The sequence below is a fragment of the Loxodonta africana genome, chromosome 6, assembly GCF_030014295.1.
Source record: "Loxodonta africana isolate mLoxAfr1 chromosome 6, mLoxAfr1.hap2, whole genome shotgun sequence".
Lineage (NCBI taxonomy): Eukaryota > Metazoa > Chordata > Mammalia > Proboscidea > Elephantidae > Loxodonta > Loxodonta africana.
Genome location: NC_087347.1, coordinates 46,465,701 through 46,537,789, shown reverse-complemented (window position 1 = coordinate 46,537,789; position 72,089 = coordinate 46,465,701). Strand labels below are relative to the sequence as shown.

General features: G+C 39.6%; 1 protein-coding gene across 2 annotated transcripts; it reads right to left on the bottom strand.

The window, feature by feature from the left end:
- Positions 1 to 31,798: 31,798 nt before the first annotated feature.
- Positions 31,799 to 69,982, bottom strand: FTCDNL1 (formiminotransferase cyclodeaminase N-terminal like). 2 transcript variants are annotated; one of them, XM_010586376.3, is made up of 4 exons: positions 67,830 to 69,982; positions 64,695 to 64,790; positions 38,749 to 38,934; positions 31,799 to 32,182 (listed from the first exon to the last, which is right to left on the bottom strand). In XM_010586376.3, the coding sequence occupies exons 1-4, from the start codon at positions 67,939 to 67,941 to the stop codon at positions 32,163 to 32,165; spliced, it is 414 nt and encodes a 137-aa protein (XP_010584678.2). In that variant the 5' UTR covers positions 67,942 to 69,982; the 3' UTR covers positions 31,799 to 32,162. The 2 variants fall into 2 exon arrangements, with proteins under 2 accessions (XP_010584678.2, XP_064142922.1); XM_064286852.1 differs by lacking the exons at positions 31,799 to 32,182; positions 38,749 to 38,934 and adding an exon at positions 62,690 to 62,904.
- Positions 69,983 to 72,089: the final 2,107 nt, after the last annotated feature.

The window sequence follows — 72,089 nt, the reverse complement described above, 5'->3', positions numbered from 1 at the left end:
CCCAATAAGCAAGGCACACATGGGTTTAGCTGTACTTACTTACTAATCTGCAGTAGACAGTTTCACCTGGATTTCACATCAGAGAGACAGTGAAATTCTTCACTACAGATTAGTAAATTGTTGAAATTGTTCAGTTTCACATTGAAGAGGTAGTGAACTTGTTCACTACAAACTAAACACAATCTAATGAGTGCATACCTTGCTTACTTTAAGTCAGTACATACCGTGCTCACTGGTTAATCTGCCCCCGGATATGCTTGGTTTTAGAAGGGGCCAGAAATTGATTAATTCAAAGGGATAAGATCACTACCTCCAGGTGAAATTGTTCACTACAGACTAGTAACTAAACACAATTAAGCCTGTGCATACCTCGCTTACTGTAAATCGGTGCATACCATGATTACTGGTTAATCTGGCCCTGGATATGTTTGGTTTTAGAAGGGGCTAGAAACTGATTGGAGCCCTGGTGGCACAGTGGTTAAGAGCGTGGCTGCTAATCAAAACGTTGCCAGTTTGAATCCACCAGCCGCTCTTTGGAAACCCTACGGGGCAGTTCTACTCTGTCCTATAGGGTCGCTGTGAGTCGGAATCGACTAGACAGCAACGGGTTTGGGTTTTTTGTTGTTGTTGTTGTTGTTTAAAAACTGATTAATTTAAGGGGATGAGATGGGAATCACTATCCCAAGTCCTTCAGATTTTATATATGGTACTAATTGCTACCATTTCACCTGGACACAATATTACTTTTTATTATCTTGATTGCAGTGGAAGGGGGAAGGCCAATTTCAAATGTTTCCACTTGGCTCCCCACTATGATAGCTCTGAACACTCGAGCCAAGGGATCAGTGTCAGGGTTTCACTGACTACCAAATATGTATATTTCAATTTTCCATCTGACAACTGGAAAATGACCACTGGGTGGCAGGTCCATGTACCCGGTAGACCCACTGTGACCTGGGCCTGAGCCAGCGCTCCATTTTATTACCTGGTTCCCATATGCCTCCCCTTTAACAGGCTGCCATGATGACAGTTTACCTTCCCTTGGACCCTGTATCCAGCATTACTCACCATGCCTGGGTATTACATTTTTCCCAGTGTATAGTTAGTTACCGGAATAAATGGCCATAGGTCCCTTTGGAGGAAATCTGGGGTAGTCATTACCACATACAGTTGCGATGGTATCATGAGATCCTTTTCCTCCTAGAGATCCCACCTTTCAGTCGATGGCTTCTAGGTCTGAGAATCAGCTCATGTCCAGACACTGGTAAGGACTGTGACTTTTGGGGGAATGTTTCCCCTTAGCCTCCTGATCAGCCCTCTTGGGTTTAACTGTGAAGATTGAGTGATTCCCTGTTGACTGTCCATCTATGTTGCTATTAACTATCTCCCTAGCTCTCCATGAGTCACCTCCCTTGACTACTATTCTGAACTTACTGCTCATTATAATTGTGCCCAACTTGATTCTGATGCTTATACACCACCACCTGGCTTCTTTGATTTCAGGATCCCATTGTTCCTGTTGCAATAAAGTGGCCTGATTCTCTAGCGGCATCTCCCTGGCTTACAGAGGACAGGCACCACTGGGCTTCTCACTGATGATCTTACCCTCTGACTGATGCATTCCCTATCACTTTGGACATGTCCTTTGTGCTATCCTTGTAATACTCAGCCAGCAGCTTTTCCGGCCTTATGTAGTATACATTCTTGCATGCCCTCATCCCTGAGCCTTTTAATCTTTTCTTTACCATCTGCCACAGCAGTTCTGGCCTTTCTACATCACTTATTGTGGATTATAACCTTCTCCAATCTCCTAGAAGCCATCCTAGCAGTTGTTAGCACTATCTCCCAGTGCCCTTGACAGGGTATTAAATCCAATAGATTGGGAGAGTGCTCCATAATCAATAAACTCTCTCATCCAACTTAACATTCTGCTCTTTAGATCCAGCATCTTCAGGATCCTGTCCCATCCATATTCTCCCGGATCATGTGGCTACGTCTTTACAGCTCTTTTGTTACCTGTCCCTTTCTTCCTTTAGCAGGCCCAGCACTCGCCTGCACAGGCTATACTGAACTTGGCACTACAGATAGTAGATGCTGTGGCTGTGATGAGTCACCACTTTCTACTTTGTGATCCAAGCTGCTCATTTCCCCAGCTGCTGGGAGTGTTAGCTATTGGGGGCTTGCAGCTGAGTCCCTACCAGAGAATTCTTGGCCATAAGAAAGCTCTCTCACCCAATTTTACAACCCTTCCCAGGGCAATAACTGGTCAATATAAGGAAAGAAAGGTCAGCACCCTTGCCTCAAGTTGGGCCAACTCTGAAGGCCAATCCAGCTCAAGGAATCACTCAGAGATCTGCTGATATCTTTGTTACAACAACATTACTGCCTACTCTTCCTTCTGCCTAATTTTACTTTCATCATTGCTTGATAGGTGTCATTTCTGAGAACTTTCTCCAATAAACTTTCTGCACAACAGACTCAGTTGCAGAGTCTATTTCTTTGAGAACTGAACCCAAGATAGTTGGAGTGGGAGTGGTGCAAGAAAGCAGGCAATCTAATGCATCTTAGAAGCTGGATCCACTCACTGGCCAGCTGGCAATGAGAAAGCCATTGCTGGTGCTACACAGAGCTCTAGAAGTCCCAGGCATTCTGCAGCATTGCAATTGTTAAAAACTTCATCAGCACTGAACTGGGGTGGGATAATGGTAGAAAGGAATGCACTCAAATATCTCCAGGTTTGAGAGATTCTGATGGAGATAATACTTATAAGGATGATGGAATTGGATGGCTGTTGATGAGTATAATCCCATGCACTGGGGAAAACAATGAAAGGCTAAGACTGATGGGTCATTAATTTTAAGGATAGCAGAATTCCAGAGAACACTGAATTCTCATGCATAGAAAATCTGTTATGTCAAGATCAGGGCCCTGGTTGGGAAGAAGCTGGACCCTGAGGTTTGGAACAGGGATATCTGGGTTGATGTACTAAAAAAAATCTTAAACCCCAGTTCCCCTGAATTCTCTGAGCCAGCAGAAATGGTTCACTCCTCTCTCAGTTTAATGAACAGGAAAATATAATGACAGAGGGGAGAAACACTAAAAAGTAAGTTTAACTGCAGACATCTGCCACTTAAACAGGAAATTCAAAACATCTTCCTAGTTCCAACTGAAGCTAGCACCATAGATAATGGAGAGCAATCCAGGATGGCGCAGCCAGCAAGCAGGGTGTGTCTAGCTGGTACATTTCTAGGTCTAGAGGGGAACTGGACTTACCTCCCTAGCCCCTCAATGATTCTTGCTCTCTCCGTCTTAAGAGTACATTTGAAGAATTAAATACCTAAAAGCCAGTACACTTCTCAGTGGTAAGGAATTTAAAAATTAGAAATAGAAAAGCAGAAAAAGAGACAATCTAGTCAGTGGAAAGCCCCCCAAATCACTAACTTTGTAAAGAACCTTTGTGCACTACGCATTACATAAGGTAAAATACGAATGTCAAAATTCAGTTCCCTCCATTCCAAATGCTTAAGGGAACCAGATAAGAGTCTTGGTGGTGCAATGGTGAAGAGCTAGGCTGCTAACCAAAAGGTTGGCGGTTCAAACCCACCAGTGGCTCTGTTGGAGAAAGACTTGATGACCAGTTCCTATAAAGATTATAGCCTAGGAATGCTATGAGTTGAAATCGACTTGATGGAACATAACAATCAGGACATCTCACAGCATTTTCCAACCCTGCTGCAAGGAGTTGATTCCAACTCATCTCAACCCTATAGGACAGAGTAGAACTGCCCCATTAGGGTTCCAAGGCTATATAATCTTTATGGAAGCAGACTGCCACATCTTTTTCCTGTGGTGGGAAAGGCTGGTGGGTTCAAACTGCTGACCTTTCAGTTAGCTGCTAAGCACTAAACCACTGCACCTCCAGGGCTCCTTCAAGAGCATGTAAGGCTCCCTTAAACCATTACAAGAGTTTAATCCTGCCTTCCTGGAATCCAGGAGGTGATGAACTCAATATGCTTATAAATTAAGTCATGAGTCCTCTTTTTCCAGCAAAACAAGTTCACAATGTACCATATAATTCTCCAGACTTGACATACCTCCATTAAAGGGGATGCCCACTGAGTGTGGGATTACAAAAAAAAATCACAGATTTTCTAATAAATGCCTCAAACTGCCAAGAAAATCTGGTTCTCAGGATATTCTTTTCCTTTGTGGCTGAAAATAAACATGTTCATTGCTTTATAGTTTCCTGAAATGATGACATTCTAGTGTAATTGCAAATTCTTGTGACAGGCACAATGATTTTTACTGACTGCGATGATCTACAAAATACATTAGTAATAGCTCAGGGTAGCCTCTATCAGTGGATACGAATACCACGTAATCATCACAGGGATGTTTTTGCTAAGAAGGAACACTTAATCATGTACTTTTCCATCAAATTATAATTGAGACTTTTGCTCAGTCTCAAAAGATACCTCCCCAAGTTCATAAATTCAAAGATAGACAGTAAAACAAGGACTTAACACAGTCCTGTTTTCGTTATTATTTAAGTAAAGAGAAAGCCAATTGAAATATTCACTACTATATTCAAATCATAGTTATATAGAGAACAAATTTTTTTGTAAGCTGGCTAAACCAGCCAGCTTACAAGACCTTATGCTACTTGCTCAAGTAAAGTTTTAAGACTAGAACTATAAAGCTGAAATGGAACATATTCTAGAACAGTAATTTAGTGTGCCAAGGAATCTAAGCACCCCAAATTTACTGGACAACTATATAAATGTTTCTGCCAATTATCTAGGCCTGACCTAATCATTTTGTATGTAAGATGGTCACACAGCACTACTGTAAACAAACCATCTCAAGAACAAGTGGAGAAACAGAAAACAAAATGAAAGATTGAAAAAGGTAACATGAAAGAGGATTCTCCTTGGTGGGAACACTGTGGACTTGAATTCGGCTCCCTCCTTCAACCCCCAAACACACACTCATAATTCCCATCTAGGGGGCAGTGGTGGTTCAGTGATAGAATTCTTGCTTTCCATGTGGGAGACCTGTGTTCGATTCTCGGCCAATGCACCTCATGCACGGCCACCACCTGTCTGTCAGTGGAGGCTTGTGTGCTGATCTGATGCTGAACAGGTTTCAGCGGAGCTTCCAAACTAAGACGGACTAGGAAGAAAGGCCTGTAATCTATTTTCAAAACTCAGCCAATGAAAACCCTATGGGTCACAACGGTTCAGTCCACAACTGATCATGAAGATGGCACAGGACCAAAAGCATTTCATTACATTGTGCATTGGTTTACCATGAGTCAGGGCCAACTCAGCAGCAGCTAACACGACAACAACAACTTCCACCTATCTGCCTCTCTTGAACCAAAACAGCTGCTATAACTCCCAGGCTCTGCTACATTCCTAGATGAGAGAACCCCTCCAAAGCATCCATCCTCCACAGGTGGCAATGAACCTAGACAGCAATGTCAGGGGTCCTAGAGCAAGGACACAAAAGTAATATTCTGGAAAATCTTGGCTGCATGTGATTTGTGTACAGACACCAGTGGAAACTATGATGGAAAGGTTGATATTAGTTTCAAGGGGATATGCTAGGTTGATGGCTCTAGGGGAGACAGCTGACATCAGGACTAAGTGCACAGGGTTTTCCTGGCCCCTGAGAGAAACTGAATAGTCACCCTTCCTGCTCCCAAAATAACCAAGAGGCAAGACATGGAGGGGCTTCCTCTAGGTGGCTCAGCAGAGAACTACAGTCCACCACCTTCTGCACTGCCAGCCCACAAGAGTAGAGACCACTATCGCCGCTGCTTACAAAGTGCCAATGACCAGACTTGAGTGCAATAAAAACCCAAATAGGAAAGAGTGAGTTCCCTGGAAAACAGACTGAGAGTGAAATTGGTATGTAGGAGCATGCTCTTGGGAACATCGCTGGGGTGACTGCAGCAGGGCTGGACAGAGAAGTTGAATCATGATGAAGTCACAGCAAAGGCCCATCCGATCCTGCAGAGAACTCTGTAGTTGGGATGGCCCAAACTGGGACAAGATGGCTGGGCTTTTATATGCCCCCATCCACCATTAGATGTCACCGCTTCTGGGGAGAATTTTAGCCAAGGGCAAGTAAGTCCTAGAAAGGGACTCTGTTGAGAACTGTGCTCTGTCAATACTCCCAGGAGCCTGGGAAATGAGTGTCTCAGTTCTGACAGGAAATCTGGCAGCTAACCACAGTTGCCACCTCAGTCCACCCTACGCCACTCAGGTTCACTTCAAAAGACAAGTTCCAGAATGTTTCTCTAGGTTTTTGGGAAAACTTACAAGGTGAAAGTTAAAGGGATAAATCACAGCACTGCCCTCCTCTGGCTGCGGCAGCTGCTCCTGAGATCAGCCTGTCTCCCTCCTCCACCACCCACCCTTAGCTAGCACTTCTGTTGGCCAAGATGGCTGCATGTGGTGGCCCAGGTCATCATCCTTGAGAGGTCTGAGTTCTTGCTCAGACCATGGCTGCTGAACTTGCCCATCTGCTATCAAAATTGGGCAGGGGAATACCAGGAGATGACAGAATAGGTTGCCTGGGTGCCAAATATATTCTCCCCTACCACCATTAAATAAAAGGACCCCTGCCTTCTCCTGATGACCAGGGCCAATTGCCCCTGCCAGCAGAGTAACTTCTTTCTTTGCCTGTTGGTCCCTTGGCATGAGTTTAATAGAAATCTCACTGTATCCACTACAGTAAGTACTCTAGCTCTTGGGAACCAAGACCTCTAGCCCAGAGTATAGTATTACAGGGACTGGAAGCACAAATTCCCCCAAGAGAATCATTTAGTGTGATGGTAATGGTGCCACTCTTCCCCCTTGGTTTCCTAGACCTATGTATTCAATCTACTGGGGGGACAGCACCAAATAACGGTCATTGATTTAAGGTATATACCGCATCTGAAGAACAGTACTTCATCCTAACAGAATATCATCTCCAGGTTGGCACTTCAGTTCTGCCTTCAAAAGGCCATTCCAACACTCTATCAGTCTGGCAACTTCTGGGCGGGACAGTATGGGATAGGACCGGTGTATTCCATGTTCATGTAGCCACTGCTGCCCCTCCTTATTATTTAACTTTGCCTTGGAAATTGTGTACAAAATGAAATAGCTGACATTCACACTGGGTAAGATGTAAAACTACGAGTTTTCTGTTGGCAATATGAATGCTTTGCCCAGTAAGTTCACAAGAAATTCAAGTAAAAATCAAAACAGCGATAACAGCAAAACATTGTAGAATTAATAAAGCTCGTAACATATAAGATAAATATCTAAAAATTAATATCTTTTCTCCACTTAAGCACCTGTTATTGTTGTTGCTGTTAGGAGCCATCGAGTCAAATCTGACTCATAGTGACCCCATGTACAACAGATCGAAACACTGCCTGTCCTGTGCCATCCTCACAATCGTTGTTATGCTTAAGCCCATTGTTGCAGCCACTGTGTCAATCCATTTCATTGAGGGTCTTCCTCTTTTTCACTGGCCCTCTACTTTATCAAGCATGACGCCCTTCTCTGACAGCATGTCCAAAGTAGGAGAAACGTAGTCTCACCATCCTTGCTTCCAAAGAGCATTCTGGTTGCACTTCCTCCATGGCAGATTTATTTGTTTTTTTAGCAGTCCATGGTATATTCAATATTTTTCTCAAACACCACAATTCAAAGGCATCAATTCTTCTCCAGTCTTCCTTATTCATTATCCAGCTTTCACATGCATATGAGGTGATTGAAAACACCATGGCTTGGGTCAGGCGCACAGCAGATTTGCCCAATGCAGTGCGTCTATTGATTTCCTGACTACTGCTTGCATGGGTGTTGATTGTGGGTCCAAGTAAAATGAAATCCTTGACAAATTCAATCTTTTCTCTGTTTATCATGATGTTATTGGTCCAGTTGTGAGAATTTTTGTTTTCTTTATGTTGAGGTGTAATCTATACTGAAGGCTGTGGTCTTTGATCTTTATCAGTAAGCACTTCAAGTTCTCTTCACTTTCAGCAAGCAAGGTTGTGTCATCTGCATAACACAGGTTGTTAACGAGTCTTCCTCCAATCCTGATGCCATGTTTTCCTTCATATAGTCTACACGTCTATCTACTTGGTGATAGAAATGATGCCAGAGATCCCATGATAGAATTTTGCAAGACCAACAACATCTTCATTGCAAACACCTCTTTTTCACCATCATAAATGGAGACCATACATGTGGACTTCGCCAGATGGAATACACAGGATTCAGACTGACTACATCTGTGGAAAGAGATGATGCAAAAGCTCAATATCATCAGCCAGAACAAGGCCAGGGGCCAACTGAGGAACGGACCATCAATTGCTCACATGCAAGTCCAAGTTGAAACTGAAGAAAATTAGAACAAGTCCATGAGAGCCAAAGCACAACCCTGAGTATATCCCACCTGAATTGAGAGACCATCTCAAGAATAGATTTGACATGTTGAACACTGACTGAAGACTAGATGAGTTGTGGAATGACATTTAGGATACTGTACATGAAAAAAGCAAGAGGTCATTAAAAAGACAGGAAAGAAAGAAAACACCAAAATGGATGTCAGCGGAGACTCTCAAACTTGCTCTTGAAGGTCAAGTAGCTAAAGTGAAAGGAAGAAATGATGAAATCAAAGAGCTGAACAGAAGACTTCAAAGGGCGGCTCAAGAAGACAAAGTAAAGTATTAAAATGACATCTGCAAACACCTGAAGCTAGAAAACCAAAAGGGAAGAACACGCTCAGCATTTCTCAAGCTGAAAGAACTGAAGAAAAAAATTCAAGCCTCAAGTTGCAATATCGAAGGATTCTATGGGGAAAATACTAAACGATGCAGGGAGCAACAAAAGAAGATGTAAGCAATACAGTCACTACACCAAAAAGAATTGATTGACGTTCAACCATTTCAGGAGGTACCATATGGGCAGGAACAGACGGTACTGAGGAAGATGTCCAAGCTGCACTGCAGGCATTGGCAAAAAACAATCCTTTAGGAATTAACAGAATATCAATTGAGATGTTTCAACAAACGGATGCAGTGCTGGAAGTGCTCACTCCTCTATGCCAAGACATTTGGCAGACAGCTACCTGGTCAACTGACTGGAAGAGATCCATATTTATGCCTATTCCCAAGAAAGGTGATCTAATCAAATGTGGAAATTATCAAATAATATCATTAATATCACACGCAAGTAAAATTTTGCTGAAGATAATTCAAAAGTGGCTGCAGTAGTACATTGCAGGGAACTGCCAGAAATTCAAACTGGATTCAGAAGATGTGGAACCAGGGATATCATTGCCGATGTCAGATGGATCCTGGCTGAAAGCAGAGAATACCAGAAAGATGTTTACCTGTGTTTTATTGACTATGCAAAGGCATTTGATTGAGTGGATCATAACAAATTATGGATAACATTGCAAAGAATAGGAATTTCAGAATACCTAATTGTGCTCATGAAGAACCTGTACATAGATCAAGAGGCAGTCTTTTGTACAGAATAAGGGGATGCTGCGTGGTTTAAAGTCAGGAAAGGTGTGTGTCAGGGTTGTATCCTTTCACCATACCTATTCAATCTGTACACTGAGCAAATAGTCCATGAAGCTGGACTAGCTGAAGACGAACTTAAGTACCTAGAAATGGAAAATGGGAAATTATTCTATTTACAGTAGCAATGAGCAATAAAATACTTAGATTTTCCAAGAAAGACACAGGACCTGTATGAAGAAAGCCGTAACACTATTAAAAGACATAAAATAAGGTCTCAACAAATAGAAAGACATAACAGGTTCTTGGTTACGAAGACTTAACTTCACAAAAATGTCATTTATAGGAATGTAATGCCATTCCAATTAGAACTGCAACAAGGCTTTTTTGTGGGAGGAATGAGAGTGGGAAAGAAATCAAATAATTATATCAAAATATTTTCGAAAGACTATGTAAAAAAATAGTAAAACTTATGTATAGCATAAGAACCTTGAAAGGTAAAAGAGAAACAATGGATTTAGAAAAAAAAAAAAAGCTGCTTCAGATGATTACAAAGGGGATAATATTTGTAATATGGAAAGAGCTCTCACAATTTGACAAGAAAAAGATAACATCTAATAAATAAACAAGGAAAAATGAATAGTTAATTCTTAAATACATCCAAATTGTCAACCAATAGTCAGGAAAATGAAAACGAAAATTAACAATGAAATTTTAACTCACATCTATCAGAGTGATAGAGCCCTGGTGGCGCAGTGGTCAAGAGCTACAGCGAGCAACAGCTGCTAAGCAAAAGTTCGAATCTACTAGCCGCTCCTTGGAAACCCTATGTGGCAGTTCCGCTCTGTCCTATGGGGTCACTGTGAGTCAGAATCAACTCAACTGCATTGAGTTTGGTTTGGTTTTTATCAGAGTGACAAAAACTACAGAGAGTTATAACACCTATTGCTGGCAGGGACATGGAGAAAAGATACTCTCCAGCACTGCTAGGTATAAATGTGATGTGTTACATCCCTTTTGGAAAGTAGTATAACTTCTATGAAAATTTAAAATACATATACTCTTTGACTCTGCAATGCCAACTTCTTGGAATCTATCCTACAGAAATGAAAACACTACCAGTAAGTGAGGACATATGTATAATGATGTTTATTGAAGCATCACTGGGAAAAAAATGGAAACAAAGTGATTAAATACATTATGACCAATTCACAACATGGGATATTAAGGATCCATTAAAAGGAATGAGTAGGAACTATCAATTGATTTGGAAAGATTTCCATGAGATCCTGCTTAGTGAGAAAAGCAAGATGAAGCTTTATGTATAATATGATCACAGTTTTATAAAACAGTGATTCAAAAACCCTATACTTTTATATATGCATACATAGGTCTGCTTGTAATTGTATGAAAATTGAAAAAAAAAATAAAAAGATTGTTAACATAGGTTACTGGGATAGAGAAGGAAGGAGGAGAAAAAAAGGGATGTAGGAGCCAAGCAAAAAAAGAAAGAGAAAAAATAAGATTTTATTTTAAGAATGTGTAGCATGGTCAAGTTATGCATTTATGTAAAGTAACAAACATATGCGTATACAATTTTTTTTAAAAAATAGGAAAATTGAAATGTCAACTATTGGACTGTGATTGAAAAAACATGCAACCGAATTAAGACTCAGGGGAAAGACAACATCATAAAGCACTACAATTTAGTCACTATGGTAACTTGCAAAGTATTTTTGCAGAGCTGTTCTCACAGCTCCCACACGTACAATCAAAACAAATATGCTAAACACTAAAATTTAAAGAGAATTGGTCATTTTATGTGTTGTATTAACACATTTAACAGTGTCATTGTACATAATGTGAAATTTATGTTAAATCCATATAATATTATATAGTCGAGGCCATCTATTTTTGTTTAATTTGATGACTGTGGTTTCCAAAGTACTAATAGTATACAGAAAAAATTTTGATGCTTCAGTACAAGATGATGAGAGAGACTACAAGCAAATACTATGTACCCCTTTAAAATACATATGCATATACATATGTTTCTATATACAACATACTGCTATAGTATATACTATCATTGTTATCAATTTTTAAAAATCGCATCACCTGTGTGAGTTAATTTCCATAATAGTACTAAAAGAATTAATTGTGTTACTTTCTTTAGAAGATAATAATCTGTAAATAAATAATATGCAGCGTTCTCCATTACAAATTTTATCTTTTTCCTCCATATTATTTTAGGTGTTAAAACAACTCACAATAAATTTCTTTGAAAAGGAAAAACTAAAAACTGGTAGAAGACAAAATTTTGGGAAAATTATAAGTTTTCTGTCATACTTGATGAATTGTTACCAAATTTTACAAATAACTTGAAATATGAAGTTCTAAAGTAATTGTGTGACCAGGTCTCATGAAGTACTGGATCTTCTGGTAAATTTAGAAACAACTGATGCCAGATTTTAGAGTACATTGAGGATTATTTCTCACTGGAGATCTCAATTCTATCTAACCAAGTCTGGGATTCCCTTTGTCTGAAAGTCCGTGTCATTCTTCAAGTGTTATCTCCTCCTTCCTGACTCCCTCCAGCACACAGCCCTTGCTTGTACCTTCTATCCCTACTTACTACTTGTACTATAAGAGGTGGTTTGTATATTTTTCTCCCTGCTTGGTTGAGAGCTCCTTGAAGGCAAAAACCAAGGCCTGGTCATGTCTGTACCATAGGCATGTCTTGACGCCATACATGCCGAGCAACTCCCCATCTGTGTATCGTGTATTTCCCATTTCTGTGTTCCTGCTCATGTTACTTCATTCGTTAACATTCTCACTAACCTGTGTTTCCTACAAAACTGACTGCATTTACCTCTAATGATTTTTAATCTCTACCATCCATTTCGACGGCACTTTGAGGGGGGTGGGGTACCATCCATTTATGCCCAGCATACAGATTTGTTTCCTTCTGGGTCCATGAGCTTCTCTGAATTGCTAATTACTCCATACCTGTATGCTTTGTATCCAAAGCAAGATCCTAAACGGAAACCATGAGGTCTATTTTTTTAATTTCCAAATATCCTAGTACCAAGCATAACTAATTTAACCATCAATGCTGCTTAAATTAAACACCCTGGTGGTGCAATGGCTAAGTGCTCGGCTGCTAACGGAAAGCACAACAGTTTGAACTTCGAACGCACCAGCTGCTGAGGAATGAAACACCTGGCAATGTGCTGCTGTAAGATTACAGCCTTGGAAACCTGATGGGGCAGTTTTACTCTGTCCTGTAGGGTCGCTATGAGTCGGAATCAACTCCACGGCACACAACAGCTTTTTTTTCCCCTAGATTCTCATTGTATTGTCGACTGTTATAAAGTTTTTAATATTCGGAGTTGTATTTATTGGTTGGCTTTGTGAGCACACGCATAACAATGATGGTCTCATAATGACAAAACTCTAAGCCAGTTTTTGATATAGAAAAATCCATGTAAAAAGAACAGAGTATAAAATTAGCACACGCAAATGAAAGTAGGCTCCAAATGGCTATTAGACTGTTATTCCCCCTAAACATATGGCATTGACATAAAAAACTCACCACCACTTAGGCCAAGACCTAAGACCACTTGTAATGTGAGTCTGCTAAAGAAGTAGAGACAATTCCTGCCCTCGCTAGACTTCAGCTTCTTTGCAGAGCTATTATTCTAACAGATACTCATTATACTTACTTCACTTCGTTATCATTTTTTTTCCATGTCTCTGCATGGGTAGTTCAAAGTTTAGTACCACAACTCTACAGAAAGGAGCCACATGACGCAACATAGAGAGTAGGATCTGCATCTCTAATTAACTCAGTTGAAGATCACTTTTCCATACTAAAAAAAAAAAAAAAAATCCGTTGCCATCGAGTTGATTCTGGTTCATAGCGACCCTATAGGACAGAGTAGAACTGCCCCATAGGCTTTCTGAGGAGCGCCTGGTGCATCTGAACTGCCTACCTTTTGGTTAGCAGCCATAGCTCTTAACCACTCCACCGCCACGGTTTCTCTTTTCCATACACTGATGTTCAAATGAGTCAGCAACCTGGTGGACTCTGACCTGTCTGAGACTGTTAGGAACACTTTAGGCTTGTCATTGAAAATAAAGATGCCCTGAAAAATTTATGAATTTATTCTGGATGAATAATAAACCAAAAAAAAAAAAAAAAAACCAACCAGTTGCTGTCAAGTCAGTTCTGACTCATGCGCTCCATAGGGTTTTCAAGGCAATAACCTTTCAAAAACAGATCACCAGGTCTTTCTCCTGAGGCATCTCTGGATGGGTTCAAGCTACTACCTTTCGGCTAGTAGTTGTGTGCTTAACTGTTGGCACCACCCAAGGACCCAAGATGAATAATGGACATTAATCATATCAACATTATCTATCCAAGTACAGACTGATGGAAAATTTGAAAACTGGGAAATTTTTAATATATTTCCAAGGCTGCTTAAAGGAACTGGGCAGTTGTTATGCACAATAGTGGGCTGGCTATATTTGCATAGAAGAACCAACATTCCTAACAAAGTACACAAAAAGAGTAAAAAAAAAAAAAAAAAAGTATTGTGGCCAAAGCAAATATTCCCTATTTAAGGGGCAGGAGGAGTCATGGATTATGTGGAACAATGGCCCAAAATATCCCAGCTTAAAAAAAATAAATAGTCAAGTATCCACTTCTCTGTGGTGGAAAAACCTCGCTGCCTTATGTGAATTCAATCAGAGGTTGGCAGGTATTTGCTGTTCTGACTTTTCCCAGCAGACAACTCAGCCTTCTTTGTTTAGTTAATAATATTAATATTTGTCACGTTTCAAGACATTGTAATAATCTACTCATGCTGCATCTTACCCTCTCGGAGAAGCGTCAGTATGTGGGGACTCTGGAATCAGACTGACAGAAGCTCACATTCTGGCTCCATCATTCAGAGTCACCTGGGCCTGGGCATGTCACTAACATCAGTTAAGCATTAGTTTCCTCATTAGGGAAAAGGAAATAATAAAAATTTCTACCTGTACTGTTGCAAAGTGCTCAACCCAATGCCTGACACACAAAGCACTCAATAAATATTTTTCTATCATGGCATCTACCAAAGAATAAGGAATCCCTTGGCCTGAACGATCTCAGAAGTTATCTCCTACCCACTTGTTATGCTATGTCAAACCCAACAGCCGACAAGCCACAGCAAGGCTAGAGATAAGGGTTTTGCCTGGTTTTGCCTTGTCTTTCCTCTAATATACCAAGTACACTCTGTTTTTTCCACCTTGTCTCTCCTCAAGTGGCATCTTATCAATAAAGCCTTCTCTGACTGCCTTACATAAAATGTGAACACCTTCCCCAAACTCCCACCTTCCAGACTCTGCTTTATATTTCTAGGTAGTACTTAATATCATCTGAAAATGTTTCTATTTACTCGTTAGTTTGTATGCTGTCAGTCTCCCACCACTAGAAAGCAAGCTCCCTGGGGGCAAGGCCTTCCTTAGTCTTGTTCACAGCTCTGTCTCTTAGAACACTGGCTGGCACATAGTAGATCCTTAATAAATACATGTTGATGAAATAATTTTCTCAAAAGTATAAACTGCTCATTATCTGCCAGGTAATCTAGAAATACCAGAGGGTTGGAACCTCTTTGAAATCCCCTGGTGGATCTCCTTCAAGGAGGGGGCCCTCTGGGCTAACCTTTAGTTTGAAAATGCCAACAGAGAGCTTGAAGAATGTTTGTCCCTCTGATTCATCAGTGGACTATTTCAGTGTCCTTCTTATTTCCATTACTTGTTTGAGTAAGTGCCATCTCTCTTAATTTGCAAGTTCTTAGGGAAAAGCACCTGCTCTGTTTGATTTTCTACCACCACTAACTTTCAGGTGCTTAGTAAATGCTAAGGGGCGATGATTTTTGCTATGTGGAAAAGATGTAGCCTTCTTAATTTTGACCTTGGTGACAGGCTTTACATTCTAGAAATGATACAATCATGCTGAGAGATCGCCTATGTCTTTCAGATATTATATAATTAAAAAGATACAATATGTGCAAGTAATTGTGATTTTAATTTTTTAAAGGATTAAAAATAATTTTTGACTTTTTTGTTGTCTTTAAAAATATTGGGTAAGTTTCACATGTGAATATAAAAACAATGAATACACCAGGACAATTCAAGAAAAAGCAGCATTTTACCTGAATTAGTTAAAACGATTGCTCCAAAGTACTACTTTCCCACGTATAATATAAAATAATACATATAAAAATATTGATAGTCATACTAATATAGTCAATGGACTTACCAATTGAAGCATATTTCTTCAGCAAATACTGAAGGTAAAATATGTGAACTGTATTTCTAACACTCACAAATTGTGTACTACTTAAAATTGACTTTATTGAATTACAATTAAGAGACTATTGACCTTCTGAATGTTGAGTGCACTTGGCTTTAACTTTAAACAATCAACCCTAGGTCAATCACTTCAAGTCGATGTCCAGATTTTAATGGATAATTGATGATTTCGAATCACATACTCATAAGCTGATTAATTGTGATCGACACAGTCCCTGCTGCTAAAGTCTGGATCAATGGTAAATTTACTCATACTACAAATTTGCTCATGCAGTGGTTCCCCTTTGTTAAGTACTATCCTTTAGAAAATCAGCTTACACCAAAATACCTTTTCTGGCTCAGAAAAGAGCAGTAAATAGTTCATAGCCTTTTAAATGTCTGACTGTTTACAAAGTAAACTATATTAAATTGCAGGACTATATGCTTTAAACCCTCACTGGCCATCTTTAAACTATGAGGTCTGAATGTTAGCAGTAATATTCCGTCCTTTCCAGCTCCTCAAGGTACAGATCATTAAATATTCTAGATAAAAAGCAAAATATTCTAGATAAAAAGAATCTTAGATTTTACATTATTAAATATTAGAATTACAACCACAATTACAGCAATAGAGCATTATTGATATGTAGTCTGCATGCCAATAAGCTACAGCAATTATTTCTAATGAGAAATACAATATTGAATAGTTACAAAAGATATTCTTCCAATTTCATTTTCAGTCTATGTTCATTAGCAATAGTGGAGGCTAAATCTTTTTTTTTTTTTAATCTTATTTAAGTAGGAATGAATTTCAATATGCAAGATGAATGAATCAATTTATAGTACAGGTGAAATTCTCCAGATAAACATATATTTACCCTAAATGGAAAGCTGCATATTCTACGGTCTGGGTAGGAATACCTGAAATTCCACGCTTTTGAGGGCTTTAGTTCTTTTTTATTTACAAAAAAAGTCACACACCCAAAATGCTATTTTAAAATCAAAGAAATCTGTTCTGAATCTCATTTTACTATTTAATAGAGCAGCTGAAAAATGACTTAAAGATGTAGCCATATGGTGTGAAAATCCAGAATCAAGGAAAGAATGAGATACTGTAAACATGTAAAAAGCAATAAAAGGAGGCAACTCTGAGCACAGTTAATGAAAAGCTGATGATGGAGACTTTTATTGATTACATTTGAGGACACTGACTCATTGGTGTTTTCTAAAACATGAATTCTGCATTTCAAGTGTTTGAGAGATTCAGCTAAGTCTCTTTTCCTCAGCCTGGAGTTGTTTGCACAAAAAGGCTCCGTAGAATAAATTACTGAATCTTCCAGCACAGCTTAATTAACTGAATGAAGCAGGGAGAGAAAAGCTCCAATCTGGTAGCCACAGGACAGGACCTGGCATCATTTTTGCTTAAAGAGTTTACAAGTGGATTATGGGGCATTTAAAAGACAGCCTGGATTTAAGAGTAAAGACAATAGGGAGAGGTATGAGGAACTCAAACTAATGCTCTTTCCTGCTCATGTTTTCTTGCAAACTTAGAAGCAAGTGTTTGCATTCTGGAGTCATTTTATGGTCTGTCTTTACGAGGAATGTTGGTATCTCCACCCCCTTACCCCAACCTCACATGAAAGCTGAGTCAAATGTTCTGTTCTCTAGAAGTTCCAAACAGTTCCTTTAACTGTACATAAATGTACATCAACTTCACATAACAAAACATCGAGTCAGTTGATAAATGATTAAACCCTCTATTATCTAGAGAGTTGTCTAGTTCTGACCCAACACTAGGGCTTTGAATTTAGTCATTTGTATACTAATTCATTCAAAAAAGATTTTCTGAGGCTGGGTATTGGGACTGCCAGGGTGAATAAACAGCTTCTTTTCTCAAAGAGCTCACAGTGTACTGGGGAAGATAGTTTTGCAAACAGAGTTTACAATAAATGAGTTAAATACCCTGGCCAAGGTATGTAGTTTCTCAGAGGGGACTTCCAAATGGGGGAAGTTCTGCAGGTTCTGCAGGTTCTGGGCAATTTTAGATTGAAGCTCTTAGGAAACATGTGGGTGCTTTAAAGACATTTGCGATATTTCCCTCAATTCCTTCAGAGCGCAGTGTGGCATTCCCACCACCTCTTCCTCTTCTTTCTACTGTGTGGGTGGCAGGGAGAGATCAGAATGGGACTGCTCTGAAGTTGACGAGCAGAACAAGGAACTTAGGCTCTGCCCCTTGTTCCTTTCCAACCACTTGGTGACAAGACAACAATAAAGGGGAAGAATGCTAACAATCTTAGGGTTTGCTTACACGTTAACAACTGACGATTTCCCTCAACCATACATTATCCCACAGTCAAATAAGTCAGTAACTGTGGAAGTTGGGAAAACCACAACAGAAATGCTGAAAGCCCCACATGGTACCGGTGGCGTTTTCTTACAAATAGATGACATCCTCATCAGTAACAAGTGCTGAAAACACACGGAATGACTGAAAGATAGGAGGGGCGGGCATGCGAAGGGAACTTATATAGAAAAGAAAGAGATGCTTATGACAGCTGAAAGGAAATCCTGACACACAAACCTGACCTGCTCCCCACAAAAATCACTAGGCCTTCTTTCAGCCCCCTGCTGCCTCCTGCCTGGGGGATTTGGCCTCATTCCAACAGCAGTACCCTTATGTGCTATACTGAAAATAAAACAAAGGACGCCATTCATCATATTTTTCAACAACTGGTTTCTTTTTTTTAGTTGGAAAGAAAAACTTGGCAATCATAAAGTGATTTTTTTTTAATTTTTATATATTTTCTTCTTAGTGTCAAAATAAACTGAAAAAGAAAAAAAAATTGCCCAATGGTAAGAAAAGGAAAATATACAAAAGACTTCAGAGCTCAATCAGCCATTCGACTGACACCAAACTGAAGAATGCATCCCTCTCAAGTTCTCCCAACCCCAAGAGCCAATTGCCTTCTGCTTCTGTAAGATGTGGCTACTTAGGGAAATTCAAATAGGCTCCCATTGTTAACTATGCTGCATATTTACTTTAATCAAAGTGACATTTCCCAGATGGTGTCATCCAGAAAACCTCATCTGAAATGAGGAGGAGAAGAGAACTCAGTTGTACATTCCAGGGAAAATTGAATACAGGTGTTCCCCCATTTTAAGATGACTCCATTTGCGAAAACAGAAAATTATGAAACAGATACATTACAGCATGAATGGCTGCCCCCTCTCTCCCTGCATGGGTACCAGGCAATCTGTATAAAGGTGTGAGTGAATAAATAACATCTCCCTTATATCAACAGAGGAGCCCTGGTGGCGCAGTGGTTAAAGCATTTGGCTGCTAACCCAAACGTTGACGGATCGAACCCATCAGCCACTCCTTGGGAGGAAGATGCGGCAGTTTGCTTCGGTAAAATTACGGCCTTGGAAACCCTATGGGACAGTTCTACTCTGTCCTATAGGGTCGCTATGAGTTGGAAACTTGACAGCAATGGATTTCAAGTATTATAAACAGCATGATCTTAACATTCTTAGGGTGGTAATTTTGAGTTCTACAAAGAACACTTTGTGGTTTCCAGTGCCTCAGGAGGAGGAAAAGTAAGCAAGAAAGTGAAACTTGAAGCTGCTCTAAGGTGCCTCTGAAAATCAGTACCCTGAAGGAATGAACTCACTGAACGTATACGCTGACTCCCTACTCTGTAAATGAAACAGACAGCATTCTTGTCTCTACGGAGGTTAAACTGTAACGAGGAGGACACTCATTTTAGTAATTAAATAATTGTGACATGGGCTATGAAAGAAAAAGACAGGCACAATGGAAGGATGCAACAGGTGGCTCCGACTTAACCCGATGGTCTTAAAAGTCTTTTCCAAGGAAATGACATCACCATTGCTCCAAGAACCGGAGATCAATGGGTAAAAGCATAGACTTCAGAATTGGACAGACCTAGATTGAAACTTGGACTTCCAATTTACCAGATGTATGATCTCCAGGACGTCACTTAACTCAGTTTCTGGGCCTCAGTTTCTGCACCTGTGAAGTGGGAGTAATATCAACCTCATAGGGATCCTGTGAGGACTAAATAAGATGATGTATGAGTCCAGTGCTCAGCACGTGCCCAGCATAAGGGGCAGATCCAGGTTTTATGAGGCCTGAAGCTCATATAATTTTGAGGGTCATCTCTAAGGAAAATAATTCAACAATTGGTTTGTAAGAGAATTTAGACTGAGAAAATAATTCACAACAAATTACATATTTTTAAAAGCAGAGAAATACTACATTAATACTAAGTTCATAAAAATAACATGTTATTTAATTAATTACCCTGATACTTTTCTACATGTTTTCTACATTTTTATGGCCACATATGCTTTGATCACCCAACCAAATGACAATGGTTTATCATTTTATATAAAGAAAATATAAAGCTAATTCATTCTTCTTTCCAGAAGGTTGATAAAAATCTGTTTTTAATTATTAAGATTTGGAAGGCATAGAACATATAACTTCCCACACAGATGCTCTTGTTGTTGTAGTACTAACAGATTTCTTTCCAAAAATACAGGAATTTTAATCAATTCTAGTTCATATGATTATCATCAAAAGAGAAAAAAAAAATTCTGGTATATTTATAATCATACACAGTACATATCAACAAATACATTCTTGCAAGAGGAAGCTTTTGTTTTGGATGGACATTGTTAAGAACGATACCCTTTGCTTATAATTTTATAGTATTAATAATTAGAAGGATTTTCCACAGACTAGCCTCTGGCTCCATACATTCTGAACCGTGTTTCTCCTCCACAATTTACATACACTTCTGGTGCTGGGCACCAGGGGACACGCTCCTAGAATGATAACCTCCTGCCTCTGCTTCTTGTGTCCTAACGCTGGGTGAACTGTTATGGTGAGTGAGAGGAATATTCCTAGAAGCCATTCCTACACTAGAAGATCTGGCAACAATTTAACTACACAAGAGACTATAAAACATATAGATGTCTCCCACTAAATCCAAATTACCCACAGTTCAACTTCCCCTTACTTGGGCTGGCAAAATGCCCATAGCCACTCACAGAATCAGCTACGTAATTTGGGAAGCCCAGAGCTTAATGAAAATGTGAATCCCCTTGTAAAGAAATATTAAGAAGTTCATGATGGTGAGAGCAGAACGTTGAACCAAGTGTGGACCCCCGTGCTAGTGTGCAGGTCACATGCCCATGAAGATGACCCCGGCCACTACAACACCACCTGTCATGAGGGGATGTCTAAGGAAGAAGGAGAAGTGGAAAGAGATGGCAGTTTCAATCAATTGTGGCTAAAATATCTTCTGCAAATTTTATAAAATCATACGACCATGTAAGCATAATACTGGGGTCTGTCCCAGGCCTTGCAGGGGCTTCATGTAAGCGAGGACACCTGCATCTTAAGTTCCCTTAGCATCATGCTAAATCTTCCCCTTTGGTAAATACATGGTAAATATAGGTACTCAGTAAATACCTGTGAATGAAGTACTATCCTCAGGCAGTTTACTGTATAGTCAGACAGACGAACAACACAAGTTCGGTAAAACTTTGCCATAACTCAATGTGTCATATCCCAAAACAGTAATGTGTAAAACATTGGGATGTGAATTCAAAGTAAATGAAATGACCCAAGTGAGCTGGCAAGGATAGACGGCCAGGAGTTGTGGGGACTGGATGCACAATCCAAATCCCTCCTGGTCCTACCTGCAGTTTTGGCACCACCTGGTGGCAGTTTTCCTCTCTGATTTAAATACTGATGAGTCCTATGGCTGACAGGCTCTTTCAGGTCAGTGAGAGTGACTCCAGGAATCTCCCAATTAGTTGGAGCAGTTTTGTGGCTCATTCCAGGGAAACTCAGCTGGGAGAGATGTGGGGATGTGGGACCCATCATTTACTTCTCCACTTAATGAGACAAGGTTGTGTCTAGAAGCACAGAATGCTTAGTCCTGCAGGGTTTTCCAGGTATGGGGAGAAATAAACGGGCAAAAGGTCAGTGTATGATAACTGTGTAAAAGGCAGGCCTGGAAGAAATTTTAAATGAGTAAAGAGTACACAAGAATTGGAGACAGGTCTGAGGCCCGGAAGAAGTCTTGGGCTCTTGAGGTGGGTCATCTGATAAAACCACCAAAGGAGGGGTGAATTGACCCACCAGCAGTACAATTTCTAACTGCATCACAAAAAACAGAGACCAAAGCTGACCAGGCCTAGGAAGAGAGGCCTGGAGTCCTGAGGATGCTGGTTCAAAAGCTTTGCTTGAGTTAAGGCAACAGCATAAACAGACAGGATATGGTGGAAAGGGGTGCCTGGCTGACCCAGTGGGCAAAGAGAAGTTTTACTACTTTCCAGTCACCTATCCCAGAGGGCGGGTTGTGAAAATCATATAAAGCATGTAAGGTAGCTGGTACAGCACCTTACACTTAGTTGGTACTCAAAAGAAAGCTACAAATAATGATGCTGAAAGCATTCACTCAAGACTTCTTTTTCTACATCTTGCTATATTATCTTCCTTTTCTCTTTGTGAAATATTGGAGTGGACACCATGAAGGAAGATGAACTAAGCATAGTTCTGGGGTAGACAGAGAGCAATGTCTATCAGCTACCTAAAAGCCTTTATGCTTACTAGAAACAACAGAGTTTTATAACAACAGGTCATTGCTAGCTACACCAATATCATTATTACTTTGTCCAAAGCAGTGAGGACTTCCTGAAGATACAGGTACCTAAGAAATTAGGAAACAGTGGCTGCTGCAGATGGGGCTTCCTAAGCAAAGCTGTTCCAGTGACACTTAGAGGGTTTGGGAAAGGTGTTTGGCTGGGGACCTACCACCAGCTACAAACATCATCTACCTGGCAGGTGAGGAGGGCTACAAAAGAAAAAAACAATAGCTATTAAAAGGACTTCAGTGTTTTTTTAATTATACAGTTACATTCGTCTACATTTTAAGTGGTGGAATAAGCTACTACATGAAAGACAATCACTGGAAAATTCCACCCAATGGTTTACTATAATATATTCCACCCTTACCCCAGGTCAACACTCAGACCCCTCCTAGCAGAAAGACCAGCAGGAATGTCAAGGGAAACATAAGATCTGACAATAAGAAAACAATGAGGTAAGGGAATAAAATGTGCATGAGTAGGAAAGGAGAGTTATCATCAATGGGCTGTTTTCATTAGGACCTATGTTCACATGGAATGTTTTCTGCTCTATTCTCCTTTCCCTTTTTGTTTGGCTTCCCTGTAGGTTTGTTTGCATCAGGGTCCATTCAGGAAACCAGAAACCATATTAGGTATTTCAAAAGAGAAAATTTAACATAAAAAAAAATGGTCAACAGTTGTTAGAGGAGTAAAACAGCAAAAAGGGAACATGATATCACAGAGAAAGCAATGCAGGAAATAACTACCCTGTAGGGATGAAGGAAAAAAAGGAAGTGGCTGGAGTTCTCTCAGAGGAGAACCTCTGTGGGGGAGGCACAGCCCAGCTGATGCTGGTTCCTCTGAGGAACACAATGAGGACAGTTCTGAAAGTGTCAAAAAAAGCTGGAGCCTGGAACCAAGAGTGACTGTCAGGGTGGTGTTGCCAGAAATGCGAAGCAAACAGGAAGGAGCCAGTCCTGCTCCGTTCTCCAGCTCTGCAGCCTCCCATATCTAGCACCCTGTAAGGAAAAACAAAATCACTCCTCTGCCACTTCTGGCACCAGCTGCACATGCCACACTTCTTCCTCTGAGCCTAACCACCCAGAGCTAGGTCAGACCTCACAAGTTAAAGGCCAGAGTCCTCTAGACTGCCAAGTCCACCCAAGGCTTCAGACATCAGCCTCAAGCTTGGGAGTCGCAAAGGTTTCCAACACGTCTGATCTGGCTACAGATTCAGGGTTTTCCCACTACCCCTTCAGGATCCCTGCTGCAAGCTCAGTGGTCCCCAGGCCCCTCGCTTCTGACCTGTTGGCTCCTACTACTCTCTTGGGTTCCATAATTCACTAGAATGACTAACAGAACTCAGAGAAAGAACTATACTTACAATTACTGCTTTATTATTGCAAAAAGGATACAAGTTAGGATCAGCACAAAGCAAAGAAACATAGGGCAAGGTCTGGAAGAACTCGCAAAGCTGAGCTTCCATGCCTCCAGACAGATGCGCTACACTCCCACATGCATCAATGTATTCCTTCAACCAAGAAGCTCATGGAGCTTCCATATCCAGAGTCTTTATTATGTAGTCATGATTGACTGAATCAGCTCACCTCCCCCTGAGGTCAGCTGATATCACAAAGTAATCATGAGATTGATGTCACGGGTGGGTCTTTCTGGCTCGGTCAGCCCCTACCCAAGAGTTACCTTATTAGCATAACCTGTTAGGTTAGGCGTTGTCTGCAGCCCTCATCAAAGACGTTTCTTATTACTGGGGAAATATCGAGGTTTTAGAGCTTATCTCTTAGGAACCAAGGACAAGAACCAAATTCGTTAGGTAAAGTTAATTTTAAACCCCACAACCCCAAACTGGCACAGTCTACTAGGGAACAGATGGCAAAGGAGAAATGTGTTTGCAGAGTCCCAGCCCCAGCATCATAAAGCAGAGTATGGAAGGGTGGATGTGGAGCTAAGAGACAATAGCTAATAAACACATTAACATTTTAGAAAGAGAAATTCATTCCGTGTTTAGGTCTCTGTTTCACATCCTAACTCACATAAACTAATTCACTTCAAATACTACAAAATAGGGACCAAAGAAATGGCAGAGTAATCAAAAGTCAGTCTGAGTTCAACCAGAGCTGTGCTCATCAGGACATTTTCCTACACCTTCAAGAAACATTCTAAGAGATCGCTCTTAGTATCCTCATTGTTCTTACCTACGGAAAATGGGCTCCTTCGAAGCCATGTGCAGTCTTGCTTAAAACAATAAGCTTTTCTAACCCCCGAGCACAACATACTCTGGGAGCATGGTCTGGATGCTTATCAAACAAGTTCCTGTGCTGGTCTCTGAAGTTCCTGGGCAAGTACAAACAACCGAGTCAAGTAAATGCTTTTTAAAAGCAAGGCCGTGGAGCACGTACCCTGTCAGTGAGATGCTCATATTCCCACAGAGTAAACAGTAACATGAGAATATTTATACTAAACAAAACTGTATATCAAGCCTGCTTTGGCTCAGCCAGAGGGAATGATAAATTCCTTGCAGATCTCTCATAGAGTGGTCCTTTGTTGACCACGGACGCCACTTCCAAGACAGTACAAACCAATTACAGAGCAAGGCTTTTCATTATGTCAAGGAATGAAAGTATTACCCCCGTTTTTGTTTTATTTTACAGTTATATTTTACTTAACTCTCCCCACCCCCCGCTTATGTTAAAGTAGTTTTAATTTATCATGATTCGAGCCAAAATTTAAGTTGGAAACAAATGACAACCCCTTCGTCACCAAGGGGGAAAAAAACCCTCACAGCCTAGTTTTTTTTTTTTTCTTTCCTTATCGCCCTTTTAAGAAACTAAAGTTTGAAGTTGGGTAGAGCAAAAACACTGGAGAGTTGATAAAACAGAAACTCTATTTGTCCACATAGATTTTGTCCTCTGCACGACTGGCACAAGTAGTGGGCAGAATGACCTGGCAGGGGACACAGGTTAAACGAGCTATGAAGCCACATGGCATACAACGTCCATTTTGTGGTCAAATGGGGAAAAAGATACTGAAGGAGTATTTGCACAAACTGTCAGTCTCTATCAAAGAGGCCAACACGAGAAAAGGTTAAGATGGGACAAGGTATTTGTTCCTTTGTTTTGCCAGATTTTCTCTTGATTTTATATTTTGTGTTAAAAGTCAAATCTAACGGGATTACTGCGGTAATTAGTTTGTAACTCACCTCAGTGCATCTTAGTTGTTATAGCTCTGTCTGAGCTATGCCTGCCAGCTCCTGCAGGGAAGGAGCTGATGACATTGTATTCGTCCACCTGAAAACCTTCAGCAACTTAGAGCTGGTCCAGAAAGAACTTCTAAAGAACCACAGTGAAGCAAAGAAAAAGGGGAGAAAAACAACAAAAAGAAAGGCAGGATTAGAATATGAATGAGGAGTAAAAACAGTGATTGTGTTGGTTTTGCAAAATTACTTATTTATAACAGAAATAGTAAATTAATGTTTTAAATAGACAGCTAAGTCAAAGGCTAACTTCAATCAATTCTATTTTAAAACCATTAACAAAGCCTCAAATGCAGTTCCAGAGTCCATCACAACAGGTCAAAAAGGGGAAAAAGTTCTTATATGTCTATATACTTAATGCATATTACAAATTTGCCAACATTATATTTGGAACTATGGATTTGGTAAAAGTATCTTATTCAAGTGTTTGGTGTTAAACAGGCCTTGCTCAAAGCCAGCAGTCTGGAAAACAGTGTGATGAATCTGAAGAGGTTAGTTCAGGTAACTGGCAAATGAATCAACCCCTCCAACAGCTCAAAATGACTCAGTGGCAGCATCTGTTTAATACTGGTGCCCAAAACTGAAGCAAAGTGCTAGAATAGATTTGGAAAGAGCACTAATAATACTTTTCATTTTTATGCTATAGTTTACAAAGTGCTTCCATTTGATCCCCCAGAAAACAGACCTCAGTCAGGATGGGAACTATTTTCCTTGTTTATAAGTAATGAAACTATGGCTATATGGAAGGTAAGTAGTAGAGCAAGGATCAGAACTCAAGCCCTCAGATTCATTGTCCAGTGCCCTTTCTACTGTCTAGATTCAGTGTCCATCCACGTGGCCTCCACCAAAGCAAGGGCAGAGAAGAACAAGGCGCCACCACTTCTCACCTCTCACAGGCTGAGAAACTGACCTATCGAGTCTAACTGGACAGCATATTTCTCTCTTCACCACAGGATCTAAATTTAAGTCTGAAAACAACACCTAGTCCATCATGTTTCCATTTTTGTTATGTTTATATTGGCAACCAAAAGACAACACCCATAAAATCACAATTTTGGAGCAAAATAAATACAGTTAGATTTAAGAGTCAAACGTAAATCAAAAAATATTATGCTATATCACTGGATCGTATAAAATGACTGAATTCAACCTCTTTTAATTATTTAAATCCACACTATGTGCTCTTATGAGACAAGGACATGGTCTTTCTTAATAAAAAAAATCTATAATTTTTTATGGGAAAATTCATTTTCCTTGCTTTATGGATAGAAAGCACCTCGTACTAAAACCAAACCCACTGCCGTCAAGTTGATTCTGACTCATAGCGACCCTATAGGACAGAGTAGAACTGCCCCATAGAGTTTCCAAGGAGCGCCTGGTGGATTCAAACTTAACCACTATGCCACCAGGGCTTCCATCTTGTACTAAAGCAATACAAATATAAGGATTTACATAACATCGCCAGCATTAATAAGTGGCTTCTTTTAATTCACAAAAAGGCTACACATTTTTTTTCCCAAATAAAATTTCTTCTACTGATACCCTTCTCTTTGCTCAAGAGCAATATATTCCTTAAACCTTCAGACTTTCCATTTAAATTCAAAAAAGGATAAACATAATTCCTTGAAGTTATGCCCAAAACCACCATTCCATCTTCCTATATAAACTTTAAAAAAAAGATAAATCTAGCTTTTGGAGATATCTCCAGAATAAACAATAGGTCATCCTGAAAGCAGCAAACCAAGAACGAATCATTGTGTTTTGAAAGAGGTATTTTATAATTCTCCCCACTTCTTAGAAACTTGGTGCCTGATTTTTAATAATGCACATTTTAAAAGAATGATTACCAAAAAAATGAGAGTTAAATACTGAACCTGGGAATAAAGAGCTCAGGAAAATCAAATAAATCAAGTCCATCTTCAGTTCTAGTCACAATACTTAAAGGCAATTTTACCCAGTTGATTCCGGAGGGCTTCTAACACATGCAAGCTACCAGTACCTGACACAGAGTAGGTTCTCACGAAGTTTTAAAGATGACTAGAAATATCATAGGGCAATTATGGACAATTCATAAACACTTGTCGTTAAGCAGAAAATGCTTCCATTTTTCCAATACACAGAGGCAACCAAGATCTTTGTATGGGTAAAAGAAAATTTTGTAATGACTGATATTTTCCTTAAAATTTCAGTGAAGCCTTAGATTGGATTACATGAAAACACCTCCCCATTTCTTCCAAATTTCCCCAATACTTTCCTTTACTGCATAGTCAGCACAGTTCTTGCACTCTTGGGGTGTAAATCCAACGAATTCTCTACCTATAGTACCAATTCCCCGAAAACTTGCCAACTTTTGAACTTGAGCTTCTATATAATGAGGAGGCATACTAGAAAAATGGTTCCCAAGGACACTGTAAGCCAGGTATGGAGAGTCTTCTGAGGTTTCTCTAGCTTCTTGGTGTTCAAAACTCCCTACATTGCAAGCAATTTCAATTTTCCCATCACGTGGAAAAGCCATTGCTTGGACACCCTTCAGTCTATTTGCATTTGAGCCCCAAATGACACCAGCAATCTTTTTTCCTGCAGTCAAGTCTTGAAAGTCTATAGTAACATTGCAGTTCATCACGTAAGGGCTAGTGCCGACACCTAAATCATTAGAAAAAGTATGTTAATCAAGCAGATTAAATGCCTCATTTTGACAATTTTGTTCTTTAATCAATTTTAACCAAATAAAGTTTCCTCTACTTGGTTTTATTTCAAAATAATATAGTCAAGGTCATTAGTCATTAGGGAAATGTAAATAAAAACCACAATGAGAGATTATCACTTCACTCCCCCAGGACAGCTATTATCAGAAAAACAAGACTAAGTTGTGTTGGTAAGGACATGGAGAAATTGGAACCCTTATGTGTTGCTGGTGGGAATGTAAAATGGTGCCACCATTATGGAAACAGTTTGGCAGTTCCTCAACAAGCTAAACATAGAATTACCAGATGACCTAGGAATTTCACTTCTAAGTATACATCCAAGAGATTTAAAAGCAGGGACACAAATAGATATTTTGCATACTAATGCTCACTGCAGCATTATTCACAAAAGGCAAAAAAAATGGAAACAACCCAAGTATCCATCAACAGATGGCTGGGTAAACAAAATGTGGTATATATACACAATGGAATATTATTCAGCCACAAACAAAAATGACATTCTGATACATGCTACTACGTGGATAAAACCTTGAAAACATTATGCTGAGCAAAATAAACCTGACACAAATATTGTATGATCCTGCTTATATGAAATATCTAGACTAGGCAAATATAGAGAGACCAAAGTTTATTAGTGGTTTTTAGGGGCTGGAGGGAGAAGGGAATGGGAGTTATTGCTGAAGGGGACTGAGTTTCTTTCGAGGTGATGAAAACTTTTAGAAATGAACAGTGGTGATGGTAACACAACATGGTGAATGTAATTAATGTCACTGAATTGTACATGTAAAAATGGTTAAAATAGCAAGCTTTTCGTTATATATATTTCACCACAATAAAAAATTTTAAAGTGCAAATATTCATCAACTCTTTGGAATTTTCTAAAGGTTTTAGAAAATTTTCTTTTTTTTTTAAATAACAGAGCCAGTTAAGCAATAAGCAATTCAATCTACTCTAAAAGTATCTGAAGGATTCTTCTTTCTAGACTAGTGAAGAAGAGCCCAGACTTCCCAAAATACCAACACAGAGAGCAAAGCACACTTGAGAATTAGGTATCAGTAGTAGCACAAGGTCTGGGCCTTTCAGGCATTGCCAAGGCCATCTCCATGGGAGTGAGAATCTAGTGCCAGACCTAAGATCTCAGAGACAGTTTATTGTACTCAGTACCCACACCTTCCTCTTTACACAAACACCTGTCAATATTTAGTTAGGTGACATCAGGTTAAAATGAGCCTCAATAACACTCTTAGTTAGGGAGGAAGGTCACTAAAAAATGACAAACAGCCTTGGAATTGGGAAGGACAAAGGGACTCTTCCCTCTTACAATGATGTGGGTTTGGCAGAGTCTAGAGTGCTCTGTAATTATAAACCTTGTGCTTTTCTTTTGCTCAACCTATTGGAGGTCCTTCTCTCTTCCAACCCCAGCTTCCAAACCTTCCTCTGGGCCTGCCACTGCCACCCTAGAGCCCTGATACTCTAGAGCCCAGGATCTAATGTCCTGCTTTTCCCTGCCTCCGGGGTGGTGCAGCTCACGCAACACAAATAACTCTGCTCTAATTATAGTTTATATTATAAGATGGACAACTTGGTTAAATTAGCATTGGTATAAAAAGCTTAGGTTTGCAGTTTCCTCATTTTTTGGAAACCTTACATTTCTAAAGAAAAGTTGACTAGGGATTAATGGGGGATAAAAGGCTGACCTCATCTGCAGCATATGACAATTCCTAAACTACTATTTCGACATGATTTTATTATCATTACCTTTTCATGCCACTTCCAAACTTATTGCTCATAATGTCAGTGCCCACCAGAGAAGCACCTTTTGAGGTGGCTCACTTTCCCCTAGATGGCTGTGGTTTGGGGGCTTTGTTCCCAAGCCTGGCTACTCTCATACTAATAGACGTTTCACAGAAAATCAGTACACGGAAACCGCATTTCATCTTTTCCCACACATACACATAATGAAACATTTCAACTCTCGAGGTTGGGCCTCTTCCTACTGGGAATTCTGCAAGAATGAATCAGATTACAGTATGTCTCCATAATGCTGATTTCATAAAAAACTAAATTTCCTAGCAGTCAATATATCTCTCCCCCATAATCTCATATACCAGTCACTTACTCTAAAAATCTCTGAGAATTATATCAGTGTTAACATTTCACAGAGTACTATTGGCATTTTTTTTTTTTTTTTTTTTGGTCAATGCTGATGTTGGCATTAGTTAGTGGAAAACATTCAAGCATGGTTTATCTTTCCTTAGCCCCTCAACAGGTAATATTACAAATAGTCCCATTTCCTAAAATCTGATACAGCTACTCTCTTCCGACTCAAGAAGTGGCACCATCTTTATCAATGATCCAACAAAATAATTGGGTCATGTTCAAGTTTTGCTGAAGACTCTATATACACTGGGGCTACAGTCAGTGCTATTATTCGAAATACATATCTGGTCTATTGTGCTTTGCTATTCCATGACTTTGATGTGCCCAATATGCATTAGATATTCACATGTAATTTATCAGCTTGGGGGAGCACGTAACCTCCAACTGAAGTTTCTTCCTTAGCTCCCAGGACACCTCCTCCCTCCCCCCTGTCCCCCACTACCACACGTAGATCATTTCATCCCTATAGTCATGGGATTTTCCTGAGTCTCCCACCCAGCATATTCCAAGGCAGCTTTTACCATCATATGCCTGGTAAGTGTCCCCTTTCTAGTAGAGTTTCCAAAGTTGATCATTCCTGCTAATAAATGAACTCACTGCCTAAGAGAAATTATTAAAGGTAGAAATAGTTCGGATGTTAAGGCCTGAGCACAAGAGTTCCATAAAGAATAGACTTGTCCCAACACTAATTCATTAAAATGAAACCCTGTTTTCAAAATTCCCTCAAAAGCATACTTAAAGGTAATTATTCCTTAAAAAAATAAAATTAAAAAGCAGAAATAACTTTTATATGCTCTTTTAAATAAAATAATGGGTAACCACTTAAAAAATACAGAAACAATCATTTTTTATTTATGCCCTTGCTATGTGTGGGTATTTTAAATTCTTCTATTACACCTTAGTTACACTATGATTTTATTTTGTTGTATTGCTATATTTTATTCAAGTAGTGAATAAACAGAGACAGCTAATGAATCGGAAAAGTTTCTGACCTAATCAGGGTAGTAACTACTACCTCCCTGAGGAGTTATGAGGCCATGACCCATTTCTCCCTTAAAAAAAAAAAAAAAATGAAGAAAAGAAATCCACTTTTTCTTCCCACATTCATGCTTTTCCAATTTCCTCCATTTAATCCTTCCAAGTCCAACATCAATATGGTGATCTAATTGCAATGAACCAAATTCTACATTTAAATCCAGCAGTTCCATTGACATTATTCAAACACTGAATTTGATTTTTTATGTTAATTTAAACCTAGTAAGAATTTTTAACTAAGAGAAATAATTAATCCCAGCAAATCATACTTCTAGTTAAATGTCATATCATTAAAGTGATTCCATTTTTTGCTCTAAAATTAGAAACCTGATGTGAAAGTTTGTTTCTCAGTTTGCGGTTTCGCTCCACTCCTGCCTCCTGCAGATTGGCACTCGGCTGCTCTGGTGGCAGCATGCACCCCTCACTGCAAGGCTGAAATTCCAATTTTATTCCAACGCAACTGTCACAACGCCCTGAAGCAAGCTAAAAACAAGGGGGAAAAAAATCTATGGTACGATTTCACTTTCCATGTGTTCTTTAATGAAAATTTTATCATTCTAAATATTGGTGTTTACTTTTAGTTAAGTACTTTTTTTTTTTTTTTCAAAAATAAAAAGAAACTGAGATTCAGTTGCTATTATTTCACAGGGAGATATAACAGGCCTGATGTTTTCCTGACAATTCTGTTATTTTTCTTGTGTGGAAACACTGTATTTATCATATACTGTACGGTTGGTGATTCAGATATTGTGGAGACCTTATGGTGAACTGATATAGATATAAACTTTTTATGCCAGATTGTTTAAGCAGAAAAAAACCAAATGCACTTAATTAACATCTGATGTGTAGCTTTTGCAAACACAAATGCAATATTTGTGTTTGAGCACTGGCAGTAATGACTGTGAACTATGCTATTAATGTCTGGTTTAAAGATGCTTGTGGTAGGACCATGTCTGGAATAACACAAATAAAAAACTGCATTCAGACAAAACAATAGTGAAGGGCCCATTAGAAAAATGAAAAAGCAGCACTCAAAAGAAACACATGTACTCCTTTTCCCTTTAGATCTAAATTATTCTCAGAAATAGTTCCAGGAACCATCATTTTCAATAAATCAAAGGTGAAAAGATTCTATATATTTTTCTCCACAGAAAGATTTTCATTTTAGGGGGTCAGCAGTTCCTTAGGAATGCCTTTAGAAGTTCTACTTACTATATTATGCTCCTCTTTGGTGGCTGGTATTAAAACATGTATGACGAGAGAGCCAACCGAGGTGGTCTTTTAGGATATGTGGCCTTTGTTTTTTTTTAATCTGAAGAGAGAGCTTCAAATCTGTGGATTACATTACAATTTGAATAAAGAGAGATACTCACCAACCAATGTGCAACTTCCTCATTAAATATGTTTTTACTGAAAACCTGCTGAGTGCCAAGAGCTGTGCAGGTTACTGGGTATAAAAACATGAAGAAGGTAAAATAAGATAAAACCCTAGCATATATGTGGTCTTTGCTTCACAGTAACAGAGCAAGACAACAGATTCAGAACATAGGTTCAAAAATATAAACAGTTATTACACCAAAAGCAATTAGGTATCATTACATATTGGTGCTTTAAATTTGTTAGAACATGTACTAAAGAGAAACCACAGCTGGAACAGGACACTTGATGACTAAAGCCATAAAATTCAAATATAATTGCTAAATCTGATGCTCCCATGGAGGAAAACTGCAGGACTCTTACCCATGTGGCTGAATCCACAGAAAAGAAAGCTAGAGAAGATCTGCGTGGCACAGGGTTGGGAACTGCCCGTGATGGGGTTGAACCCAAGTCCCACCTCTACGTTCTCTCTGCTGTCTTTCTGCAAAATAGCTATGACGTTTTCCCACTCCGCAAGGAGTTGTGAGCCTTAATTTATTGACTTTGAATCTTTCAGAGTAACAATTACCCTGAAGAAGGAACTCAGAAGTAGTGCACATTAACATTCTCATGTAGTAAAGCCAGCCCAGGTGAGAGGAACCTCAGGTGACTTGACTGCTCCCAAGTTTTTCGATAGTACAACAGCGCCCTTCCTGAGTTCATGCAGAAACAGTCTGTCCTTCAAGTTTCAGCAATAGATTATAAACTTAATTACACATTGAGACAGACTCTCATTTTCCCACTATTCCACCTAGACTTACTAGCTAACATAAGAAGACAAATGAAAATAGGTTCCTAAGAACATGACTCATTTTTAAAGTAGAAATGATTTTTCAAAGACTAGGTTAAAATATTTGGTGTAGAGTAAATTGAGTTATTGAATGTCAAGAAAAGTGCTCGCTGCTGTACTTCTTATTTACAGTAGAGAGAAGTAAGCACTGGCAGCTCTCAGCAACTAAATGACTAAACAGAAGTCCTCGATTCCAAAATGTACCAATCACCTCCATTTATGAGTCCTAAGACATCATATGAAACAATAGTTCAAAGACTTTTTCCCTGTATTTTTTTGAACAATGATGCATGCATGCAGGCAGTTCAGACAACATACCAGACAGCAGAGTTTAAATCATTCCATAAATGTTTAGGATTTTTAAATATATATCTATAAAGTGTTTATTTATAGACCAAAAAGTATCAACTATTACTGCTTTGCCCTCACTTATGTTCCCCATGAGCTGGCCAACTACAAACTTTTAAAAGGATTTGGCTTGAAAGATTTTGTGTGTTTGGCACTGACTAAAGGTGTTAATCATTTGAGTTCACTTTTCTGTTCTCTTCTGTTTATAATATTCTTAGGGAGCTTCAAAACAGAAACCTGTTCTCTTATAGATTCTGCTTCCTCTCGGGTAACTGCATAAATTAATTTGTCACCAGAATGTTGACCACAAGTGTTAAGCTTATAGCACTGATCATTTCTATTTAATTTTTTTTAGGAAGAGAAATAAACATAGCAACAATATGTTGAGGTTTTTTCTGTTTTGATGGGAGGAGTGGAAAAATCTATTGAGAAACACTGATGCAACCCAAAAAAGGTTAGAAAAATATGTAAAGCCATTAAATCAGAAAATAAAGGGGGAAATCACTATTGTTGGGAATCAAATTTATTGAAAAATTAGATGAATAACATTCCTACACTAATGATAGAGGTGTTATAAATTCTACTTCAAAGACATTACTTCAAAAATGAAAGCATTTTACTATTTATAAGTAAAATTTTTAAGGGAGAATAACTAAGCACAACCTAAGATTTCAGTTAATCATGCTTCTTAAACTCTAATCACATTCTGGTGAATGGAATATTAGAAACTAATCATTTATCCACTGTCCCTTACTTGAAAACATTCATTTTTCTGCTACTAGCACCTGCTTTGAACCTATTAATCGAGGTGTCACTCTTGGCAGGGCTGTTCTAACACTGTGGTGAGGGATACTGCCCGACCTTGGCAACTTTCATCACTTTCTTGTTTCTTGGACAAACTAGGTTGTCAGGAGATATTACTCTCGTCAGGAGATACTAGTGGAAAAGACATACAGGGTTGTGCTATGTTTTCCTTCTTACCTGTAAAAACATATCCTGAACCGTCCATCAAATTTCATCTGAATGAATGCATTCAAAGCCAGCTTTTATAAAATGGAATGCTGATAAATCTTAATAATTACCCTTCAGGAAGAAGATGGAAAATAATCACAAGATTGATTTAGAGAAATTATGAAAATAAGTGCCAGAAGCTTAAGAATTTAAAAACATCTTCCTGATAAATATATATGATACAAATGTTAATATGTACATATATATTTTACAATATTGAGATCATACTGTTTATACCACTTTATATCCTTTGGCCTTGACACCAGCTACTTCCTTTGCCTAAAACTCTTCCCCACAGCTCCACGTGACTAATGGCCTCATTCCTTCAAGTCTTTACTCCAACATGGCCTTCCCAATGAGGCCTATTTCAGATTATTCCATTTAAAATCACAAGCATCCCACCCCAGAACTCTTGACGCTCCTTACCCTGTTTAAGGTATCTTTTTTCTATAACACTTATCACTTTCTAACATACTATGTAATTTAGTTGTTTATTAGGCCTGTTGTTTATTATCTGTCTACATACCACCCCTCACTAGAATATGAATTCTATAAGCACTTATAAGTTGTCTAATGATGATAGTGTCTGGCATATCCCATTGCCATTGAGTCAACTCTGACCCTATAGAACAGAGTAGAACTGCCCCATAGAGTTTCCAAGGAGTGGGCGATGGATTCCAACTGCCGACTTTTTGGTTAGCAGCCAAATGCTTAACCGCTGTGCCACCAGGGCTCGTCTGGCACATAATAGGTACTTAAAACATACCCATTGCATTAATTAATTAGCTACAGATTCTCTCTACACTGTATTGTATTTTCCATGTCTAAAAATTCTTCCCATACTACATGTTTAACTGCTCAATAATAGTCTTTACCTTGGATATGTTAGACTTTAATCATTCCCAAACACCGGACATTCACATTGCTTACATTGTTTGCTATTATAAATAATGCTTCCCTAATTTTTTTTTTTAAACATACTTGGACAACATACCTTTTATTATTCCTCAGGGTTTGCCACTACAACTAGAATTTCTGAAAGGCGGTTATATACATTTTTAGAATTTTGGATACATATCACCAACCTATTTCCAAAAAGTTTACACCAATCTATGCGACCATTAGCAATATAAGTATATCTAACTACATCTTCACCACTATTAAATATTATCTTAAATATCATCTTTAAATGCTTTTGTGCTACTTTTGGCATCTTAAAGTTTTAACTTAGGTGTTGGGGATTTTGATGAACTTCATGTAATTTACAGATCTTGTAGGGTAAAAATAGAGAATAAATTAGAAATCCCAATGAGTGGTCTGTATCACATCAAACAACATAAAATAAGTATCTTCTCCACCACAAGCAACCATAAGATGAGACTGGGAGGCAATCTTCACTTTAGTTTAAACAATTACAAATCAAGTTTGTTCTGAAGAGAGGAGATACGATTAGTGATAATATTAGCACTTGTTCTTTAACAGACACATGCTTTTTACATCAGCTTAAAGCTCTCCAATATCAACCCATTCATTCTCATAGCACCACAAAAACAAGAATTAAGTTATTCAAGTGTTTGCTTAACCTAACCCTAAATCCAGTTCTTCTGTATTCTAATACCACGGGGCCTGTTTCCAACTCCTGTCCACCTAACCCTAAACCCAGTCCACCCGACACTGATGAGGTTTCAGTGCAATCCCTCCAGTCTTTACCGAAGCTCAAATTAGAAACCAGGAAACAGATTTCTGTAAATGTAGTCACAAAAGTTACACTTCTCCATTTGTGAGACAAATCATGGTAAAAATTGTGAGGTTCAAATTGGCAGAAAGCAGTTTGTTCATTCTTTCCGTAACTAAATACTGAAACACATTTATAATAACTTTTTAAAAATTTTTGTATTTTAGTTCAGTAAATCTCCTCTTTACAGGGAAGGAGAAAAATGACCATTTAGTACCAGGTCCACCTCTTTATAGACTTTTTTTTACTGCCTACCCTTATAAGAAAGATACTATTATTATGTCCATTTTATAGATATGAGAACTGAGGCTTAAGGAGATTAAGGAACTCTCCAAGGTCACACAGCCAGTAAACAGCTAGGCCATATTTGAACTTAGCATCAAAGCCTGTGCTTTTTTCACTGCGCTACTTGACTTCATTATGGATGCTGTCATTCATTTAAGAGGATTCTGTGCCAAGGTATATGTGTAGATGATTCTGAAGGGCTTTGGCGGAGCTGGGCCTTGAGGAAATATGTTTCTTATGCTCACCTACCTATTGCTCCTTGGACATCTAGTATTTTAAGCAGTGAAGTGCTCAGCTGCTAACCAAAAAGTCATCAGTTCAAACCTACCAGCTGCTCCGTGGGAGAAAGATGTGGTAGTCTGCTTCTGTGAAGACTACAGCCTTGGAAGCCCTGGGGGGCAGTCCTACCCTATCCTATAAGGTCACTGTGAGTCGGAATCTGACTCAATGGCAATGGGTTACTATAGTTCCTGGGTGGTGCAAATGGTTAATGCTCTTGGCTGCTAATTGAAGCATTGGAGGTTCAAGTCCTCAGAAGCAAGGCTTGGTGATCTACTTCTGAAAAATCAGCCACTGAGACCCTATGGAGCACAGTTCTACTCTGACACACGCAGGGTCACCCTGAGTCAGAATCCGCTCTGCGACGATGACTGGTTTTAAGGTACTACTGAACACCAAAACGTTACCTAACATAGTTTAATGTGTGACCCCTACAGAAAGTATTTGAGAATGAAAGAATAAAGACTCAAATAAATGTCAGTAGGACAGTGGAACGCAGGAAACAGGGATGGGTTTTGGAGGAGGGCACTAGGTGCTGTCTTTTCTTAAGGAAAGTCCTCAGCCCAGGGAGGCAGGGAGAGGGGCTGGCGTAGCAGCATGAGGCAAGAGTTGGTGAGAGCCAGAGGAAGGGAGAGGCCTTCCCTTCCTCGTTATTTGTTTTCTCTGTTCTAGGAGCCCACTGCCTAGGAAAGCTTTTCCCCAGGGGTGCCTCTAGAACCGATTTGTAGCTGTAAGCACCAACTTGCCATGCTAGATGTTCAGGTACTGAAATACTCTCCTACCTGCTAAAAAGTAACTGCTATCCAAGTCCCTACATTCCAAGTGTCCACTCCAGGACACACATCCCCACCACCATCCAGCAACAAAAAGGCTAACACCTGGCACAGCAGGGGGCCTCCAGGAGCCTTCCCATCATCAGTGGCATGCTACATGGGTTGTTACATAGTTTGAATATCACCCCGGGAGGCTTCATCAAATATCTGACAAGGGGCTCTAGCCTAGCTGGTCAGCTTAAGAGGGCCTGGGTGGAAGTAAGAGCTGAGGGTAGACCTTTACCAGATTCAAGAAGGAGCCATGACTGTAAGCCTCTCTGCATTATGAGAGAACAACTAAATAAGTGGCCCCAGGATTCCATTATCAAGTTTTAAGAACAAAACAAAGCAGAACAAAAGTCATGCGCTAAACCTGTTAATCCACATCTTTGTGCAGGTGCAGCCCCCAGGTCAGGTTTCAGAACGCTGAGGTCTCTCCTTGTGAACCAGACTAATTGCTTCCTTCTCTGGACAAGACTGCACTTCTCAGGCAGGTCAGCTTCGCCAAAGAGAGACACACTGCAGCCAGGAACGCATAGGACCAAGTTCTCTGTGATGCCTACAGGCAGAACGGAGGGAATTCTTCACAAATTCAATTTAAAATCAGGCCTGATAAAGGAAAATTAAGCATATAATGTTATACAAATTTAAAAAGTAAAGTTTGGGCATGATCAATTCTTCCTTAAAGTTAGTTGCAAAATGAAACTGTACATTTGTGTATACAGCCCATTGCTGTTGAGTCCATTCCAACTCACTGTGACCCTATGAGTGTCATGGTGGAGCTGTACTCCACATGATGTTCAATAGTTTATCTGCTGGAAGTAGATCCCTAGTGAGGCCTTTCTTCCGAGGAGCCTCTGGATGGGCTCAAACTTCCAAACTTTCAGATAGCAGTCAAGCCTGTTCAGAGTTTACGCCACCCAAAGACTCCCACCTTACAAGGAGGCTAGAATTTCCAATCCATTACAAATCTAACTTAAGAAGGAAAATTCATCACTAAGATTAATGGTATTGGTGTCTTCAATTTATGAACAATTTTATGATAACCTCAACGTGTATAAACTGTTAAGAGATATATAAAAAGTTTAAGACCGGAAGGGCCAGATCTGCACTGCCCAATATGGTAACTACTACCTACATGTGCTATTTAAATTTAATTGAAATTGAATAAAAAGTCAGTTCTTCAGTTGCACTAGCAACATTTCAGGTGCCCAATAGCCACATATGATTAGTGGCCTCCAAACTGGACAGAGTAGATATTGAACATGTCTACCATCACAGAGGAAACCCTGGTGACATAGTGGTTAAGAACTACAGCTGCTAACCAAAAGGTTGGCAGCTCAAATCTACCAGGCGCTTCTTGGAAACCATATGGGGCAGTTCTACTCTGTCCTATAGGGTCACTACGAGTCAGAATCAACTCTACGGCAACAGTTTTTTTTTTTTTTTTAATCATCACAGAAAGTTCTATTGGACAGCATGGGCCAAGATATTCTGTTGTCGTTAGTTGCCGTCGAGTCGATTGTAATTGTGATTCACGGTGACCCCATGTGTGCAGAGTAGAACTGCTCCACAGGGTTTTCAATGGCTGATTTTTTGGAAGCAGATCACCAGGGCTGTCTTCCAAGGTGCCTCTTAGTGGGTTTGAACCACTAACCTCTCAACTAGTAGTTGAGCTCAGGGACACAGCTAGATATTCTGTAAAGAAGTCTAGTATGGAAACACTAAACAAAACCTATTGCTGTTGACTTGATTCCATAGGGTTTCCAAGGCTGTAATCTTTATGGAAGCAAGCTATCACATCTTTCTCTCGTGGAGCAGCTGGTGGGTTAGAACCACCAATCTTTCAGCAAGCAGCCAAGCTCTTACCCACTGCGCCACCACGGCTTCTTAAGGAGCAGATAATTGGAGGTTATTCTGAAGGTTATTCCTCCTTCTCCTCCATTCTTTGCATCTGGTTCTCTGTATCTGACCTTATATTCTCAAAGCAGAGTACAGAATTGCTTTCCTTTTTTTTTAGATAACTGCTTCAGAGGACCTCTGCTTATAGCTAATTGCATCTTTTCATGGTGCTTATTACAGCCCCCTGGTGTAGTGGTTAAGAGCTATGGCTGCTAACCAAAAGGTCAGCAGTTCAAATCCACCAGGCACTCCTTGGAAACCATATGGGGCAGTTCTACTCTGTCCTATAGCGTTGCTATGAGTGGCAATCAACTTGGACAGCAATGGGTTTGGTTTTGCAGGAAAGACAGAGGTAGTGTGAATTTATTTGTCTGATGGATAAAATGTATATACTTCAGGGGAATCTGAGTTCTGGCCTGGGACAGGAGTGTGAGCCTTCTTTGTCTGATGGTACATCACGAAACATCAGAGGCTGATGAAACATCAGGAGCCTGTGCCCATCATAAGGACAGGAAACCTCTCTAATTGCAATATTAGGGTTTCTTATTTGTTTTTAATGTAGGCTGCTGTGCTGATGGGAAGGGGTGCAATGTGAATGACACTGAAAAAAGATTTTGTACTGTTGGGACATAAAAAGTCTTCAGGAAATGTTCCTTCTTTGAGTCAGGCAGGAATTCGGGCATTAGAAGCCCACAGTGTTGTAGACACCATGAAGCCAAGAAAATCTCCTAAATTTACTGAAGTTGTAAAAGATCTCTGCTTCTTTAACGTTATTCTAAGATACTAATTCAACTCAACAGCACTGGGTTGGGTGGTTTTAAGATACTAAAGGGCACAGCTCCCTGGGGTAGGGGGAGGGGATGGGGCCAGATGCCAGGGACACAGACATAACCTGAGTTTTAGGAAGTGTAAAATAATGTTTAGGCAGTTTCCTAAATTCCTCCCTCAAGTCTGGAATGACTGCAGGTGGGGGAGGTAGGAGAAAGGGGAGCAGTTTAGGAGAGTTAAGATGCGAAGATATCTTAATTTCTAACAACTCTCTTTTCGGGTCACCTTTATCTTTATCCAACCATAGCTTAGAGTGAGTCACACTCTGTCTGCAGCAGGAACCTAAAGCACAAACTGTGATGCCTGAAAGTCTTGCCTACTAAATACTATGACATTCTGGCTCTGCCCAGCTCATTGCCTACTCAGGCCGACTCCTCCATTTGGAACTACAGTTTCGGAGTATTGCATAAGTTTATAAAGCAGAATGCCTGCAGAGGAGGATTCCTGGAGCCTGGTTCGTAAAGGGCAAAGCAGCAGGGATATTTGCAGTAGGAACCTCTAGCTGTCTGTATCTGAGGTGTTCAAGGGCAGAGGTGTATTCTGGTTTACAGGAAATAGCATATCATTTGGCGGTCATAAGACGTAGGTTTGAATATCGTTTCTGCTCCTTAACAGCTATGTGGGGGTCTTGAACAATTTACTTGACATCTCTGAGCCTCAACTTCTCTATCTGTAAGATGGGGAAAAAAAAAAAAACCTCCTCTGAAGTGGAGCCTGGTGGCGCAGTAGTTAAGAGCTATTGCAAGCTACAGCTGCTAACCAAAAGGTGAGCAATTTAAATTCAGCAGCTGCTCCTTGGAAACCCTATGGGGCAGTTCTACTCTGTCCTATTGGGTCACTTTGAGTCAGAATTGACTTGATGGCAATGGTTTTTTTTTTTTTTTTTTTTTACAGGTTCCTCTAAAGCACTAACTTCTTACCCAGAATTTGTCAACTGAAAGAAAAAAATTAAACTTTCATCCTGCCTGTCCCACATGAACAGTATTAGTGGATAGTCTGATAGCCCGAACAAATGAGGGAAAGATTTTTTTTAATAGAAAAAAAAATATCCAACTAACAAATGTAGGATTAGAAAATCACCATTTTGCAGTCCCTCAGAAAATAATTGTTTCAAGCAAAGTGCATCAGTGGACGAAACCCTCATGAAAAGTTGATAGGGAACTTTACAAAGATGGACAAAGACAAGTAATCTTTGCATCACCAGGAGTCAGCCAGACATTGTGGCCTCCTGATACAATAAGCAGGAGCCCTGGTGGTACAGTGGTGAAGCACTCAGCTGCTAACTGAAAGGCCTGGGGTTTGAACCCACCAGCCGCTCTGAGGGAGAAAGATGTGGCAGCCTGCTTCCGTAAAGATTACAGCATTGGAAACCCTATGGGGCAGTTCTACTCTGTCTTATAGGGTTGCTATGAGTCAGAACCGACTCGACAGCAGGGGGTTTAGTTTTGACACAATACAGCACGAAGCACATAGTCCACCTTTGATGAATTCTTTCGGGGGAAAAAAAAAATGACCCTCAATCAAACCTCTAGAGCTAATGTCTGGTTTACAAGAAATGCAGGGGAGAGAGATACCAGTTAAATGACCCCACACAGAAGCAAGTGGGCAAATCCAGAATGCAAGTATTCTACAGAACAACTGACCCAGTTTCTGCAACAGTGAATGGCAAGGGAAAATAAAGGAGAACAGGGGACTGGTCTAGATCAAAAGAGACTTAGAGGTACAACAATCAGCATGATGTGTGAACCACATGCAGATTCAGATTCCAACAACCCCACTATAGAAAGGCATTTTCCCAGATTATACACTATTTGATGGTACCAAAGAACTCCCACTTTGTTAGGTGTGATGGTATTGTGGTTATGTAGGAAAATGTCCATATTGCTTAGAGATGTGCATATTAAACATGGAGAGGAGAAATAACATGATGTATGGAATTTGCAAACCTACACTACTGTTCCCCTCCTAGACTGGTATGTCCCTGCTTTCTAGAAAAGCATCTGCATATTTTAACAACACTTCTTTTCCATTATCTCTCCTATACAAATTCATGGTGGAAACCAAACTTCATTGTTCTGTAATAAAGAAAATGAAATATTTCATTATTCTCATTACAATGAGAGATAACCAAGGCTAAAATGATATTTTGTACTCAGTACAGTAAGATACACTCTTCATACTCAAACTTGTGTGTCCAGTGTTTATAAACCTGCAAACTCAAGAGTCCATGGCAGGTAAGTGTTAGTAATTTCGCTGGAGAAATAACTTTAGACTGCCTGCATTGGAAATAAATATCTCCAGTTTACTCAGAAGAACATTTACTAGCAAGCTATTTTATTGGTGATATAAACTGTATACTCAAAAGAGCTCTTTTAAATTTTCTCATTTGCTTTTCACAATTAACCTTTGCAAAGGTCATCCCTTGTAACTTCGAATGCCCACAACATGCAAATCAAATAGACCTCTTCAGGAAGATAAAAATACTGAAAACCTCAAGCCTGTGGAAAATAAAGTCTTTTCAGTTTCTGGCACTATTAACTAAAGCAACAATTCTGTATACATATCCTATAAAAAAAATATAAAGTCACCATTAACTACAGCCCTCTTAGCTGTCTGTTCAACCCCCCACCCCCTACAGAGAAGTCAGACTTTCCAAAGCAGGGATTTTATCATTTTCAATGAAACTCAAGACACCAGAACTTCTAACTCCTGCTTCATATTTGTGTGCTCCCTCCACTAAAATTCATTTCTCCCTCTCTTGTGTTCAAGTAGTATTTATAGCTTTTATAAGAGTCCCCGGGTGGTGCAAACAGTTAATGCCCTTGGCTCCTAACTGAAAGGTTGGAGGTGCAAGTCTACCCAGAGGTGCCTTGGAAGAAAGGCCTGGTGATATATTTCTGAAAAAAAATCAGCCAATGAAAACCCTATAGAGTAGTTCTATTCTGACCACGAGCTGAAGTCAGCCTGACGTATATAGCATCAAACTTACTCTGCTTGTATTATATAGTTAACCGTGGACTTTTGTTTCCCCTCCTAGGTTTCATACTCCCTGATAGTAGTGCCTTGTAATTACTCAAAAAATGTTTGATAAATTGAATGAGTTGAATTTTGTTCTTAAACCCTGTGCAGATGCTAGACACTGCAAACCTAGAATATCAGTGCCATTTGAAACCTAGAAAGGAGAGTAAGAGGTCACTGTGCTAACAATGATAACCGGGTTCAACGCCATTAAGAGTACGCTGTATCCCTAGGGAGAGACCCTGGGATCAAATTTTCCACAGCTGTCTTCGTACTTTATGAGCTGTCCTCACAACAACAGTGGTCCCATCAAACCCAAGCGTACCTGAGAGACATCAGAGCCAGTCAATACTGTCAGATGAGGCAAACATCGGAATCACTTTGCTCAGAAAGAGTATGATGTCATCATTCAATCTTGAAAGAGGCAAAACCAATTTCTACAACATCCTTAATAGCTGTTTATTAAAAGACCAATTTTTTGCAAGTTTTTCTTCCATTTTTGACAAGTTTTCCCACCACTATTATTAGTGGTTCTGATCCTTCCATTTTCTCTAGCCATATTCTGAAAAGGCTGATTTTAATATATTTTAACTTTCATGGTTGGTTGACCTTATTTACTCAAAAATGATTGCTAGTCATTTCTACACATGTGTATCTAGCACCCCCAGTCTTAACTTTACAGTGTTCTGCGAAGAGGAACAGTCAGACTATTTATAAAAAAAAAAAAAAAAACCCACTAGGGTTTTTGTTTTTTTTTTTTAAAATAGTCTGACTATTCCCCTTTGCAAAAAGAGGACGAAAGCAATGAGGTGTTTCTCTGTGCAATGAGAAGTATAAGCTTCACATTCTTAACATGCATTTTTTTTCTGAGCTTATAACAGACATAGTCGTGGCTGAAATGTAGTATTTTATTGAGAATATAAAACAATACAAATAATACAAGACAGTATTTAAGAACCTGCTTAATTAAATGTATAGCCTGCCTGACCCTAACACATACTTCGTGTCTACAGTGCTATTTAATATCATCCTTTTCCTTCTGCTTTTGTCTCTTTCAGGAATAATTGAAGAGAACTGGTATAAATGGAGTTGAAATTTAACTGCTAAAGAGTCAGAACTGCATTTCAGCTGCCCAAGCAACATAACTGATAAGCTCTGTTTTGTTACACTTTCAATACCAGCCAAAATGCACAACTAAGAAAAAACTTCAAGTCTGTCATCCCCTTTCCTCAGGAAAAGATAAATTCTCTTTGCTCTGACCCACTTTATGAAAATGTGTGGCTTATTATTTTTTTTAAACCAGAACCCTAATAATACTAAAGTATCAAATCTTTTCATTACCACATAACAAGCAAAAAGAGTATTTTTCAACCCCGATCACCTCAGACTCAAAGGGAAGTAGAAGGGGAAAAAGCACAAAATCTAAAAATTAAACTGGGTGCTAGACGTGAAATCTTACAAGCATCCTCTAGTTTTAGTTTTAGTATAGCTCTCTTAAAATAGCCTGTTTTTTTTTTTTTTGTTTAGTTGATTTTTTATTTATGTATTTTTTTAATGAGATGGAAAAAAAAAAGATCTACCAGAAGCCATAAAAATCTCTCAGATGGTAAAACAGATAGCCCTAAAAGTTTTTGCCTAAATTCATACACATACCTAAAATAACACTGGCCGATGAAGCTCACTACAGTCCTTTCAAAAAGAACGACATCTGAAAATACAGTGTGAGGCTGCATTGCCTCTAATTAAGTGCAGACTAGGAAAAATTATTCTGAGTTTAGTCTATTGAAAGGGAGTGGTGGAAATTTCTCTCTTTGCAATTCAAAAATTATTTTAAAGATAAAGCATTTCTTTTTTCAACGTCTTCATTAGACAGAGCTGTTAAGAATTGTCTCCCGACCGTCCCCAAAGAGTACAAAGCTAACCAGTATTCGCTCCATATGCTTGACTTTGAAGTGTGAAGCTGTGACCATCCCACTAGACTCTTACACCACCTTCAAAGCTGTCTCCTTGCGCCCAGCGCTGTGAGTTAAGGCTCGGGGCGGTAACCGCTCCAACACAAACACTGCATTAACAAAGCAACCGCAATATTCCTCCCCCACATGGCTAGAACTTGTAGAAATTTTTACCATATGTACATATGCACAAGATACAAAAATGTATTGTGCTAGAACATCACTGAGAAGTACATTAAACATGCTGACTCGAACTGGATGTTATTCTAAGGGACTGGAAAAAAAATACAATGCAGCTGATCTTTACGATGAAAGAACAGACACATTAGGCTGAAAAATAAGATCAAGCACAATTCCTAAATTGCATTTCTACTGACACATTCTGTTGACTGGTGTTTCTTGAGGTAGCAAAAAGCAATTAAAGGGGGAAAACAAAACTCTATTACACATCACTGGATGCTACTGTTTACTGTCACGTTTTATTTCAAAAGGACAAATAAGCTTACAAATAACGATATGCTGATAACAGTATTTCTGTTTCAAAATAAACAGGCCTTGCTAAGGAAAAGTAATTTCACTTGCATTTCCAAGTTGTTATTTTATTATTGGCACGGCAGTAAAAAATAAAATGCAAAGAAAAAAGCTTACCTATTACGGAAATGAAGGAGCCCTAGTGGCACAGTGGTTGAAGTGCTCGACTGCCAACCAAGAAAGATGTGGCAGTCTGCTTCCTTAAACATTTATAGCCTTGGAAACCTATGGGGTCGCTATGAGTCTGAATCGACTCGACAGCAGTGGGTTTGGGACTTTTTTGTGTTATGGAAATGAGGAGCCTGGTGGCAGAGTAGTTAAAGGGCTCTGCTGCTAACTGAAAGGTCAGTGGTTCAAACCCACGCAGTCTGCTTCCATAAAGATTTACAGCCCTGGAAACCCTATGGGACAGTTCTACTCTGTCCTATAGGGCTGCTATGAGTTGGTTTTTGGTTTGTTATAGAAATAAGGTCAGGAAAAGAACTTGATTAGTTTCGGTGTAAAAATTAATCTGTAAACTTTAAAAAATGTAATTAACGATTCCATTCCTTTGTGTTTACTCTAGAGAAATCCTTGCATTTGTATATAAAGACAATTATTCAAGCATGCTCATTGCTATATTATTTGTAGTAGGAAAAACGAGCAATAATCTGAATGTCCATAAGTAGAAGAGGTAATATGATATATTCATACTATGATAACTACACAGCAGTTAAAAGGAACAACCTGTAACTGTAGGTAGTACGTACTATGGCTAGATTTCCAAGATATCTTGCTGAATGAAAAAGTATGATAAACCCAAAAAACCAAACCCACTGCCATCAAGTCAACTCTGACTCATAGTGACCCTATAGGACAGAGTAGAACTGCCCCATAGAGTTTCCAAGGAGTGGTTGGTGGATTCGAACTGCTGACCTTTTGGTTAGCGGCCGAACTCATAGCCACTGGGCCACCAGGGCTCCAAAAAAGTATGATAGCATTTATATTATAAACATAATCAATACACTGGATTTATAAGTATATATACATATGCAAGTAAGCATGGGGAAAATTCTGGATTACAGCATACTACACTCAAATCATAACTTGGCAGGGGTGGGTCAAGGAACTAGAAATGGTGGTGGTGGTGAGAGAAGAATGTTAATGTTACCTGTAATGCTTGAAATTTTGAAAGAGAATTAAAAAATTCTAGGCAACGTCTAATAAACAGTTGTGCAGAATTCCATGTTCAGCTGCTATCTTGATAGAAAATTATGAATAAGCTTCTTAATATTTCTATTTTCCAGCTACAGAATGGAGGAAAAAAAGGACCTATCCTTTATCTTAATTATAGACATCTTAGAAGAATGATTTTCCCCAAACTCTTAATATACACCACACACTTTCATGGATACGTGTGTGTGTGTATATATATACACACATGTATAAATATGTGTGTATATACAAACATATAGGGCTGCGATGAGTCAGAATTGACTCGATGGTAGTGGGTTTTGGTATACACATACATACATACACACACACACACACACGTTGGATATATTCTTCCCTTGTAGATACCATATACTTTCATGGAAATACACTGTATTTTTATGCAAATAATGTGCGCCTTCTACATTTGTCTGCCAACCAGTCCCCTTCCCTGCAAGGGATTTTTCTAAGTGCTGCTATGCAATTTTTTTTTTTACATGTTGCTACCAATTAAAAAAAAAAAAAAAAAGCATACCGTGCTTTCAAAAAGATCTTGGGGGGCTGGCGGGCAGGGAGAGGTTGGCAAACAAACAGAATATGGGTGCTAGTTGTGAAAAATACGGTACGTGTACAAGAAGCCTATTATTCCTTTGTTGGGCATATACCAACACATTTACCACCTGGCACAGCCATGGTATCAATCATTTAAAGAACTGCACTTTCGTAAGTGACCCTAACACATTTAACTTATATCACATTCAGTAACTTATTTTATTTTGTCCTGTGGTACTCCTAAAATTGTTTTATGTACAAATTTCATGGCCCGACAGTTTTTTTTTAGAGGGCGGACAAGTACTCTAGTCTACTCCTAGGATCATCACAATAGTATTTACTATGATAAATGGAAACATAGCAGGCACTCCAATACATTTTGGATGTTCACAAATACCTCTTCATTTATCTTTTTAGTATTTCTCTGAACTATTTCTAATATTTCTCTGAAATATTATCATTTTGCAAATGAAAAACCAATAAGGGAGAAGCTGTTTGCTATAGAAGTTAGAATTTTAGAACTGAAAGCACTTCAGAGATCTTCTACTCAAGTGGTTTTCTAACATCTTGTCACGCAACCTTCTTCTCAAAAGGTACCTTGTTTGGAATCTTGACACATTGAACAGAGAAAAGGGACCCATTCTCTTTAGAGTGGGATAGCCTGAAGTCCCAGCTATTCAGCCTCCCTCTCAATAACACCATAGAGAATCACTAAAAATAATGACTGTCACTTACTGGTAGGAGGCAGAGTGCCAGGGGCTTTACACACAGTCATTAATTCTCCTAACTGTCCTGACAAGATGGTATTGTTCCCCCATTTTATAGATATGAAAATTTTTTAGATTAAAAAATAAAAAAAATTTTTTTTCTAAAGTCAGTTGACAAATAGCAACTGACTATTTGGGATTTGAACTCAGATTTCTTCAGCTCCAAAATTCTTATTTTGCCCACTTACCATTTGGCTTCTCTGTGTAGTTATCAACGTGATAACCCTGGCTACTTCATGATGATTAAAGACTTATAGGCAGATACACAGATAAATGTAATGGGTGGGTGGGATTGGTATTGGGCCTACCCTTCCACACACTTCTCTTCCTCTGTTAAGGACCTCTCTCTCTCTTTTGGAGGCTACTGAAAAGCTAGGGCTTTCTATAAAGAGTAGTTCAGAAAAGTTTTGGGGATAGCCAGGAACGCTTGTGCTAGACAATTTATCAGCAATATATAAATAGCTTTCAATATAAAGCCTAATCCACCCAGCAATAAACAGCTAACTTGGTCCCAAACTCATCCAATGTTCCCCAAACTGGCAAAACAAAACCAAGGTTTCAATGAGATAGCTTGCTTTCCTTGTGGGCATTCTGCTTTTGACCATTTTTCTAGCCACTGGCCACTGGCCACCAGCAGTGCTCAGCAATCTCTCAATAGTGTCAAACCTAACTGATCTCTCTCCATCTGCCCCAGACCAGCTTAAGTCCTCCCATCCCCCTTCCTACAGCCCTTCCCCTCCCATGATGCCCATTTCCACAGATCCCAGTCCCATCTCTTCCAACTTTCCCATCCCTTCTTCCTTCTTCCTTTTTAGGAGCTAGCTGTCAGCAGGAAATACACATTCCAGTTCCCTCCCCATTGCCATAAAGCTTGCAGAGGCAGGCCTGTGCTATCCAGTGATACCTGTGACTGCCTGGAGAAAAAAAAAAAGCTGGCTAATTCTTTGGTTGGGTAAGCCCAGCCATTAGTGTTAGCTCTCTCAGCAATAAGGGTAGTATTTCCATTTCCCAGCTGCCTTTCCCCTCTGTTGAATCGGTTCAAAATGTGGGAAGGGACAAAAACCCAAAACCCATTGCCGTCGAGTCAATTCCGACTTATATCAACCCTACAGGACAGAGCAGAGCTGTCCCATAGGGTTTCCAAGGAGCGGCTGGTGGATTCGAACTGCCGACATTTTGGTTAGCAGCCATGCTCTTAACCACTGCACCAACAGGGCTCCAAAGCATACTGTTTATTATGTCCTTCTCTTAAACCCATACCCAGTCCTCTCATCTCCTTGGAGTCAGAGAGTAAGAGACCTCCTCCTTTCTCTATTCTCTTTCTAATTCTATTGCTATAGTGTAAACCTTGTGCCGTTTTCCCAAGCCCTCATTTTTGATTGGCGAAAATTCAGACATGAACATTTGACCATTTTTTTCCTCATTTCCACTATAAAACCCTACACCCCTCACCCCAAGGTGGCAGAAAACTCAAGACTGTCCAGGAGACAGTCACACAGAGGCTATGGGAGAAAGAACCTCACAGCAATTACTATCTCGAGACATTATTTTATTAAATATTTTTGGGTAATTAAAATTAGAGAATGAACTATGTAATATACAAAACTTTAATAGTCATACAATAAATGCTAATTACTTTAATTATAATGATGTTCTAATTATTATAATATAACCATATATCATTCTTGTTATTATCATCATCACTTGCTCTGAGTCTTCCAAGAAACACACCCTTACTTTTCCAATGGAGAGAAGGTGGATGGATTGGTGGGTGCACGAAGGTGAGAAAAGACTTGAGTTTATACATTTAATCTTATAGGCCCATTAATACCACTAGTGTCACTATGGCATTCCTCAGAGTTTCCTAACCCTAATGGGCTTGAGGAGCCCTAGTGGTGTAGTGGTTAAGAGCTCAGGCTGCTTACCAAAAGGTTGGCAGTTCGAGTCCACCAGCTGCTCCTTGGAAACCCTATGGGGCAGTTCTACTCTGTCCTATAAGGTCGCTATGAGTCGGAATCGACTCGATGGCAACAGGTTCAACAGGTAGTGGCCTTGATACTGGAAGTCACTGTGAATACTAGGAGAAAGGGTGAAAAAGGAAAAGGAATCCAGGAAAAGCATCTCCAACATTAGGGGGCCTGAGCTCTATAAGCTGTTATTGAATGATATTCAATCATCTTTTTTAGGTCCACTTTTTCTAAAACACCATCAGCAAACACATAAAATATCAATCTCTGAGTGCTTCAGATATCTACTGAAAATCAGGCAGCCCAGAGTCCCTAAACTTGACCCCAGGACTGCCTTTGCTAGAAAGGAATGAATGTTTAAAGTTTCCCACAGCAGTGTTTCCCTAGGCGAAGCGATGGGAGGAAAGGAGTCTCCCAGTTTTTTCTATTAATCTTATATATGCATTCTAGACTAGGAAAGAATTATAAGTGCATAGCAAGGCAGAAAGACTTCATGCACTCTACCTATTTATTCCAATTAGCAGATTCTTACAGGACATTTATTCTTGTCAATAATTTCAATAGTCCCTATTCAATACACGCACAGAGTAAAACAGGGATGGAAGAAAAGCCAATACCAGGATGTGTTATCAATCTGGCTACCTCTGTGAGCAACTGGGGCTTGATCCTGCTGGGATGTGCGTCAAAACTGTCCAACTCAGGGACAAAACAGAAGAGCATTTACCTCTCAGCTCAGGTCCTCCGTTGTCAAGGGTTGCCTCACAGGGCATTAACTTCCTCATACTTTAGATGAAAGCCAAAGTGAGAAAAAAGAGTGCAGCTTTTTCAAGTACGATTGGGTTCATCTATAATTGCTGGTCCTGGAAGATTAGATTAGTTCATCCCAGTTCTCCCATTTGGCCTTTCCTTCCTCATTAGTACTTCTATTTTACAGTGGTAAATATAATCCTATTGCATTTATTAAGCCTGTAGCAATATGCATTTGTGAGCAATCTGGTAACTCTTCTTCAAAGTCAAAATGTACTAAAGTTACTTGAAACCAATCTTAATATATTGAGTAAAAACATTCCCAATGCATAATTCATTGCTTTTTTTAGCTTTTTATATGGTGGAAGTATCTTATAATTCTCAAACTAAATGCTATCTATGTTAAACATACTCGTAAAATCAACCATTGTTTCCATGCTTTGACAGTGAGGGTGGTGTCAATGGTGGAGAAAACCATATCAGAACCCAACATCTAAACTACTAATCTCAACCAAATCCAAGGCTGTTTGAGACAATTTCCATAACTAGGGACTCAGAGTAGAAAATTCTTGAAGCGAGAAGTTGTTCCTGATTTCCCAGATCAACTCATATTTTGACAATCTGTAATAAGGTAATCAAAGAGTCTCAAGACTACCACCCAAGTGTTGACGCCATGTGAATTTATCATGGCGCGTGTCCTCCAAGTCATAAAAATACTTGAAAAAACATCTACAAGGCTGATGGCTGCTAATCAAATTCATTAATGGTTTATGTATTTTTAGGAAAATAAGATAAAAATAGCATGTAGGAGTTATTTCTTTAGTCATATAACTTACTTAAATGACTTATTAATATACCTTATATAACTTACTTATACTTAGTTAAAGGAGCTCTGGGGGCACAGTGGTTAAGTGCTTGGCTGCTAAACGAAAGGTCGGTAGTTTGAACCCACCAGCTGTTCTATGCAAGAAAGATGTAACAGTCTGCTTCCACAAAGATTTACAGCCTTGAAAATCCTTTGGGGACACTTCTACCCTGTCTGAAAGATCACTGTGAGTCAGTATGAACTTGATGGCAGTGGGTTTGGTTTCGGGTTTATACTTAGCTAGGACTTTATCTTCCCAGTCCTCTAAAGAATAACCTCAATTTACAGGGCATTATACAAACATTATTTCATTTGATCAATGACATAAACAAAAAGCAAGTTTCTACATCATTTACAAAATTCATAGCTATGGTCCAGGCTTTTAAAGCTATCTGTCCATTAACCTAAACACTGGCAGTTTGAATCCACCCATCAGTGCTGCCAAAGTCCTGGCAATCTGCTCCCGATTACAGCCAAGAAAATCCTATGGAGGAGTTCTATTCTCTAATATATGGGGTCACCATGAGTTGGAATTGATTTGACAGCAACAGGCTTCATTTCTTTGGTTTTATTACGAACCTAGGGCACTGGTGGTTCAGCAATAGAATTCTTGTCTTCCATGTCAGAGGCTCAGGTTCGATTTCCAGTCAATGCACCTCACGTGTAGCCACCACCCATCTGCTAGTGAGAGTTGGTGTTGCTAAGATGCTGAACAGGTTTCAAGGGACCTTCCAGAGTAAAGCAGGCTAGGAAAAATGCATGGCAGTCTACTTTCAAAACATCAGCTAATGAAAACCCTATGGATCACACAGCTTGATCCTACTGTGCATGGGGTCACCATGAGTCAACAGCTGACCTGAGGGCACTGACAACAACAAGATTATGAACTGTTTTATGCTGGGTTCTTCAGAGATGCAAAACCAGTAAAGCTTATAAATATGTATACAGAGAGAGAGAGAGTTATATCAAGGAAATGGCTCTTGTGGTCGCACAGGCTGTAACGTCCCAAGTCCATGGGTCAGGAACCAGCAAATTATTAGGAGAATTTGCCTGGGTACCTTTTGTCCTGACCTCTCCCCTCCATCTTCACTCAGTCCTTCTCATGCAGGTTTGTTATGTTAATGGGAAGCAGGGCCATCTTCCAGAGACACTGGATCCTGCACATGAAAAAAACTGATAAGGAAGAGGAGGAAAACGTACAGGAAGCACCAAGGTCCACAGTAATCCTTCAGAGAAGTTGTCTCTTAAACATTTATAGAAGTCTGGAAATTCAGGCTAAATATCTTCGTACTGAGTTAGAAGTCATACAAAAATAGAATGTTGCTATAAATTTACCAATTACTCCAAATTAGATAGAGTCATTTGTTCTTAAAGGGCCCAGGGTAATTAAAAATCACCAAGAATAGGTGAGGGACATCCAGGTAAGCATGCAAGTTTGGATCTATATGTTTATTTCACTTATTCCAGAAACTCCTGTAAAAAACATGGCAAAGACGCTAAAAAAAAAAAGTAAGGTCATTAACTCACTCAAACTAACAGCATTGGAAGCTGTAGAGCAGATATATGAATGGTAAGTGATCTAGCAGACCAAGACAGCAAATGGGACAGCAGAGAAGCAACCTGACTTTTACTGCAGACTCCTAAAAATGGTCAAACTAGCAGCCTCACTTTGGAAGGGAAGGTAAAGGTGAACGTTAAAACAGGATGACTGGTAGGAAGTCTGTTTGGGCAGCAGTTATATCTCATTTCTACTCCATACAGATAGGCAACTACCCTGCCCCAACCCTGGCAGAAGACACAAAAGTTAAAATATAAGGTGTCTGGGCTGGGATACTAGGCATGGTAGAGGACCCGGGTGATTACTGAAAACAGGGAAATTAAGAGGACATTTACAAACTAAGTACTGAGACCTCCCAGCCCTCTTCCCCAACTCAGCTCCTAAAACACTGGCTGCTGAGACTATACTCTAGCCCAAAGACTAGAAGATCCTCCCCTTGGATACTTGAGTAGCCCAAGTGGAAAGACAAAAAAAAAAACCAAAAAATTGATACCAGAGTTCCTCGAAGAAATAGCCTAGCCAGATCACCCTACAGTCAACAAAATCTTCATCTATTCGTAGGGTATCCATTTAGTGTCCACTCTTAGAAAAAGCAGAAAACCAAGGATCACCAGACAACTGAAGAAAAGCTTTAAATCAAACAGGAAAAAGAATCCTGGGAGGAAAAAAAAAAAAACTGATACTATGCAGGAAGAAGAGAATGTCAAAAATTATCATAATATCGTCAGAGATACTAAAACCATGAGACAAGACTAGGGTGTTATTTTTAAAGATAAAAGGAACATTCTGAGAGTAATAAAAGCTCTTGAAAATTAAGATAGAATACATAAAAAAAATTATGGAAAGCTTGGGATATAAAGTAAAGGAAATTTCCAGACAGCAGTACAAAAATACAAAGTGATGCAATGTAATACTATGCATCCATGAAAAACAGTGAGGAATCTGTGAAACATTTCATAAAATGGATGAACCTGGAAGGCATTATGCTGAGTGAAATTAGTCAGCTATAAAAGGACAAATATTGTATAAGACCACTATTATAAGAACTTGGGAAATAGTTTAAACTGAGAAGAAAACATTCTTTCATGGTTACGAGAGGTGGAGGGAGGAGGGGTGGGAGAGGGGCATTCACTAATTAGATAGTAGATAAGAACTACTTTAGGTGAAGAGAAAGACAGCACACAATATAGGGGAGGTCAGCACAATTGGGCTAAACCAAAAGCAAAGAAGTTTCCTGAATAAACTGCATGCCTCGAAGGGCAGCGTAGCAGGGGAAGGGGTCTGGGGACCATGGTTTTAGGGAACGTCTAAGTCAATTGGCATAATAAAATCTATTAAGAAAACATTCTGCATCCCACTTTGAAGAGTGGCATCTGGGGTCTTAAAAGCAGCCATCTAAGGTGCATCAATTGGTCTTAACCCACCTGGATCAAAGGAGAATGAAGAACACCAAGGACACAAGGCGATTACGAGCCCAAGAGACAGAAAAGGCCACATGAACCAGAGACTACATCAGCCTGAGACCAGAAGAACTAGAAGGTGCCTGGCTATAACTGATGGCTGCCCTGACAGGGAACACAACAGAGAATCCCTGAGGGAGCAGGAGAGCAGTGGGATGCAGACCCCAAATTCTCATAATACGAGACTTAATGGTCTGACTGAGACTAGAAGGACCCTGGTGGTCATGGCCCCCAGACCTTCTGTTGGCCCAGGACAGGAACCATTCCCAAAGACAACTCTTCAGACAGGGATTGGACTGGACAATGGGATAGAAAGGGATGCTGGTGAGGAGTGAGCTTTTTGGATCAGGTGGACACTTGAGACTATGTTGGCATCCCCTGCCTGGAGGGGAGATGAGAGAGTGGAGGGGGTTAGAAGCTGATGAAATGGACATGATAAGAGAGAGTGGAGGGAGACAGCGGGCTGTCTCATTAGGGGGAGAGTAATTGGGAGTGAGTACCAAGGTGTATATGGGTTTTTGTGTGAGAGACTGGCTTGATTTGTAAACTTTCACTTAAAGCACAATAAAAATTATATAAAAAAAAAATACAGTGATGAAAAATGAGAGGAGAAAAGAAAAGAAACTAAGAGGACCAGTGTAGGAGTTCTAATATCCAAATTTGTTTAAAATCAAGAAAGGTGTGTGTCAAGGTTGTAACCTTTCACCATACTTTTTCAGTCTGTATGCTGAGCAAATAACCCAAGAAGCTGGACTATATGAAGAAGAGCATGTCATCAGGATTGGAGGAAGACTCATTAACAACCTATAATATGCAGATGACACAACCTTGCTTGCTGAAAGTGAAGAGGGCTTGAGGCACTTAGTGTTGAAGATCAAAGACTACAGCCTTCATTCAGTATGGACTACACCTCAACAAAAAGAAAACAAAAATCCTCACAGCCAGACCGATAAGCAACATCATGATAAACAGAGAAAAGATTTAAGTTGTCACCTATTGCCACTGATTTCATTTTACTTGGATCCACAGTCAATGCCCATGGAAGCAGAAGTCAACAAACGATGAGATGTATCGCATTGGGCAAATCTGCTGAAAAAGACCTCTTTAAAATGTCGAAAAGCAAAAATGTCACTTTGAGGACCAAGGTGCACCTGACCCAAGCCATGGTATTTTCAGACAGCTCATATGCATGCAAAAGCTGGACAATGAATAAGGAAGACTGAAGAAGAATTGATGCCTTTGAATTATGGTGTTGGCAAAGAATATTGAATATACCATGGACTGCCAGAAGAACAAACAAATCTGTCTCAGAAGAAATACAGCCAGAATGCTTCTTAGAAATGAGGATGGCAAGATTTCATCTCATGTCCTTTAAACATGTTATCAGGAGGGACCAGTCCCTGGATAAAGACATCATGCTTGGTAAAGTAGAGGGTCAGCAAAAAAGAGGAAGATCTCAATAAGATGGATTGATACAGTGGCTGCAACAATGGGCTCAAATACAGCAATGATTGTTGAGGATGGCGCAGGACCAGACAACGTTTTGTTCTGTTGTATATAGGGTTGGTCTGAGTCGGAATTGACTCGATGGCACTTAACAACATACAAAAACATCCAAATTGAGAAAATGGAAGATATCTTCAGTGGAGTAATTCAAAAGAATCCAAGCACTGAAGGACATGAGTTTCAAAGATTAAAGGGCCTACCAAGCACCCAGCATTATGAATGAAAACAGACCCATACAAAGGTGTATCACTGAAGTTTCACAAGCTTCCAGAGAGAAAGGACAGGTCACATACAAAGGATCAAGAATCATAATGATTTTAGAAGTTTCAATGTCATTTTTAGGTGCTGTCATGTCACTCCCAACTCATAGCAACCCTACGTACAAGAGAACAAAGCACTGCCTGGTCCTGCATCATCCTCACAATCATTGCTATGCTTTACCCCATTGTTGCAGCCACTGTGTCAATCCATCTCATTGAAGGTCTTCCACTTTTTAGATGACCGTCTACTTTACTTTACCAAGCATGATGTCCTTCTCCAGGGACCGGTCCCTTCTGATAACAGGTCCAAAGAATGTGAGACGGAGTCTTGCCATCCTTGCTTCTAAGGAGCATTCTGGATGTACTTCTTCCAAGACAGATCTGTTCATTCTTTTGGCAGTCGAGGGTATATTCAATATTCTTTGCCAACACCATAATTCAAAAGTATCAATTCTTTTTCGGTCTTCCTTATTCATTGTCCAGCTTTTTGCATGCATATGAGGCAAGTGAAAACACCATAGCGTGGGTCAGGCACACCTTAGTCTTCAAGGTAACATCTTTGCTTTTGAGCATTTTAAAGGGGTCTTTTTTTCAGCATATTTGCCCAGTGCAATGTGTCTTTTGATTTCTTGACTCCTGCTTCCGTGGGCATTGATTGTGGATCCAAGTAAAACGAAATCCGTGACAGCTTCAATCTTTTCTCCATTTATCATGACATTGCTTGTTGGTCCAGTTGTGAGGATTTTTGTTTTCTTTACATTGAGGTGTAATCCATACTGAAGGCCCACATACATTTACTGAAATTCAACTGACTGTAAATATTAATCACATCTACAAAATACCTTCATATCAACACCTAGATTAGTGTTTGAACAAGTAACTGGGCACCTTAACCAAACTGACACATAAAATTAAACATCACAGAATCCAGCACAGGAGAAAGGTGAAGGGAATGATGATGGTAAAAAGAGATCCCATGATTATAGCTATGCAAAACACATTGAGGGCAACTGGTCAAAACTGGAATGATCAGGGAGTTCTAGAAGACATTCTTTAAGAAGATGAAATTGATAGAATACTCAATGAACTGAGTATTCTATCTAAATGTATAGAGAGATACAGTTATTGACATACAGTTTGGGTTAAATTAGTGACAGATATATTTAAAAAAAACTAAGTAAGCAAACAATTAAAAAGATAATTATCAACTCCAGCAAAAAAAAGAAAGAAACTTGTACAGAAAGTTAAAATAACAACATTCTAAGTGAATCATTGTGAATAGCATTTATATTTACATAGTTATACAGTGTAACCACTAGATATTGACCCAAATTCTGATACACTACATTGAGAGGAGAAAAGATTGGGAAGTATGTACGTGTGTTGAGGGTGAGAGGTGGATGAAAGGAAGTTAAATTATTATTCTCTGCAGTGATAAGTCGATAAATAATTCCTAAAACTGAAAAATCTAGAAGCACCAATCTAAGTGTGATTTTTTACATGGAGTTAAATCCTAAGTAATAAAGTAAAAGAGTGCTTGGCTCTGGGGAGAAGGAAACTGAAGTGTGTATATTGTCGCAAGAGTGTGGGGGAGTTTTGTAGGTATTCTGAATTTTTGGAACAAACTCTATAGAATATTTTACTTTTATCCACAGGTGTGAGGGTTAAGATAGTGTGTCAACTTGGCTGGGCCATGATTCTCAGTATTTATATGTAATGGGATAATGGAAACTGCTGGGAGTAGCCAATTAGTTGAAAGGGAGTTTCTTGGGCATTTGGCCTGCATCCGAATGTAAGCAGACATTCTGGATTTTTGCTCACTCTGGATCCTGCAGCTGGCTCCTGTCCGTCTAACCTCCAGTTCTCGGGACTTGAGCTAGCAGCTTACCTGCCAAACTTGGGACTTGTGAATCTTCACAGCCTGTGAGCAAGAGCCCTGCTCTCCGACCTGCAGATATTGGCTTCGTCAGCCCCTGCAGCTATGCGAATCAAGAGAAGCCTCTGTCCTGTTCCACAGACTTTGGACATTCCAGCCTCTACAACCATGTGATCCATTTTCTTGATATAAATCTCTCTCTATATATTATTTATATGCTTTACTGGTTTTGCTTCTTTAGAGAACCCAGCCTAATAAAGTATGCATGTATCATATTAAGAAAACCAAAAGAAAGAAGGAAGGTAAGGAGGAAGGAAGTGAGAGAAGGAGGGATAGAAGGAGGAGCAGGAGAAGGGGGGAAGGAAAGGAAAAATTTTAGAAACATAAAAAAGAAAAAAAATGAGATGTGGCCTAATAGATTAAATGTGGGTTTTTAAAGAAAATTAAAACCAAACTCTAAAACATTAAAAATATATATATAAGCTTTAAATAAATACAGACCAGATCTATCTCTGTCCTAAACTCTAACTATATATCCAACTGCCACATGGCAGCACATAAAGCATATTCATCCTCTTTCCGACAAAATCCTTCTTCTTCCTGTTTTACTTTTGTCAGTGCTTTGTCCCCCAGCTCCCAACATCCTATCAATTATCTCCATTGTCCATTATCTTAGACCACTGTTGTGAATTGAACTGCATCTCCCAAAAAGGTATGAAGGCCTAACCCCTGGTACCTGTGAATGTTTGCAATAAGATCTTCGAAGATCTTATCAGTTATGTTAACATGAGGTCGTACTGAGTAGAATGGGTCCTAACGACATATGAGTGGTGTCCTTATAAAAAGACGAGAAGAGACACAGACACAGGGGAAACACAGCCATGTGAAGGATGGAGGCAGAGACTAAAGTGATGCATCGATAAGCCAAGGAATGCCAATGATTGCCAGGAACCACCACAAGCCAGGAAGAGGCCAGGAAGGGTCTCCTGGAGCCTTCAGAGAGAGCATGGCCCTGCTGACACCTTGATTTCAGACTTCTAGCCTCCAGTTCTGGGAGACCAATAAATTTCTGTTGTTTTAAGCCACCCAGTTTATGGTAGTTTGTTATAGCAGCCCTGGGAAACTAACACAGCCCCCATCACCTTTCCCAACTGGTCTGCCAGCCTTCCATCAGGCAGAATGATCTTCAAAATTCAAATCCAATCATACCACTTTCTGCTTAAAAGCTCCTTGATGTCTCCTCATTGCTTTTAGGACAAAGTTTGAACTCCTGAATCTGGTATATAAGACTTCAGTAATCTGGCCTCTGATTACCACCTCAGCATCATTTCTCAACAGTCACCGGAATGCCTTTCCCACCCCATCCCAACCTATCTCTAAGTTCAACCAGCCATACTGAAGTCCTTTGCAGGTCCTCAAGTTCTGGCTGCTCTCACCTCTAGGTGTCTGCAGTGCTGTTCCCTTTATTTACTCTAGGAGTTCTTAAATTAAAACAATATGCAAAATTATGTGTGTGTATGTACGCATGCATGCACGTGTGTACAAGTACATATGCATGTAAATTATAAATAATTTTGTCAGTACTTATAAATCCCCTAAGCCCCAATTTTGGACCTCAGTTTAAGAATCCCTTCCTTAAGGCAGAAGCAAGATTATAGCTGATTACCAAAAAGTTCTGAAATATATTATTCAGAATTTTAACATACAAAGCATACATGAATATACATATATCAGTATTACCTATCTTTTATGTCACCAGGATGTTCTCCATCGCCCCTTCTTCTCAAAGAATGCTAGTTATATACTGACGTTGCTTTCCTTGGGAAGGGTTTACTCTAGTGAAAAACATCCCTTTACTGTACAGAGAACAGCGGGATCCTAGGATTTGAATAGTTCTGTCTCGTAAGAATGCTTGAGCATGCTGAACCAAAAAAAAAAAAAAAAAAAAAGAACCTTAAAAAAAATTGGATGATATTAGATGAACAGCTGTGTAGAAAGGGGAATGTAAAAATAAAAACTGCATGTTGGAGCATCAAAATAGTAACCATGTACAGTATATGACTGTTTTTAATCAGATGAAGATTGAAGCTATTACATTTCAAATCAAATGTTATAAATTAGTTCAAGAATGCAGCTGAGCTCTCATTTAATTAGAAATGTCCTTGTTTAAATCATGAGGTACAGTAGCTGCCAATGAAGCAAAAGGGCAGGGGAAGGGAGAAATACTGTGTCCAGACTCTCCGATTCTCAACTGTCTTCTACACAGGGTGAACATCTGGGGTGGACTAGTCCTGATGTAATGAAGAACTCCATGTACTGGCTAATTCGAGATTTAATGTAATTGTCCCTAATTGTTTTGAAGACAATTAAAATCATTATTTTGGTCTGGACAACTCTGAACTCTTCATTTTTGTGTGAAACATACTTTCCCCCGTGCTGAATTTTAACTCTTTCTTGGATTAAAAGTGAAGCAAATTTTGGGCCAAGGTTTCCCTGGGAAATGACCCTTCTGCTTTCAGGTCACATTAAAACGTAGCTTAAGCCGCGAGTATTCCTTTGGAAATAAGTCTCATTTCCTATTTCTAGTGCTTGATGCGTCTTAAAAGTCTAAATCTACATCCCAAATGTTAGACAATTCATTATTAAATAAAAATGAGGCAACACCACAGAGGGATTTCTAAGGTCATACAGAGAAGGATGCAATTATCCTATGGCAGACTTTCCCCCGAAGGTTATGAGCCGCTGCGTATCGTAATTAAACATGCCGCAGCTAGACAGTCCACGCAAAAGGCCTTTCTTGTCTCCCAAGTGGCCTAATTCAAAAACACCTCAAGTGACACAGCTCGAATTTTCCAAATTAAATTTACGCCTGGGGCTGAAATCAAGCATGTGACAGTTTGGCTCTCAAGAAAATCTTAGAGAAAGTTGTACGTAAGAAAAAAAAGAAAGAAAAAAAAAATCAGAGGAAAAGGGTAGGAGTTAACATTTAAGTGGTTTTTGAACCTCATCATTACCCCTGCTCAAGAAAATAGAACACAGATGGGCAAAACACACCATCGTTCCGCCCTGAAGAGTCTAAGAAACTCATTAGAAACAACTGTTGTTTCCTCACTATCTATTGTAAACATGTAAGGGACAAAATTATTGATGATTTTTTTTTTTTTTTTTTGCCATGTCCCACAGCATTTAGTGTTACATATTGTCAAGTGGTGGAAAGTGGAAGGATGAGTTACAAAAACACAGCATGCCACTGCAACCCATAAAAGCTTACTGTTGATAAAATTCTTAAAGGTCTACTTTTCCCAGGGGATCATGGAGTGATTATACTGTCACGAGCTGTTCTGGTTTGTAAAAATGGTTTACATTAACGAATAACACACACAAACGTTCTCTTACGTCTGGCCACAGCGCCACACTCTTCCACTCCTACCCCAGGGAGGGGGTAAACTGGAATCAGGTCTACTGCTTCCAGGCAGGGATGGATTCCCTCTTGAACCTCCATGTTAATAGACTGGAAGGCTTCTACCCAGGCAGCAAGAACAGAACTGCCTTAAAAATGTAAAATTGTAAAAAATAATCATTAAACTTTCAGTCGCACTTAAAGAAAGAGCTTTGATTTTGTCCCGCTAGCTGCTTTTCTTTTGTAATCTGCATATAAGGTTGTTTTCTCATCCAAAATAACGAAAAATAAAAGACCCAACAGCACTTTCCCTCACCTCAAACCTGATTATCATAAAATTTCACATTTCTTCCAGCCCTTTCCTCCCAAAATGGAGGAATTACGCAATGTTTATCAGTCTTAAACAACTTTGTGCATTTTTTTACTAATCGCTTTTTTATTTTATCAAATTAATCTGATAAAATTCCTTGTTGTTTTCAAAATACTTTATTAGATATATTAAAATATACACACAACATAAAATTTAAAGGCATAAATACTTATTTTAGCTTTGCTCTTATCCAGCAATTAGATTTTCCATTGTTTTTTTTATTAAGTTCAAATACATATTACAGATATCTAAGAGTTTATGTTATTACCCTAGGTTTTCATTAGCAGTGCAGTATGATACCATTTGAGCAACAGAGATCAACAACAAAGATTTCATGTCTTATTTTATGACTAATACTGAAAATAATCTCTCTATGCTTGCTTGCAGTTACCAATCAGAACTTCGCTTTCAAAGCAAACATACCTTTTTAAAGAGGATAATCTGCCAAGTCAAAATCAAGTTTATTTAAAAATATTTTTAATCCCTTACTAAAACAAAAAAACCAAACCCGTTGCCATCGAGTCAATTCCAACTCACAGCAACTCTACAGGACAGAGTAGAACTGCCCCATAAGGTTTCCAAGGAGCGGTTGGTGGATTTGTACTGCTGACCTTTTGGCTGGTAGCTGAGCTCTTAACCACTGTACCACCAGGGCTCCAAATCCCTTACTAGGCAATATTAAAATAATTCTGGTTTTTCTTTTAAACAATTATAATTCTTCAAATTCAAGTTGTCCTACTAAACCTTACAACATCCGCATGAGATATGGAGCCCATTTTATTCCACCCATTGCCCAACTCAAAATTTCGAGCTCCCAACCCAAAACACAATCGGTTACCATGTTTGTTTCCATGGTAATTAAAAGTGAAATTAAGGTTGATTTAACAATATTGATTCAAAATTTAAGACTTGAAGATGCTTTTTCCCAACCACAAAGTGTATATGATCATCTTTGGCAACAGAATGTTATTAAATCTTAGACACCAAGGTTCATCTTAAAGAGAAGAAATGGGAAAAGTGTGAGATGTACATGTTCAGAAAAATGATGAAGTGGTAGGCTCTACTTAATGTAGAGTCACAGGGTGGTGCAAAGAGTTAACTCACTCAGCTGCTAACCAAAAGGTTGGAGGTTCGAGTCCACCCAGAGGTACTTCAGAAGGAAGGCCTAGCAATCTACTTTTGAAAAATCAGCCACGGAAACCTCTGTGGAGTACAGTTCTACTCTGACACACATAGGGTCGCCATGAGTCGAAATCGACTCCATGGCATCTGTTTTTGTTCTACTTGATGAAGGCAAGGATTTAGATTTACATAGCAATCAATGATTAAAGAACATTCAGTTCTACCTGAAGCCTGTTGTTATTGCCATTAGGTGCCATGGAGTTGGTTCCGACTCACAGCGACCCTATTAAGAGAACAAAACACTGCTCAACCCTGTGCCATCCTCACAACTGTTGCTATGTTTGAGCCCATAATTGCAGCCACTGCGTCAATCTATCTCGTAGACTGTCTTCCTGAAGTCTACTCTTCATCCAAAAACATATGTAAAGAGAGAAGTTGAAATCTTACCCAATTTATCAACAGATGCTGCTGTTGCAATGACTGATCTGTTGTAGTTTTGATCAGAAAAAATACTGAGCACTGATGCTTCAGGATGTTTCTGCGCTGTAGAGAAAACATCACATACACTCTATTTTTTTTCTATGATGAAACCGTAATACTTTATTTCTTCTGATATAATTAAATTTAATCTAATAGAAAAATTCTGTCATGTGACCTTTGGAAGTGACATTGGCTGAGCATGTCTACTTCTTACAGCACCATAATCTAAAACTCAGATGGCTCACCTCAGACACTAGCCTTTGGTGTCCATGAGAGACCTTAGTTTACCAAATCAAGTTGCCAAAGTTCTCTTAACTCAGCCTAAGATGGTAGTAGCCTTTCTTCAATTGTCAAATCATATTACTCTAAATTCTGCTCCATATTAATCTCATCTCCTAGGCCATGTCAATTTTTCCTTCCAAAACCCAGAAATCAAAATGCCTGTGTCAAAATCGGAGTCCCTGGGTGGTGTAGTTAACACACTTGACCGCTAAACAAAAGGTTGGAGGTTCAAGTTCACCCAGAGGTCCCACGGAAGAAAGTCCTGGTAAGCTACTTCCAAAACAAATTAGCCACTGAAAACCCTCTGGAACACAGTTCTACTCTGACACACATGGGGTTGCCATGAGTCAGAATCAACTCAACGGTAACTGGTGGTGGTAGCGATAGATCAAAATCTGACATGTGGAAGAACCAGGTCAGGCCAATCAGAACCTATAGTAGAGGTTTCTGGGATGCATGCACCTGTCCATTAGAAACTGGTCGAACTCTACAGCCTACTTTTCAGAGGCCACCAACAGCCTTCAGATGTTAATGACTTCCAGGTTTTGGTAGGCTGTGACGCCCTAGAACGTGTAACCTAGAGAAGGAAAGCCTCCATGCCCTTGCATGGCTGCCACACACAACCCCAAAGTTATTTTAGAAGTTTACAAGCCTGATTTGAGCCCCTTAAAAGTTCCCCTTAAGCCTACAAAAACAAATTCAAAGTAAAGGACAAAAGTTTTCAGGCGGTAATTAAACCTTTAGTTATGTTATTATACCTTGTCCCCCTGTCCCCTGGCAGCCTAACAATTAATCTTTTCAGAGGGAAGGAAAACGAAGTTACACCCATGAACCACAGAGCTTCCAACAGCCTACACAATTAATTTTAATAATGTGAGAAGATAAACATATGTCACTCGCTCACAGCCTAACAAGCATCTACAGAGCACTGCCCTGGTGATGGTCTAAAATTTCTAACTCAGGGTCCTTTACCTAAGACCTTTTGAAGCCATTTAAACGTTCTCACATTGCTTAATTACAGGAAATATATAGTTTTTTCTCACTCACTTAAAAATAAATCCTTTCAAATATTGGTAAAACAACAGGTTCATTTTCATAACCAGCACTACCTTCCCTTCATTTTTAAAATGATTAAAATGAAACAAGAACAAGATCACACAACCTCCAATTTTATGTCGTTTTTCAATATTCTTTAGCTCCCGGAAGAAAAAAAGATACAATGTTTTTTTCATCCTAAATCTTCTGAAAAGCTTTTATTCTCAGTTTCATATGATTCAATTGAATCAAATGCTGAAAGAATGAAACACTCTCGCCTGCAATTTCTTAAGCAGGCATATAGAAAAAAATGACTGCTGGCAGGAGGAGCTGTCAGTATGAATCTCAGCAGAAGTAAATTGTTTGGTATTTGTAATGGAGTATAATAGCTATAATTCCATTTGGGCTGCTGCCACTAACAAGCTGATAAAAACTGTGAGCTGAGACCCAGGTATCCATCAGTGTGTGGCTTCCACAAAAGTCTCTGCACGTTCACTTAATCACAGAGACAGGTAACGCAGTCCCATTAGATGTACTGTCTCTGGGAATGAGGAGCCCAAGCTGGCTCTTCCTGCAAAGAGAATGCAAACCCACAGCTGTATACAGACTCCAAAGGATTTTCTTATCGGCAATTATCAGGAATTCTCATAGATATGTCCCACTCATGCAAAGTTGCAAGACAGTTACTTAAACGTGCACAAAGTTAGAAATGGGTTTGGGGAAAAGACTCCCTTGTCATGAAAAGCAATAACCAAATAAAAAATGACAATTAGGGCTCCAATAGACTGCTGGAGCCCTGGTGGTTAAGAGCTCAGGCTGCTAACAAAAAGGTTGGCCGTTTGAATCCACCAGTTGCGTCTTGGAAAACCTACAGGGCAGTTCTACTCTGTCCTATAAGGTTGCTTTGAGTCGGAATTGACTCGATGGCAATGGGTAATGTGTCTCTAATGCTTTAGGGCTGTCACCCTCATGCTCTCCTGTTGTCCGAAAACTGTTGGTTTAATAAAACATTTCGATTTAAATGATTTTAAGTATATAAATATATTAGGAGGATTGTGTGTAAAGTACAAACAAATGGTATGTCAGAAATGTGTGTCATCACATGAACATTTGACCAAGTGATTAAAAAAAAAGAGTAGTATCTCTTATAGTAAACACTGGCCTAGGGAGTAAGGAGTCTTGAATTCCAGTTTTCCATCACTGAATTGCTGAGTGATCTTATGCACGTCATGTAAATACAATTGCTTAAAAGTCTTTATACAACAAAATGGATTACAAATAAAAATACGATAATGATAGCATGGGCTTTGCTGGCAGGAATGCTTTGAAAAGTAGCTGGTATTTGGCAAGTCTATTTTTTACTCAATGCTATAAGGGTTTTTTTTTTATATATAAAAAGGGTAATACACGATTATGCTCATTCTATTAATGATCAAATAAACAGCTCATAAAGGCAAACATTAAGCCCCCATGTAAAACTTATCTTCCTCAGGATCCTGTCAAATCCTGAACAATGTGCATCTCAGAGACTCACACTCAAACGTGAAGATCTGCTCAGCTGAGAGTTTGCAGGCATTTGGAAATGAGCATATGTGCACAGCTGAGTAACTGAGCTAGCTCAGTAGCCTGGAGTCGAGCAGAAAAAAATATAACAGCCCAAGAACAAGGATGGGGCGAGGGGAAGAGATCAGAGGAAAAGAAAGTGTTCAGTAGATACTGTCTGTAAAATATAAAAGTTATTATCAAAACACTGCAATAGTCACTTCCATCGTCTGCTATTCCTACCATTTTCTTCAAGAGCAGCTCTTGCTATGTTCTCAACAACGTATTTTCTTCCGGCTTCCGAAATGTTTAGTAAACAGGCAGCCAAACAGAGCCCCGGTCTGGAGGAAGACATGGTGATTTTTCTAGAATAGGAAGAAAAGGATTCTCCATTTCAGTCTCTCTAGTTTCATTCAAGTTTTCATTTCATTAACCATAAAAAAAAATAGCTTTTTGGAAACCAGGCAGTAATAATATGAACATTTGACTATTTCTAGAGAACATCTAAAGGGTAAAATCATCAGATTGACTCAATCAGGAAACCACGGGGATGTGGTCAAGCACATATGAACACACGAACATAGGAAAAATACTAAGATATGCTATTTTGCAAGTTACTTGGCCTGAGTTCTATCATATAAATGAAACTTTTTCATGAAAGTATGTTATTGTTGCATTTTAATCATGCTTCCTTGGCTTATTCCTTTCTCAGGGTCTCTACTATTTAACAAATCGGCATGGTCCTTTCGTTAAATGAGACTTACTGGGGAACTGCAAGAAAGGGGAATGAGAAAGATTATTTATTATGCTGACTCTTAGAAAAACTATGCTGTGGCAAAAAGTATCTCTACAGCCCAGGGCATAGACATTACATGAACAAATAAAAGGGACTGATTTGGGTGCTTTAAATAAACGATAATTATTTCAACTAAATTCTTCTTGAACTTTGATCTCCAAAGTTTCTGAATCAGTTTAAAATCATGGACTCTGTATCTTGAACTGAAAACTGACACAGACTCTGATATATATATCAGAGGTTACTCAATACGGCCAAAAATTTGACTCCTTCTTTGATCAAAAATTACACAAGTTTGGAAGGTTGCTTTGATTCTTTTTAGTACTTAAGAACAGCATTTTTTTGACTCATCTTTCCATACCCCAATTGTTATTATACATCTAAAGGAGTTAAAATATCTCAAAATAATAAAAGAATTCCTCTTTTCAAGATCAGGCAATCATAAAATGGGGGGGTTCTTTTAAATAGCATAACTAAAAATGAATGTGGTCATGTGAATTCATTTAAGGAATAGTTGCTGGGGGTCATCTTGTGCCAGGTAGTGTTCTCGGCACCAGGATATTGCAGTGAGCCCGGTCCAACACTGAGACAAACTTTAAGCTTATGACTTTAAGCTAAACATGCTCTGGTGCAAGTAATGGCGCCCTCAGTACACAAACCCACCGGCTTCTGTTCACTAAGATGGTTTGTTGGCCTGACTGACTGAACGGGAGTGCAGGACTTTGTCGCTAGCTCAGGCTTGCTAACAGGTTTTCACACTGTGACCAAGGTTTCTTACTGAAAATTCATAAAAATATGGTCATTAGGTTTTTCTAGACGTTAATAATATTGTTATAATAAAGCAGCTCAGACCTCTCTCGTTTCTATGTAAACAAAAAATTGCTTTACACAAGGGGCGTGGGCGTCTTCTGGTTTTCATTTGTTTTCAGTGTGTTTATGTAGCTTAATTGTCTCATCAGGCACTTTCCCAACATAATTATGCTTTTTAACAAATGGTGTTTATGGCAACCCCTAACAGTGCAAAAGAAAGGATTAGTTTCATCCTCTCATTCCACAATTTGATTCCCTGTGGACAGCTAAATCACACAAAGATGGTGTTAGAAAAATCTACCTCCACACAAAAAACTGAAATTAGCGGCAGCATTTGGAGAGCAGTCAGGCTTGTTAGTAAAAAGGGTAAGTTTCTCTCCCTCTTCCTCTAAGAAAGTGACCCAAAATCAAGACCCCAAACACTTGGTGGCATGTGAGATGGAGATCCTAGTCTGTCATCCCTTCAATCACAGTTCCATTACTTCTGGCGATGAGTCTCCCCCTCCTCCAGGAACAGTAGGCCAAGTGCCTAGTGAAGTAGGTTCGCGCCTGTTCCCCTAAACCACCTGCCTGCGCTCGCACCACTAGCACTTTTGAGGCCGCGATGAGGCTCGCCCGGGAGACAGTTACTCGTGCTCGAGGCTAGCCCCGGACTTGCCCTGACCCGTCTCGGTTCCGCAGGGGAGTGTCCCAGGGCCACGTGGGCAGAAGGGTAACCCGAGTGTTGCGGACTCCCTGCAGCCCTTGCTGCTCTGCGTCCGGTTTACTCTGAAGGGTTCCCGGGGCCTCCTCGGCCTTCCCCCACGATGCGCGTCGGGAGCTGCGTCCCCGGGCGGCGGGGATGCCCGGCCAGCGCGGCACCCGAAGGCTCCTCCCCGGGGCGCGGACCAGCAGTGCGGCTGCGCTGCCCTGGGCCAGGCTTTCGCGTCCCCGTCGCGCGAGCCGACCGGCGGTTTGGGATCCGCACCGACCTGCGCGCAGAGGGGCGGCGGGGTAGGACGGCAGCCGAATTGGAGGCGCCGCGAGTGACTGGTGCGCAGCCTCCGCCTCCTGGTCGCGCCCTCCGGTCGCGGGTTCCCGCAGCGCGTTAGGACGCGCTTCTCCCAAACTCTCCACTGCCTGAGCCTTCTCTCTTGCCTTTCTTTCAGACCCCGACAACACAAGTTCAATGCCCTTGAAGGCTTAATATTACTTTCAGAATTGCCTTTCCTCTCATCTTTATCTTGTAACTCTCCACAATTCTCTATTACAAATAAATTACTTTTTAAAAAGGCATTGGGATTTACTGATTAGGTCATCGCCCGTTGATCACACACCAGCAGAGGGCTCTTGTCTGTTTTTGTTGAGAGACATACCTAAAACCCTCATGCAATTCCCTTCTAGGAGAAGCACTGCCAAGCGAGTGCCTGAGAATAGAAACTGGACCCTCCCCAGGACAAAAGCAGAATTTGCATAGGTCCATTTAGTCAAACAGACAACGGACGTAAACCAGGCATTAAGCATTTCCCTTTTTTCTAGCCCAGTGAACCTTGAAAACATATTTCTTTTCCAAAAATCCAGGATTTTTTTTTTTTTAATGTAGCATGGATTAAATGTCACCATTTTGATCCAGTTTCCTTCCTGCAGTGAAATAATCACTAAATAACTACTTCTACGGAATAAATTAATTTTTAAATCTATTTTTTATTTTCTAATTATAATTTTCAAACACAGATTTGAGGAAATTAACATTTATGTGGACATTTGGTTTCTAGCCTAATGTGGCATAAAAATAAGTAACATAATGAGTGTTAAAAAAAATCAGGTTCATGACGCTTCTCACATCATCATCATTGTACTTAGATGTCACAACAGTATTATGTGCGATTATGTCAGATCCAGCCTTCTCCATCTCAGAGTGTTGGCAGGTAGGAGGGTTGTTGGCAAGAGGAGGGGTGTTAACCTCAGGATCCTGGATCTATTCCAAGGCTGGTAATTACATTCTGCCAGCCAAAATTCATCCCATAATTTTAATTGGATAAATCCTTTCTGGCCTAAGCTACTGCTATGCCTGTCAAACTGTTGCCGCATTTCACCCCAGAGGTGTCTGTGTTTTAGTTGCAAGAATCAGTCCCTTTGAGGTTGGCTTATCAGTTTAAATCCTCAAAGGGCTTTGGGTTCTTACATGGAACTAAATATATATTTAGTTCTTGAAAAATTCTGAAACTATATAGAAATACAGAAATTATATACCTATGTTGATCTCTAAAGACCAGTATCCATCTAATGTTATCATTTACTAGATAATTTTGAGTGATTTTTAAGCAGATTGATGTCCCGAACTTTCTCTTCTTTCCCTTTGGAGAGCTTCTGTTACCTGTAGCCATAGCTTCCAATTGCTAAAAAAAAAAAAAGTACTGAAGTGTCCAGAGGTTCCTTCCGTGGAAAGACAATGGTACTGAAGCCCCTATATTTCACAATCCTATGACGAGGCTACTTGCTAAAATAAAAAAAAAAAACAGAGCAGTATCATTATATCCAGTCTTGTCATATCCCTCCAAAGTAGGGCTGCTAAGAGTCAGAACTGACTCGGCAGCAACAGGTTTGTTTTCGAGTTTAGGGGCATTATGGTTCTAGTCATAGCAACTGCCAGAACTAAAGCTTCTTCCTCCACGTTTTCTAAGCCTCTCTGTGAAAATCTCTCTCTTACAGGGCTGCTGGGGGCATTAAATAAGATAACATTTATGAAAGCATCACCACCCAGCAGTTACTCCGTAAACTTTAGTCCTTATCTCCATCATACCATCAATCGCAAATGGAGAGAAAACAGAGCCCCAGTGTGCTTTGTGAAGGGCACTGCCTGCCCTGCCTGTGGACTGTAAACGTGATTTTTTGAGAAAGGCAAGGAGACAGATACC

Excerpts from the sequence above, each read along its gene's own strand:
- FTCDNL1 (XM_010586376.3), bottom strand. The coding sequence starts at position 67,941 with ATGTCTTCCTCCAGACCGGGGCTCTGTTTGGCTGCCTGTTTACTAAAC. Across the intron at positions 38,935-64,694 it reads AGCATCTGTTGATAAATTGG|GCATCACAGAGAACTTGGTC; the intron begins GTAAGATTTCAA and ends TTCTGCCTGTAG. Across the intron at positions 32,183-38,748 it reads ACAAAGATGTGGATTAACAG|CTTGCTTCAGGGCGTTGTGA; the intron begins GTTTAGCGCATG and ends CCTTGTTTTTAG.